This window comes from Aedes aegypti, chromosome 3 (assembly GCF_002204515.2).
Source record: "Aedes aegypti strain LVP_AGWG chromosome 3, AaegL5.0 Primary Assembly, whole genome shotgun sequence".
Lineage (NCBI taxonomy): Eukaryota > Metazoa > Arthropoda > Insecta > Diptera > Culicidae > Aedes > Aedes aegypti.
The window spans coordinates 92,999,774-93,068,198 of record NC_035109.1 but is presented as its reverse complement, the minus strand read 5'-3'; the positions used below and the strand labels follow the sequence as shown (position 1 = coordinate 93,068,198).

The 68,425-nt window shown below is 40.8% G+C and overlaps 2 protein-coding genes across 2 annotated transcripts; both read right to left on the bottom strand.

Moving 5' to 3' along the window:
• Positions 1-11,328: 11,328 nt before the first annotated feature.
• On the bottom strand, positions 11,329-23,416 carry LOC5564636 (eukaryotic translation initiation factor 1A, X-chromosomal). The gene is made up of 2 exons (XM_001648957.2): positions 23,045-23,416; positions 11,329-12,395 (listed from the first exon to the last, which is right to left on the bottom strand). Exons 1-2 carry the CDS (start codon positions 23,246-23,248, stop codon positions 12,153-12,155), a joined length of 447 nt encoding a protein of 148 aa, XP_001649007.1. The 5' UTR covers positions 23,249-23,416; the 3' UTR covers positions 11,329-12,152.
• A 7,612-nt stretch (positions 23,417-31,028) lies between these two features.
• On the bottom strand, positions 31,029-65,598 carry LOC5564631 (E3 ubiquitin-protein ligase arkadia-B). Its single transcript, XM_001648958.2, has 7 exons — positions 64,610-65,598; positions 49,622-51,395; positions 33,083-34,171; positions 32,925-33,021; positions 31,995-32,075; positions 31,810-31,934; positions 31,029-31,732 (listed from the first exon to the last, which is right to left on the bottom strand). Exons 1-7 carry the CDS (start codon positions 64,752-64,754, stop codon positions 31,609-31,611), a joined length of 3,435 nt encoding a protein of 1,144 aa, XP_001649008.2. The 5' UTR covers positions 64,755-65,598; the 3' UTR covers positions 31,029-31,608.
• Between the last annotated feature and the right edge of the window lie 2,827 nt (positions 65,599-68,425).

The window sequence follows — 68,425 nt, the reverse complement described above, 5'->3', positions numbered from 1 at the left end:
TACTGTGACCCGGCTTTGTGTGTGCATAATAAAAATTAAATCAATCACAGCCGAAGTGTTTGTCACGTACGAGGAGTTTGTTTCGCCAACATTGTAGTGTGTTGCGCCTAAGTTTGTTTGCAACAAAGTTTGTATCGCGAGAATTTGGTTTGTAGCGAGAGATTGTTGCACTTGTTTATGCTCATGTTTGATAGCAACTGAAGTTTATGCTAGTGTTGAGCAACAAAATTGTTTGGTTTGTTTGTGTTTCACGTTTCGTTGATAAAGTTTGTCGTTGCTTGTTGCATACGATCGTTTCGAAACAGTTGCAAAGTGTTTAGTTTGACACAGTAGCAGTTTATGTTTTGCACTGTGGGACAAATTGTTTCAAAATTGGACAAAAAAAGTTTTGCAAAAAAGTTTTTAAATTTTTGCGTTTGTTTAGTCAACTGTTTGTTTTGATCAAGTTTATTCGATTGTTACACTGAAAGAAATTTTTAGTTGAATTTCGTGTAATAGTTTGTCGAATCGTTTTCAGTTTTTCGTCGTTTTTCATCGCTGTCAGTATGCCGTTGGTGAATCATATCGAGCCGTATGTACCCGGCACGATTCCGTTTAGTCAGTACTTGGAGCAGATGGAATGGGTGTTCATCGACAACAAGATGGCGGATGCGAATGAACAGAAAGCATCGTTTCTGGCGGCATGCGGAAAGGAGGTGTACAGCGAGTTGAAGCTTTTGTTTCCTGGAAAGGATTTGAAGACGGTGTCGTTCAAGGAAATCACCGATTCGTTGAAGAAGCGATACGACAAGACTGAAAGCGACATGATCCAACGTTTTAAGTTTTATCAACGAGTTCAAGGCCCTACTGAAAGTGCGGAAGATTTCATTTTAGCTGTGAAACTGCAAGCGGAGTTGTGTGAGTTTGGCGAGTTTAAGGACATCGCAATCCGCGACAAGCTTGTGTGTGGCATTCGCGATCCGGATGTGCAACAGCGTTTGTTTGATGAAGAAGCTTTGACACTTGCGAAAGCGGAGAAGATCATCATCAACAGGGAGCTAGCTGGAGCGAACCGAAAGCTAGTTTCTCGTGAATCCGGTCGAGTGAGTGTTTTGAACAGGCTTGGTAAGAGGCAAGAGCCAACAGTTTCACGTGCGAGATCCCGTGGTAGGAGTCGTGGACCAAGTAATCGGTTCAGGAGCCGTAGCCGATCAGTTTCGTTTGACCGTAGAAATCGTTCTTCATCACGATCACGAAAGTTTCGCTGCAATTTCTGTGGCAGAGATGGTCACACGCGTCGTTTCTGCTACGATTTGAAGAGTAAAGAGAAGAAATCTGTGAAGTTTGTCGATTCTCCAGCAGCAAAGCCGAAGATGACGGAGTATCAAAAAAGTTTGCGTCGTCGGTTGAACAGATCTGTCTCGGATGACGAGGATATGGAGTGTTTGTTGATCTCTTCCATAGGAAAAATCAACGAACCGTGTTTTCGATCCGTTTTGATCGAGGGTATCCGTGTCGAAATGGAGATAGACTGTGGAGCTGCAGTTTCTGTCGTCAGCAAGGAGACGTACGAGGGAGAATTCGGCGATATACCATTGCAGAAGTGTACGAGGAAGTTAGCGGTGATCAACGGAAGTCGTTTGGTGGTTGAAGGACAGATTCCAGTGCATGTGGAGTTGAACGGAAGACGGAAATCCGTTAAACTGGTTGTTTTGCGCTGTGGAAGTTTGTTTACACCGTTGCTTGGACGTGATTGGTTGGATATCTTTTTCCCTGAATGGAGGAATGCGTTTGGCAGTGGTACAAACCTGAACCAGCTGTCGTTGCCGACTTCAGAGGAGCTTGTCGTGAATGATATTCAAAGTAAGTTTGCCAATGTTTTTGATAAGTCTTTGTTTACTCCGATAAAAGGTTTTGAGGCAGATCTAGTGTTGAAGAAAGGTGCAGCACCGGTTTTTAAGCGTGCGTATGACGTTCCATTGCGTTTAAAGGACAAAGTTGTTGAACATTTGGAAAGTTTGGAAAAAGATGGCGTCATAACACCGATAGATGCGAGTGAGTGGGCATCGCCGGTGATCGTTGTAGTGAAGAAAGACGGCGGAATCAGGATGGTGATCGACTGCAAGGTTTCGATCAACAAGGTGATCATCCCGAATACCTATCCGTTACCGTTAGCACAAGACATGTTTGCTTCACTAGCTGGTGCTAAAGTGTTTTGTTCCTTAGATCTGACCGGAGCGTATACACAGTTGTTGTTGTCTAAAAAGTCAAGAAAAATCATGACAATTAATACGATCAAAGGTTTGTTTTCGTATAATCGTTTGCCACAAGGTGCTTCTTCAAGTGCTGCTATTTTTCAACGTGTAATGGATCAAGTTTTGAAAGGCATTGATGGTGTTTATTGCTACTTAGACGATGTTTTAATAGCGGGTGAGGATTATGAGGACTGTTTAAGAAAGCTTTATTTGGTTTTAGAGCGACTTTCTAATGCCAATATAAAAGTTAGTTTGCAAAAATGCAAGTGGTTTGTGACAAGTTTGCCATTTCTGGGTCATGTGTTGACTGATAAAGGTTTGTTGCCGTGTCCAGAGAAGGTCGAGACGATTCGTAGAGCCAAGGTTCCGAACAACGTCACCGAGCTCAAGGCATTTTTGGGTTTGATAAATTACTACGGTAAGTTTATCCCTAATTTATCCTCACGTTTAAGCTGTTTGTATCGTTTACTCAAAAAAGACGTTAAGTTTGTCTGGACCGATGAGTGTCGTCGTGTGTTTGATCAAAGTAAGCAATCGTTGTTGTCTTCAAAACTTTTAGTGTTTTTCGATCCAAAAAAGCCTGTCGTTGTTGTGACAGATGCTAGCAGTTACGGGTTAGGTGGCGTAATAGCTCACGAAATCAATGGAAAAGAGAGGCCTATTAGTTTCACCTCCTTCAGTTTAACGAAAGCACAAAAATCCTACCCAATTTTACACTTGGAAGCGTTGGCCGTTGTAAGCACTATCAAAAAGTTTCATAAGTTTTTGTTTGGACAGAAGTTTACTGTGTATACCGACCATAAGCCGTTGATAGGCATATTTGGCAAGGAAGGCAAAAATTCGTTGTTTGTGACGCGTCTGCAGAGATATGTAATGGAACTAAACATCTACGATTTCGACATTGTTTACAGACCGTCATCAAAAATGGGCAATGCTGATTTTTGCTCAAGGTTTCCTTTACCAGTTGAAGTGCCAGTTTCGTTGCAACGGGAGTTTATCAAAAGTTTGAATGTTTACGATGAGTTTCCTTTGGACCATGTTTTAATTGCAAAAGAGTCAGAACAAGACGAGTTTATCCAAAGAGTTGTTTCATACATGAGGCATGGTTGGCCAAAAAAGTTGGAACGTTGTTTGTTGGACGTTTATGCACAACATCAAGATCTCGAACTGGTCGATGGTTGTTTATTGTACCAGGATCGTGTGTTTATTCCTGCTAGTTTGCAAAAGCAGTTGATGAAGTTGTTGCATCGGAATCACTCAGGAATCACCAAAATCAAGCAGATGGCAAGAAGGACAGTTTACTGGTATGGCATGAACAGTGACATTGAAAGCTTCGTCAAATCATGTAGTGTGTGTTGCCAGATGAATGCAGTTGCAAAGCCAGTTTCAAGTTCCAGTTGGATTCCTACAACAAAACCGTTTACCCGTATTCATGCAGACTTCTTCTACTTCGACAAGAAGGTTTTCCTGGTCATTGTGGACAGTTTTTCAAAATGGATTGAAGTTGAGTATATGAAGTTTGGAACAGATGCCAGGAAAGTCATATCAAAGTTTATGAGCGTTTTCGCTAGGTTTGGGTTACCTGACGTAGTTGTTACTGATGGCGGACCACCGTTTAGCTCGAAAGAGTTCATCGTTTTCTTCGAGAAACATGGAGTGAAGGTGATGAAGAGTCCACCGTACAACCCATCGAGCAACGGTCAAGCGGAGCGCATGGTCAGAGTAGTGAAGGAAGGTTTAAAGAAGTTTCTGTTGGATCCGGATATGATTGGTTTGAGTACTGAAGACATGGTTTCGTACTTCTTGTTTGGTTACCGGAATACTTGTTTGGAAGATGGACATTCGTTTCCGTCCGAAAGATTGTTTAGTTTTAAGCCTAAGACGCTGTTGGATTTAATCCATCCAAAGAATAGTTTTAAACATCATTCGACGAAGCCCAAGGAAGTGGATAAGCGTGTTGTATATAGTCCTAGTCGTAAGAAACATGACTGGATCGACAAGCTGCGTCCTGGAGATACTGTTTATTATAAAAATTTCAGACCTACGGATATTAGACGATGGTTAGAAGCCAAATTTCTCAGACGTATCTCATCAAATGTTTTTCAGGTTTCCGTTGGAGGGAGAGTCTACTCCGCTCACCGAAACCAGCTCAAGCTGGTTGGCACCCCAAAGCGCCGAGGTTTGTTCTTGGGGAGGAGCGAGAGGAACCAACGCAGAAAACGTACTAGAGAGGACGATGACGATGACGATAGGTTTAGCGACGACGACGAAGAGGACTTTTACGGTTTTCCTTCGGATTCATTCATCTACAGTGACGGGGGCGGTCGAAACGGGGTTGCAAGTCGTAGTCCTGAGGCGGAGGTTGGTGTTCCGCGCCGTCGAAGTGCGTCACACGTGGAGGAGGATCTACGAAGATCGTCGAGTTTGCCGGCTGAGCAGGTCGAGCCGCAGACTGGTCCGTCGCATCGAGCTGTGTGCCAGTCGTCACCATCGAAGAATCGACAGGAGAGTGTCAGGCGTTCTAAGCGACCTAAGCGTCTGAAGAAGGATTTCGATTACGAGTACTATTGAACTGTTGTGTTTGTTTATAGGCCATGGAGGCATTCAAAAGTGAATTAGTTTATCGGCAGTCATGTTTTGCCGTGTTCTGTAGTTTTGGTAGTTTTTACCGATCAAATTGTTTAGACGGCAGTGAAGTTTCGCCGTAGTTTTGTTTGAAGTTTTCGGCAGTCGAGTTTTGCCGACAGTCAGTAGAGCGGCAGTCAGGTTTTGCTGCGTATTCATTGTAAATATGTTTAAAAACTAAAAGGGGGAGAACTGTAGCATCCACCCTAGCTACACCACTGGCTGTCTGGTACAGCAGTGGATTCGTATCAATAAAAGAAACTGTTTATCTTCTGACTGCACACCCGAACAGACGCGCGTTTCATTACTGTGTTTTACCGTATCACAAGTCTCGGTCATAAACAGTTAATTATCGTTTAGAACCCAATCTCCCACAAGATATTACAGTGACATTACGACGACATACCAACAAATCTGGTATATGCCAGTAAATGACAAACATTATTATTATTATCTTTATTAAAGAGACTTTCAGCTCAGATCGTGGCTGGTTCATCTCTGGAAGAAAAAGGGAGAGGGCTTCACAATGAGGGGACCCCCTATCATACAGTTTCATAGTTTAGTTACAATTACAAAGGATATTCTTATAAAATCCCTGGCCACGATCACAGGGTTTGACGGTGCCAAAGTAGAAGGTGCACCATAATAATACCCGTCTGTGAAACATATCACCTTCCCAATACTTTGGCACACCTCCAACGGTTCATGATTTATCATGAAACGGCTGCATTCAGGCGGAGGATCTGTTAATATGTTTAGGCATATTATCAGGTCCTCTTCGAACGGAGGGACCGCCAGGGCTCATTAGTTACTTATAAACCAGTGCTGGTTGTTTGATGTTTCAATTCGTTACACGAGCTGTAGCATCCTTTGTACTAATCAGTAATGGTGGTTAAGTTTCGAAGCCAACGTGTGATCAATCGTTTTATAATGCAACATAAGAATAGGTGTTTGGTGGAACTGTGCGTTACACTCGTCGTTATTAAATTTAGTGATTGTGAACTGCCCATACTCGCATAACAGTCCCATTTGAATTTTTACCACTTTTGAGTTAGCTTCAGGAATAGTGTTATTTTTTAGAGTTCTTTCTAAAATCAATCTTAAAATTTTATTTTTGTATGGATGAAATGCGAAAAAAATACCAAACCAGGTGCGTCCCATATTGAAAGTACCCGCATAACAGTCCCATTATTTTATTACAAAAATATTGAAACAAATCTACTCCCGTCAGGATTTCTAGACTTTTGCATTATGATTTTCATTCCTACAAAAGAAGAAAAAGTACAATAACGGTGATAGAAATGATTTAAATATAACAACATTACTTATTCTTATGTATTTTAATGCCATCTTCACTGAAGGGGTAGATTTTATTCTTGCCAGCATCAACTATAGCAAAATGAATTAAATATATAAATTTTCTCTGAGTCAATGCTACCGCAGACTATCTATCGCCCTCTGATCCATAATCAACTTACTCGCTGGCAAGATCACCATCTAACGGTATGTAGTGACAGCTTTTTCGGACGTCGCAGAATTTTGAATTGTCGGTAGCATTTCCATGATCAAACGGATTGTTTACACTACAGCCCCTAATTTTGCTCATCTAATCTACACACGGCAATATTATCCAGGAATTCCTTCATCATCATTAAGCTGGCCAAAACTTGCTAGTTTTCTTGCTAGTGCTACCTTGACATGCAAATTCAACACCCACGTACAGTGAGTGGATTCAGCGAACAGTCCGTTTAGTGCGACCACAACGGTTGAATCAAATCTTCATTTAATCAGTACCATGTTGAATATCACTGACACCACCTCCGTACAGTTTAATAACTTTAGGTACATTTTTATAACTAAAATATACGAGTGCATTTACTATACAGATTTAGAAGAAAAAGTGACTTGGAATCGGTTGTGAACATCAATATGTCAAGGTGCGCGATAACAAAGTAAGCGAGCCCCATGTAATGGGACTGGTATGCGGGTATTTTTGCATTTGACTAAAGAAATACTCGGATAACGAGTCCCATTTGATTTAATTCCCTTATTTGGCTATTAAAAATCAATGATTCAATATATTTTAGTTGTTAACTATTGTTTTCTATTGCATTGACAACATTTTCAGCAATGCCACTAATTTCAACTTCTACAAGTAGCGATAAAAGACGAAAAGGGCACTCATGTTTAAATGCTTTTTTCTCGACACGATGATTTTCATGATGGGACTGTATTGCGAGTATGGGCAGTGAAGGTGCTAATAGTGATTTTATAATTAAATCTATAGAGATGAAAATTTGAAAATTACGGTGGAAATGATTCTGATAGTTTTGTTAAAAATATAATAATAATGATGTGAACTCTACTAATTTAATAATGGCCATAATACATTGTGCAATCATTTTTCTGAATATAAACTTAATTGCCTAGTTCTTCAAACGTGCATGATAAAGGTGTTAATACATAATGACAGCGAGTGCAGAAGAATGTATCGAAGTGATTTTTTTTTAATGTAACTCTTTGATCATAGTGCTAAATCGTAGTTTGAATAGTAATGACTCTACAGCAACAAAAATAATGATACATTTAAATTGAATATCTTTTAATTACTTAGTAATGCTAACAGATGGTAATGCTAACAGATTTATATGAAAATGGTGTGATGTGAAAAGTGATATAATAGAAAGTATATCTGAAGTGTATTACGAAAGTTGATGAGTGATAATCGGTGATATACGTGATAGTGTCGAAAATAAAAGTGACGATAGTGAGTGATGAAATGAAATGGGGAATGAGGACCTTTTAATAAAACTATTTCGTTCTTCACTTTAACCACTCTAGTAGCATTTCAGGCCTTATCATAGTTTGATAGTAGTCTGAACTACTAGACTGCAAAACTACGGCAAGGGCTGATTGCTGCTAGCGTACACAGTGACCATTTGAGCAACATTGCTTAGGAACGTCTGTGTGATGAACGCAATAGAGGCTTATAAAAGCAAATGCTGGGAAGGAGCTTAGGGCAGATTAAGAGTGCCAGTACTACCCCTATCGCTACCGACAAAAAAAAAAAAAAAAAAAAATTACAAAGGATATTCTTATAAAATCGATATACAACACATTAACACAAAATCGTAGCTTAGTTGATCCGTATGATGAATGGTGTGGATATTTTATGTTGGGTCTGTGTTTTGGGGCTCAAATGGCCCGGTGTAACCCGCCATCTTTGATGAATGAAATTAGTGCTGTTTCTCTGGCTGGGTCGTTCGCAAGGATGTCTCTTATGTTGTTTGATATATCATAGCGCTCTCGTATTCCCTGGTAGAATGGACAGTTGACTAGTAGGTGTTCCACCGTCATGGTTATGTTGCATGTTGAACATATTCTGCGAAAAGGCCCCGTGGATCCCATATTGTGCGTAGCGTGAGTATGTCCAACTCGTAGGCGAGAAAGTATCAGTTGTTCGTGGCGATTGGTAGTGTCGGTCCATTGTGTAATTTCTCCCTTAATTTTGCGTATGAAGGGTTGTCTCACATTGGCCCATTCTTGAGCCCATGCTACGCGGATTGTAGACTTTAACCAATGTTTCAGATCCGCACCTGGTGTCAACCTGGTAAACATGCGACCGGTTCGTCCTATGGCAGCGAGGTGATCTGCTTCTACATTGCCTTGGATACCACAGTGGCCGGGTACCCAAAGGAAAACGGTTCTTGCGGGACAGTCCTTCTGAATAGCTTGAATCCATGGGTGCTGGGTTGTTGGAGAGTTGATCGTAGATAGGACGCTTGCTGAATCGGAGATTACGCAAATTGGTTTGGATGCTGGTGTTGTAATGGCCAACAGTATTGCAGCAGCCTCAGCAGAAAACACTGAGCACTGATTGGGGAGCTGGAAAAAGTGGCTGCTGTCCGTATCGGTAACACCAAAACCGGTTCTCCCCCTGGTCTTGGAACCATCAGTGTAGCGGAGTTGGTGAGTATAATATTTTCTAGCTAACAATTCGGTGACATGTGAGCGCATAGCAATGGAGTTATCTCCTGCCCGGAAGCGATTCGCGATGGAAAGATCAACATGTAGGTTTGCAGCGTCCCACCTTCTGGCTCCAACCCAGTGGACCTGCTCAACCGGGGGGAGTTCTAAATGGGCCAGATTTGCGAGGGCTCTATTCGCCTCTCTGAGGAGAAAGACCTCGTGGTCTCCCGTGTTTTTTTCGAGGTAGCCGATTGTTCGGCAGCACAAAGTCTCCACCATTTGGTACCGAAAAGGAAGCACACCTAGTTCTACGCAAGCTGCATCTGCTAAATGACAAACATGTATTATGACGACATTACGATGGGGATTGATTGATTTTTTTTTTTGAGATTTTCACTCTCCAAGAATTTTCTAAGGAATTCCTCCAAATATTTTGTTTTGGGTATCTCAAAAGAGAATCAAGATTTTTCCAAAAAAATGTCACATACAATACTTCAGGGCTTCCATCAGAAATTCCTATAATTATTTCCATTATTTCAGATATTTTTCAAAAAGCCTTTAGTCCTCTAGGATTTTATCCGGTGATTCTCCAATCAGTTTTTCTACAAACATCCTTCAAGACTCACGTTTAAAACATGTTATAATATTCAGCTAGAAACTTCTCTCTCTTTTGTTTAAAGATTTTAACATCAAATTTCTCTGAGGAAACCTTCAGGAATTACTCCAGAGATTGCTCCTAAGATTTCTTCGGAAATTCCTCCATTAATTCTAAAAGATTTCTCAAGGAAGTTTTCGCAACTTTTTTCTCGAACATTCTTCCAGGAGTTTTCTTCGTGGAAATTTGAATGAAATTTTCCAGTATGCTGAGAAATTGTTGAGAAAAATTCGTGACGTATTCCTAAAGCAAATTTTAGGGTACCTTCTGTTACAGTTACTTATGTAATTTCTTAGGTCACCTTTGATGGAAAAGATTTTTAGAAAGAGCCACTCTTGAAGAACTATTAGAAGATTTCCAAGATTATTGCTAAATTATTGCTAAGATAATTGAAAAATATAAAAGAAAAAATCAAATCTCGCAGGATATTGTGAAGCAACTCCTGAAAAAACAGGACGAAATTCTTAATAAAAAAAATGTGAAGGAATTATTGTTACTACAATCGTAGGATCTCATGAAAAAATGTTGGAGTGTTCACTGGTGTGGAACCTTAAATGAACTTTTCAATATTCTATGGGGATTTTTTGATAATTCATTCAAAACGTTTGGATGAACTCCAAAATTCCTTGGAAAAAACGCTGGAGAAATTTCTAGAAAAAAATCTAAAGAAACTTAATAATGAAAACAGGTCGAATATAAGGAATTATTTGTAATGTTCTTAATAGATTCATTCGAATAACCCCTCGAGGAACGTTGGAATAACCGTAGATGAAATGGCGTTGAAATTCTTGTCGGGTTTTCTTGGAAGAAATTCTGTGGGAAACTTTGGATATCTCTTAGATTAACGACTGTAGAATTCGGTTGAAAAGTTAGTGAAAAAGTATCTGGAAGAAGTCCTAGGATAGACTTTGTTCACAGGGAATACCCTGAGAAAATTACTAAAGGTAGTAACGTTGAAATGCTCAATCCTGAAGCAATTTCTGGAGAAATTCTTGTAAGCATCCTACGAAAAATTGCTGAAGAAATTGGTAGAGGAATGATGAAATCTCTGGAGCAACCACAATTATAATTCCTGAAACTGTTCTCGAGAAATATGAGAAGAAATTTTGTATCTTAATTATCTGCAAGCAAGATAATGGAAAAAGAGACTTTAGAGATTATTTTGGTTAAAATAGAGACTTCAGACTCCTTTTATCAAAAATAAAGACTTTTTAGAGACTTGCACAAAAATGGTATCTAAAATAAACCTGCTACCAGCCCTTGATATGTTAATCTTTCACTAAATAAATAAAGAGACATTAAAAACGTCAATCATGTTTTGGTAAGCTGATAAAAATTCATACTTAAAAGGATCTTCATTGAATAGCTCATATAGTGCTCATGAGAGCGGCGCAGCCGAAATTTTTTTTCGACTGAAGAGAGTTTTCTGTCAAATAATGGTAGCTCTGGATTATGACGCAAAAATCCATTGTCGTTAACATATTCTATCATAAATTACTGCCTCAAAGTAATTTCCCTGATTGTGATCAAAATTCCCTGAGGATTCCAGGTTTTTTCCAGGTTGAATAAAATTCCCTGATAATTCCAGGTTTTTCCGGGTAGTAGACACCCTGTTTATGTTATTTGGGATAGACCCGTCCCGATCGTAGTGCGATGCGGTATCCCTATTGTATTCTGCCACAAAATCAAATCCTACACCACCAAATTTTATAACCATTTTGACCCATTTTGCGAAGCCCATCGAATTCAATAAAATTTATATTGCCACTTACCCTGTCCTTCGTTCCAAGCAACGGTCCTATAATCAAGGGAAAGTTCGAATGCATCAAAATAAGAACACTTCGGTTTTCCTTGTTTTCTTCCCTCCTCCTACTCGTATTGTGTTTTTGCTTCCGTTTCTCCTCCTTTTCACTATATAAACAATTAGGTATTATATTTATGCATACGATACATTATCACGTGTTTGAACACCAATCGTGTTGTCTCTACCCTTAGGATGCTGGTTGGCGTTCAGTTCAAATTCACTCCGTGTGATACACATATCGGATACAACAGCGTGCAATGGGGGTTTCTATTCATTCTTCAATTTTACCTTTGTGTGGTCAAGAAAAAAAAAACTTTACATTAACGCAATTTGGAAGCAAAAGTGAAACTAACACCTATCAGATTGGTTGCAACGTGAAAATAAGTGACTCTTTACACACTTGATCCTAGCAACGGAAAAATACCTACAAAACATTTTAAATCTAGAAAAAAAAGACATAGTTAATTAACGGGTGTTTCTCTCTCAATTAGTTTGTGGCTCGAAAGCCAAAAACGATTTTCAGGTTCAATGACAATGCATCTAAATAAAATAAAACAATGCATATGAATATATTTGCCTGTCTCATTTAATAATTTTGATACTCCTACTCCATAAAGTGGTTGTTGAAGTGTTATATAACATACTAACCCAGTTGTGGCTGTTGTGTTTCAACTGGACAGCTGAACCAATCTAGATTATAGAAGGATTTTACCTGCAACTGCATACCGTTTCTCATCCCCCTCATCGCTGTTAAATATGTCTGAGTGTAATATTTTATACTGAACAAGTCACGAAACAATCGGAATTTTTCTGCTGTTTAACTGCTTTTGCTGCTGCTACTGGTGGCGGTTTTGGCGGTGACCGATCAAATAGCATCCACGGCGTCCACCTCTTCCTCGGAGCTGTACTCGTCACCGAACTCGATATCGTCGTCCAGGTCGTTGTCGACGAATGTGACTGTGTCGTTGATGCGGACCGACTCTGGGAACTCACCGTAGGTCTTGAGATTTCGCGCCTCATCCGGGGTATACTTGAGGATGACGTCCGCTTTCGAGTCCTGGTAGTCGCGCAAGCCGATGAGGATGATGTCGCCCTGGTTGATCCAGACCTGGTGTTGGGAAGGAAACGAACAACGGAAAAATCGGTGAGATTAGTTTACTGAAATGGATGTTATTGATAACATAAAAATCGATGCCATTGATGACCGTGCAATTCGTAGTTGCTACCCCGTGATTGACCAGAACAATCAACATTGAACTAGGAATCAATTGACGTAACTTGAGATTGGTTTACCATCTTCAGTGTACAATTTCAAGAATTCCAAACATTTTAAAGTCAATAACGGCGCCGGCCAAGTCCTTACGGTCATCGATGAAGGGAAGGAATCTTAGGGGTCTATTCTGTAAATCGAGTGGTTTCATGTGACTCATCTGTAGTCATTGTCGATCAAACAAGCATGCATATTTCAGATGTCACCCGTCGACTCCCATAGTAATCTAGTCACATAAAGTGACATCTGTCGAAAAACTCGAGTGACAGAGCCGAGACGAGCGAAATTTTTGGTCGACAGTGACTCCAGTCGAGTCGTTTTTGATCGACTCGACTTATAAAAAAGGGGGATCGGGAAAAGGTTTTTTGATTAGAGGGAAGGATTCAGATACAATAGGGGTATTCACTTAAGTTTGCGTAAACTGAGATAACTCTGAAGAAATATTTCAAATGAAATATTCCTATTCTGTCTCTATGGGATGAAAAGTAAGAAACAACAATCTAGTAACCTACCCAACAAAAATGTCAGGCTACTCAAAAGTTAGGGGTCTATTTTATAAATCGAGCGGTTCCATGTGACTCATCTGTAGTCATTGTCGATCAAAGCAAGCATGCATATTTCAGATGTCACCCGTCGACTCCCATAGTAATCTAGTCACATAAAGTGACAACTGTCGATAAACTCGAGTGACAGAGCCGAATCGAGCGAAATTTTTGGTCGACAGTGACTTCAGTCGAGTCGTTTTTGATCGACTCGACTTATAAAATAGGGCCCTTAATCACAATGTTCGCAATGTTTTGTACGATTTGTGTCAGTCGAGATTTCAGTTTAGTGTCTGTCCTTTTGATTGCTTTGGACATTTTGATTGTTGAGACCGTGTCTGGATCTTTGTTCGGGTAGTTTTTCACGATCATAAAAGTCATCCCAGTGTTTTGCAATGGAATAAAAATCATATGCATAAGCATAGATCACCATACAATTCGTAGTTGCTACTCCTGCCCTCATCGCCCGCCCCCGCAGGAGCAAGCAAAAAGAATCAAACACTACTCTGCAATGGAATAAAAAATCATATGGTCCTAAAAATAAAATAGTCAAATCTAATGCCTTTACTGCCTAAAACCTAATGTGATGACGAATGACAAAAACCGATGCACGTTGCGTTTAAATCTCGTTTAAACTTATTTGAAAAGGACGAACAGTACCCGGAGAGAGCAGTACTTCTGACAAGTTCTACCACCTTCATCAGTCGCATACATAACATCCCTCCAATCGTTTTCTTTAAAGCTCTTTGAAATCAACCTTCAATCGTTTTCCTTTTGTGTCTGAGCACTGAGATGTTCATGCGAAATCAGTATTTATTTTAAATCAATTTTATTCGCAAGTTTTTTGTTCGACTCGTTTCTGAAATTAATGTTTTGTTTGTTTATAAATAACAAATTTGATGATCGTTGTTATAACGTCCGACGCATTCTTGGACTGATCGACTGTGGAATCTCAACACATTGAAATGTTTCTTACACAGTTTATACAAATTTGTGAAATATTTGAGATACACAGTTTATCACGATATACGCGAGAATTTACGCCGATAAGTGAATACCCCTAATATGAATACATATCTGTAAGTGATACGATTTATGTAATGAATGTCAATTAAAAAAGTCATCTAGGAGAAAAGCACTAATCCGATTTAGGCCTTCTTTGTAATGAAAATTCGAAATTTGGAACAGAATTCTTACAAGTTGGAAATACGTGCTTTACCCAACTGTCGAAAAACTCGAGTGACATGGCCGTGTCGAGTGAAATTTTTGGTCGACAGTGACTCCGGTCGAGTCATTTCGATCGACTCGACTTATAAAATAGACCCCTAAGGGACCTATTTTGTAAATCGAGAATATTCATGTGACTCGTCTGTAATTACTGTCGATCGAAGTAAGCAGGCATATTTCAGATGTCACCCGTCGACTGCCATAGTAATCCAGTCACATAGAGTGACAACTGTCGAAAAACTCGAGTGACAGAGCCGCGTCGAGCGAATTTTTTAGTCGACAGTGACTCCAGTCGAGTCATTTTGATCGACTCAGGGGTCTATTTTATAAGTCGAGTCGATCAAAACGACTCGACTGGAGTCACTGTCGACCGAAAAATTCGCTCGACTCAGCTTTGTCACTCGAGTTTTTCGACAGTTGTCACTCTATGTGACTGGATTACTATGGGAGTCGACGGGTGACATCTGAAATATGCTTGCTTGCTTTGATCGACAATAAATACAGACGAGTCACATGAATCTGCTCGATTTATAAAATAGGCCCCTCAATTTAGGGGTCTATTTTATAAGTCGAGTCGATCGAAATGACTCGACCGGAGTCACTGTCGACCAAAAATTTCACTCGACACGGCCTTGTCACTCGAGTTTCTCGACAGTTGTCACTTTATGTGACTGGATTACTTTGGGAGTCGACGGGTGACATCTGAAATATGCATGCTCAGTGATGAGAAAAGTACTGGAGCAAACATTTACCGCCTCTACATTTACATCTTTCTACACGACCATCAAAATCCAAAGCAAACCATGACCGTTCAAAACCAAAAAATGTCACGGCTTTTCAAAACTGTAATCTTCTTCTTCCTAACGTTTTTCAACCCCGAATGCGAAATGACTCGAGCACAGTGGTGACACGATTTTTGCGGTTTTCGGGGTTTTGCATTTTTGCTCGATAAAGGTAGCATGAAATTGAACTTGTTTATATGTATCGCAACGGAATGATTGTTCTCTTTCTGTAAGAGCTAATAGATTTCAATTAGTTGAAAACACTAGCGAAATATTAGCGATTGAATGATTTAACACTATTTTCAATCATTCACCTTGGAATGGCTGCCCGAAAACGGTCATAGTGGAGAGACAAAAACAGTCAAGCAGTGTGTGAACCGTTGGCAGCGCAACGCCTGATGGTATTGATGCTGCTGCTGCTTTGTGTTTTGGTTGAATGGCAGAATCGATGAACTGTGGTGAATTGTGGTCACAGTTCCCAAGACTGTGCATGCTTACTTTGATCGACATTGTCCAAAGACGAGTCACATAAATCTGCTCGATTTACAAAATAGACCCCTTATAAAATAGGGCCCTTAACATGAAATATGTCATCACCAGCAGACCACTGGGAGCCCGATCAGGTGGAAAAACCTGAACAACAAGATCAAAATTTGTTTTCTAAAGGAATTACTGACGATCATATATAAAAATCAAAAATCTATATCTATATAAATAAGCAGTCTATTTTGCAAATCGAGCAGATTCATGTGACTCGTCTGAGGTCACTGTCGATCAAAGTAAGCATGCGTATTTCAGATGTCGCCCATCGACTGCCATAGTAATCCAGTCACATAGAGTGACAACTGTCGAAAAACTCGAGTGACACAGCCGTGTCGAGCGAAATTTTTTGGTCGACAGTGACTCCAGTCCAATCATTTTGATCGACTCAACTTATAAAATAGGTCCCTTAGGGTTTTGTATGTCACGAAATAAATTGAGAACAGAACATCCGATTTGCACAATTCTTACACTGTTGTCTTCTTGAAGGGCTCCGACGTGTTCGTGTGACGAAAAAGTTTAGGGAAGTTATCGGAAAATTTGGTAAAACGGGGCAGTACTAATATGTCATTTTCTATATACCACTGCACGAGTTCACTAATTTGACGTTTGAGCGGTAATAAGGGGTCTATTTTGTAATTCGAACGAATTGATGTGACTCGTCTGTAGTCATTGGCGATCAAAGCAAGCATGCATATTTTAGATGTCACCCGTCGACTCCCATAGTAATCCAGTCACATAGGGGCCCAGATAGCCGTAGCGGTAAACGCGCAGCTATTCAGCAAGACCAAGCTGAGGGTCGTGGGTTCGAATCCCACCGGTCGAGGATCTTTTCGGGTTGGAAATTTTCTCGACTTCCCAGGGCATAGAGTATCTTCGTATCTGCCACACGATATACACATGCAAAACTGGTCAATTGGCATAGAAGAAAGCTCTCAGTTAATAACTGTGGAAGTGCTCATAAGAACAATAAGCTGAGAAGCAGGCTTTGTCCCAGTTGGGACGTAACGCCATAAAGAAGAAGGGTGACAACTGTCGATAAACTCGAGTGACAGAGCCAAGTCGAGCGAAATTTGTGGTCGGCAGTGACTCCAGTCGAGTCGTTTTTGATCGACTCGACTTATAAAATAGGGCCCTATTTTATAAGTCGCTGCCGACCAAAAATTTCGCTCGACTTGGCTCTGTCACTCGAGTTTATCGACAGTTGTCACCCTATGTGACTGGATTACTATGGGAGTCGACGGGTGACATCTAAAATATGCATGCTTGCTTTGATCGCCAATGACTACAGACGAGTCACATCAATTCGTTCGAATTACAAAATAGACCCCTTAGTACTATACCATTTAATTCCACTAGAGTTTGTGGGGCCTATTTTGTAAATCGAGCAGATTCATGTGACTCGTCTGTATTCATTGTCGATCAAAGCAAACATGCATATTTCAGATGTCACCCGTCGACTCCCATATTAATCCAGTCACATAGAGTGACAACTGTCAAAAAACTCGAGTGACAGAGCTGAGTCGAGCGAATTTTTCGGTCGACAGTGACTCCAGTCGAGTCGTTTTGATCGACTCGACTTATAAAATAGACCCCTGTATCCTTTGACAAATACGCGTATTTCGACCCCAACTGTAAGGGTTCATTCATTTATTTCATAACGCCAAAAATGACCATTTTTGACCCCCACCCACCCCCTCATAACGCTTTTTGTATGAAAATTCTATAAATTTTGTATGAGCCGTAACATCATGAGGACCCACCCACATCCTTTAGCGTTATGAAATTTGTGAATGAGCCCTAAGGCCAAATATATTATATTAACAATATGGTTCACTTCCACTTATCCCATACACAAATTTGGCGACCCGTTTAGCATTGCCAACAGCACCATCTGTTGACGAAAAAGGTGACTAAACCAAACTTTGGTTGATTCCTTTTGATCGTGTACACTGCTTTGACGTCCCTCGGTGACATTTTTCATTGTTTTGATTTTAGATTTGCAGAGTTCGAGCTTAACATTTGAAAATGTACCGTAAAAACACCGTGCACAACCAAAATCATAAACGGAAATAAAAGATTGATTCAACTTATGATAACGTGAATAGTAAGACGCTTTATGTCTTTCAATTAGGACATGACTGTTGAATAACACCCGATGATTTTTAAAATCTTAGCTATTTTTGTACATGTAAAAGATGTATATTGATACTTTTTTAACTATGACAGTGCATCATTACTTCGATATATTTTGACGCGTGCAAATTTCAACGGTGGTCTACTTCACTTTATTTAAAGCCAAGTAGCCCGTCTTTCTTTTCAATGGACCGATGCACGAATTCACTAATTTGACGTTTAAGCGGTGCCGAATGCACTGGTTTCCTTGGTCACATAAATAACACGGCACCGCTAAAACGTTTAATAGTGATAGGTCCATAGCCATGTTGTTGAAGTTCCATCGACTCATGGAAATATCGAGTGATGGAACAGCAATGCTATGGAAAGCTGTTTGAGGGGATCATCATAGTAACCATACAATTTGATTTTTAGTATGGTTCCATGAATCGATATCGAGTAATGGAACATCGACTCATAGAGGTTTAATTGTAATGACAAGTTGTCTGAAATCGACACATAATTCTGTCGACCTTTTTGATAAAGGCGAATGATTCAGAGACCTTCCGCTGTGAAATCAATGCAAAGTATTCGATCCTAACGCCTTCATTTACAAACTCTTATGAAGCACGGTGTATAAATTGAGCAGCACTTAATTTGACTGTTCATTTGTCCCTTTTTCAAAGTCTGTCCAATGTTCCAGCAAATAATTTTGTTGATAATACAGACTGCTCTTCTATCGTATGTGTACAACTTTTTTTGAAACTTCGAAAAAGTTCATTTAGATTTTAGCTTGGTACTTTTCATATGTTACGCTGGATATGATATGAAGTGTCACTTTGATGAGACGAATGTTTAGAGTGTATTAGTTGCCACGTTTGCCTTGTTTGGCGCTACAATCACTGAAAAGGGGGTCGCCAGAAATAAATGAGAGTGACTCATATTGTTAATATAATATATTTGCCTAAGGCCGTCTTCAGTGTCGTGTACTAGACTCGACTTTGAGTTTGAGCGGTGCCGAATTCACTCGTTGCCATAGTTACGTAAATAACACGGCACCGCTTAAACGTCAAATAGTGAATATCATAAAATAGTATGGAGAAGTATTGAACCATAACTTGTTAAGATATTAAGGGGTCTATTTTATAAGTCGAGTCGATCAAAATGACTCGACTGGAGTCACTGTCGACCAAAAAAATATCGTTCGACACGGTCTGTCACTCGAGTTTTTCGACAGTTGTCACTCTATGTGACTGGACTACTATGGGAGTCGACGAGTGACATCTGAAATATGCATGCTTACTTTGATCGACAGTGATTACAGACGAGTCAAATGAATATGCTCGATTTACAAAATAGGCCCCTAAGGGGCCTATTTTGTAAATCGAGCAGATTCATGTGACTCGTCTGTTTTCATTGTCGATCAAAGCAAGCATGCATATTTCAGATGTCACCCGTCGACTCCCATAGTAATCCAGTCACATAGAGTGACAACTGTCGAAAAACTCGAGTGACAGAGCAGAGTCGATCAAATTTTTCGGTCGACAGTGACTCCGGTCGTCATTTTGATCGACTCGACTTATAAAATAGGCCCCTAATATGGGGTCTATTTCATAAGTCGAGTCGATCAAAATGACTCGACTGGACTCACTGTCGACCGAAAAAATCGCTCGACTCAGCTCTGTCAGCCGAGTTTTTCGAAATTTGTCACTCTATGTGACTGGATTACTATGGGAGCCGACGGGTGACATCTGAAATATACATGCTTGCTTTGATCGAAAATGAATACATACGAGTCACATGAATCTGCTCGTTTTACAAAATAGGCCGCAAGGGGTCTATGTGACTGAATTACTATGGGAAGCGACAGGTGACATCTGAAATATGCATGCTTACTTTGATCGACAATGACTACTGAAGAGTCACGTAAATTCGCTCGAATTACAAAATATGCATGCTTACTTTGATCGACAATGACTACTTAAGAGTCACGTGAATACGCTCGAATTACAATATAGACCCCTTAGTTTTAATAATTTTAATATCTGCTGTATTTTAAGTTTTTGAATTTTTCTTTATTCATCGTTTCAACCATTTCCACTCAAGCTATAAATGTATAAACAAGCCAAATTTTTATAAAATTGTTGCTGAACAAAAATTTACAAAAGAAAAACTACTATTATTTTGAGCGATTTCACCTGGTGCATAATTTTTTAGCCAGTAGTGTGAAATGTTTCAAATTTTGTGATAATGAAATTGAGTATATTTGTAGTTCACTGCCAAAATTTCATGCCGCTTTCTCATAAAGAAACAAAGTTACAACATGCCAAAGTTGAGCATTTTGTATGTAAATCGGCTTTCACTACTATTATTCTGAACACAACTGTACAAAATATACCCCTAAATTGATAAAAAACCTGTCGATTGTTGCACCGACGCTTATGGATGTTTAACACAGCGATCAACTGACTAATCGCCAGATAAAATCGGGTGACCGACGGTATCTGGTGTTTAGTAGGTCAACTTTGTTGGATTTTCCTTAAAATACCGATTTATCCAGCTGTTTAGTAGGATTACGTCGGCCCACCCTATTAAATCGGGTAATATTCGGTTGGTCCCTGTGTTAATTTTTCATCAGCGTCGGTGCAACAATCGATCGATTTTTTAACCAATTTAGGGGTCTATTTTATAAGTCGAGTCGATCAAAATGACTCGACTGGAGTCGCTGTCGACCGAAAAATTCGCTCGACTCAGAACTGTCAGTCGAGTTTTTCGAAATGTGTCACTCTATGTGACTGGATTACTATGGGAGTCGACGGGTGACGACATCTGAAATATGTATGCTTACTTTGATCGACAGTGACCAAAGACGAGTCACATAAATCTGCTCGATTTACAAAATATACCCCTTAGTCGGCTGTTGAACTGTCAAATGTTTAATGGGGTAGATTGAGAAAAAAGGCTGACTGACAATTTAAGACATTCTCACACCACGTACGTATCTATCCCAAGTTTGCTAGGACCCTGTTCTTCAAGCAGACACGAACCCGTTCTCCACAATAAAACCTAAGAATTAATGAGCAGTCTTATACAAACTGCCATACAACATGAAATTAATAAAAGATTTTCTAGCGAAAAAATTTCTAATTTGTGTTGTTGATGACCCTTGGGGGTGTCCCATTTTTCCCCGACCATCACGGATTTGAGTTCCCCCTAAATCCATAGAAGATCAGATACGTTTTCCAACTATTTCTCTAGTTTAATGCTTTTAAAACGTTGGTAGGGGCACAGGCCAGCCATTTTTGGATTCCGAAATGTTTCACCTTAAATAATGATAGGCCTTGAGCTACTGAACAACTTTGCCAAAGACGTCATCTTCCTAAGTAGTCAGGATCCTCAGATAACCACAAAACAAAAGTTTCATGCTCATTAGCGCCGCCTAGTGGCAGGATTCCGCATTTCAATTACCACCGCATATTACCCCATAATCTACTGAACAATTTTGCTGAACATCATTATCCTCTATATATTAATGGCTTTTCAAGATATCGATCATTCATAAAAACGGTCGGTAAACTGAATTTCGGTCGTAAAAAGAACCGTTGTATATAAACAGTCGTAAAAAGAGGTTGGAGTGTAGTTCGTTTTCTCGCGTCAACGGAGTAATTTTGTGTTCCTATTTATTTTTCCTAGATTTTGACTTCAATCGAGGATGGATTACCAAATGGTGATTCATGCTTGTGATAGCAAAAATGTGTATCATGGCAATATTATGTTTATGTAATCTTTAAACGAACTTTGGATGGTTCTACACTATAAGTGTCGGTATAAGCCATTAAAATTAGTTAGACGTCCTATTCTTTTATTTATTTGTCCAAAATACTAAAAATTACCATTGGGTAACACTAAAAAAGTCGACGCGCTGACAGATAACTTTTTAAATTGAAGTTACATGAGTCGCGTGATGCATCACTTACCAGGGTGATTCCTGATCATGCAGTTTTGGAACCCTCCCACTGACAAAACTCATTCCTATGAAAGCCATAGAGATGCAAAATTGATCTCGGTCTCTAGCTGTCTCCAGTAACAATGTACGTCCCACTAACATTCCTTTCCTTCCATGAAGACCAAGGGCGTGGCCGGTGCCGTTATTGACAATAATTTTTTTTTTCTATCTTTATTAACGAGATTTTTAGCCCTGGGTTAGTTCATCTCGGGACCAACGGCTTTACTTCCCTTCCGAAGGAAGTCGTCACTACTGAAAATTTTTAGTGACTATCTCGGGGATGGGATTCGATCCCAGATCCTCGGCGTGAATTGACAATAATAAGTTTGGAATTCTCCAAATTGTAAATTGAAGGTGGTATGATACTCCCAACCCAAGCTGCAGTTGATTCCCTGAACAATTATGATTATTTCGGTCAATCACGGAGTAGCAACTACGAATTGTGCGGTCATCAATGCTTATGTTTATGGGTTAAATATTCATCGAATTCGAGAGTTTCTTGCAAATTTTAGATTGCATTACTCAAAATAAATCTGCGTCAGATCACCTTGGAACGGTAAACTTTCAAAATCGCGCGAAATCTAGGTAGTTGCAACAACCCTGCTTGCAGTGCAATGCTATCGTAATGAACATGAGAAATAAGGCAAATGCTAAAATATATAGAGACCTAATTGAATGATTGCAAATAATTGCGTTGTAATAATTCGGATGTAATGCCAGTACTAATATAGGAAATGGAATACATACAAGCTTCGAAAAATTTAGAAACGTTCTTAAACTGAATTCGTCTTATCTGTGGAACATTCTTCTTTATATTGAATACAAAACAAAGCTACAAGTAACAGTGCATTTCTTTGCATTTATGTAGTTTATACTTCAAACACAAATGAGTAACATTCCTTTTCGATTCAGGATTTCACAACGTAAGTTAACGTCATCGAATTGTCCTATTTTATAACAAAGCTATATCTACGTAAATTGATCTTCATGCAAGGCATTTTGCATCCCCTTTTGATCGAAACAGCCAAGGCTGCATTGCGAAAAAGAAAATAAGAGTTTGCGTCGACGTCATAAACTTTTGCAAACACAGACTTGCATTCGGAACGCGGAAAAGGGGGTGAGATTTTGCTCTGTCAGCAAAAACCTCAGCGTTCTGCCACCCCCTTCATATTTGGACTTAGATCTACCTGGCACGAAACGCTTCCCCCTTTTTGTGCAGCATCGATTTCTTTGTTTGCCCAGCCAGAGGAGAGGAATCCCGGAAGTCGTGCTTACCTTTTTCCGGAGCTTGCCTCTGATGTGACACAATCGCTTGACACCGTCGAAGCACATCGCCTCCAGCCTGCCATTGCCGAGCATTTTTGTGACCTGTGCGTATTCCTGTTCGTCTTCCTTGAAGATCAGCTCACGCTTTTCCGATTCGTTTTCGTTCTTACCGCGACGACGGTTCTTTCCTCCCTTTCCCTTATTCTTCGGCATGGTGGTTTCTGGTGCTGTTTAGTCTAGTTTCAAGCACTTCCCGTAGGTTTAACGACGGAATTTCCCGACGACAAAAGCGATTAATCGCAAACACACAAATGGCGAACCTAGTCGCACACGCGAAAAAGAGAGCTGGAAAGCAGTTCGGCCTCGCGGATGACAGATACGGGACCGTCGTGCGCACTCGGTGAAGTTTTGCGCTTCGCAGCGCGGCCGTAATGTCAAAAGGGAGCTGAAACGAATGTGCGTTCAATGCCACCAAGGTTAGTTTACATCGCGGTGGGAAACGTGATAAGAATATGGCTGCGTACTCGGCTTCATCGCCATTTCGTATAATAATCATTTGGCATAATGTACGTTCGACAGAGATCTTTCATTCAAAAAAACGGATAGTCACAATAATATTGAATTTTAGTTATTAAGATTGCATTTGACCTATAAACCCACTGCGGTAATGTTGAATCGATTGTCTGAAGTGTCATTCAACTCTAATACAGTTCCAGATGAAACCAAGGGTTCTGTAAGCCTTCTTTTTTACATGCGACGTACACCCAAAATTTAATTGAACCCATTTAAGCCCCTGTTGTCCTTCTGACATCAGCTAGAGTGAGGAGGTATCCTAAATAGGGGCCTAAAATGTTTAATAAAATCTTGTTTTTATTTAATAACACGAAAGAGTATGTTACTGGAACAATTTTAGCAATTTTTCCCGATCAAATAACGGCTATATCATATTTGAAAATTTGGTCCGTAAATGAACCTTGACACTTTTGATCATGTTTTATGTTCGTTTAGTTGACAAAAATATCACAGGGGTTTTATTTTTAACACTGGGGTTGTCCCTATCTGACATTTCGGAAGGGACACGGTAAACAAAATACACCCAAATTTTGAGTTTGAGCCAAAGGGTGTGACAAAATCTAAAAATAACTTAATAGAATGTTTTTTTGATTTGAACAAACAAAAAACATTTAAAAATTGAGTAATCATGTGTTTTTAGCCTAAACTTAAGCGTTTGGTACTAAAATTGGGACAGGGCTTTAGGACCCTGTTGCGAAAAGTTGGCGTGTGCGTTGCTAGTATTCAGGAAGTGCGTTGGCTAAGATCTTCTTCTTCTTCTGTCTGGCGTACCGGTTCCGCTTTCCGTTGCCGTTCCGCTATCATTGTGTTTGGGCCTTAACGACAAACCCGATGACGTGAAAGACGCGGTTTACGAAAGTCTCGACAAGACCTATGGAGAATGCCCAAAACACGACGTGAAAATCGTCATCGGTGACGCTAATGCGCAGGTCGGAAAAGAGTACTTCTTCCACCCTATCATTGGTACAGAGAGCTTTCATTCTGTTACCAACGACACACCAGTAGCACCTGTTTTGCACGCAAGGATATCCGCAAGCACACTTGGCAACACCCAAATGGCGAACTTTGCAATCAAATCGACTATGTTCTACTAGATGTCCGACATTTTTCCAATGTCATCGATGTTAGAACTTACAGGGGTCCTAATATCGACTCAGACCACTATCTCGTTGTAAGCAAAATTCGAGCGCGATTATCAACCGTTTAGAGTTCTAGGAATCGACAATCGTTGCGTTTCAATATACAACGCCTGTCAGCGGATGGTGTAGCAGCAGACTACCATCAAAAGCTCGACGAGCGGATTAGCGAAGACCAAGGAACGGTTGGTTCGACGAGGAGTGCCAGAGAATGACGAACGAGAAGAACTTGGCTACAAGCCGGATGCTGGTGTCTGGTACCCGTCAGAGCAGAGAGCGGTACAAGGAAGCAAGGGCAGCCGAAAAACGGATCCATCGCAGAAAGAAAAAGGAGCATGAAAAGGCGCAAGAAGCTATGGAACAGAACGACATGCGACGGTTCTACGAATCCATCAATGGTGTGCGGGGAAAAACAGCGCCGTCTCCCGCCATGTGCAACGACCGTGAAGGAAACTTGCTGACGGATAAAACAATGGTGGCCGCCAGGTGGAAAGAGTACTTTGAGTCATTGTTAAACGGAGATTATGGAAGTGGATCTGGTAGCACAATCCAAATCGATGACGATGGATAGGCTGTGGAACCTCTACCGCTAGATGAGGTAAGGAAAGCTATCAATGGGCTGAAGAACAACAAGGCTGTTAGGAAGGACGAGATCCCGGCCGAACTTCTCAAACACGGAAATGAGCAGCTGCACGAACTCCTTCACCGTATCATTTCGAGGATATGGGAGGAAGAACAAATGTCTACTAGTTGGTTGGAAGGTCTCATTTGCCCTTTGTACTAGAAAGGGCATCGATTGGAGTGCGCCAGTTACCGAGGGATAACACTCCTTAATTCGGCGTACAAAATCATGTCTGGAATTCTGTTCAACAGATTGAGACCGTATGAGGAGTCCTTTGTCGGCGAATACCAAGCTGGTTTTTATTAGGGCCGATCTACGACGGATCAAATGTTTACCCTGCGTCAAATCCTAAATTCCAGGAGTATAACTTGCAGACTCATCATCTGTTTGTAGATTTCAAAGCATCGTACGATTCAGTGAAGAGAAACGAGTTGTGGCAAATTATTTCCGAACATGGCTTTCCGGCGAAGCTGATTAGACTGATTCGTGCAACGCTTGATGGATCAAAATCAAGTGTGCGGGTGGTGGACGAGATTTTGTCATCGTTCGTAACCTTAGATGGATTGAAACAGGGTGACGCTCTTCCTAACTTGCTGTTTAACATAGCGCTCGAAGGTGCTACCGGATACCATCGTTGGTTTGACCACATCTAATCTGAACACTTTTTAATTTATACCGGGTACCCCCGTTGGTTTGAGTAGTGTTTGATCCTTCGACCTTGACACTTGCTTCTGCGGGGCGGGTGATGAGGGCAGGATCAAACATGTCGAGTGTCGGTAGTGAAGCGGTGAAAAAGTGATCGGTTCGTTAGAAGTGTTTGATCCTTCGACCTTGACACTTGCTCCTGCTGGGGCGGGTGATGAGGGCAGGATCAAACATGTCGCGCGTCGGTAGTGAAGCGGTGAAAAAGTGATCGGTTCGTTAGTAGTGTTTGATCCTTCGACCTTGACACTTGCTTCTGCGGGGGCGGGTGATGAGGGCAGGATCAAACATGTCGAGTGTCGGTAGTGAAGCGGTGAAAAAGTGATCGGTTCGTTAGTAGTGTTTGATCCTTCGACCTTGACACTTGCTTCTGCGGGGGCGGGTGATGAGGGCAGGATCAAACATGTCGAGTGTCGGTAGTGAAGCGGTGAAAAAGTGATCGGTTCGTTAGAAGTGTTTGATCCTTCGACCTTGACACTTGCTCCTGCGGGGGCGGGTGATGAGGGCAGGATCAAACATGTCGAGTGTCGGTAGTGAAGCGGTGAAAAAGTGATCGGTTCGTTAGAAGTGTTTGATCCTTCGACCTTGACACTTGCTCCTGCGGGGGCGGGTGATGGGGGCAGGATCAAACTTGTCGCGCGTCGTTCGCTCAGAGAAATGAAAAAGCGCCGCGGATCGCTAGTAGTGTTTGATCTATTGATCGCGTCGCTTGCTCTTGCGTGGGCGAGTGACGAACACTTGTTCGGCGTTTAATGCGATTATCGAATTATTTCGCGAATCCGGTTAGGCGTGATTATATCATGGATCGCATCACCAAACATTGGTGACTCCCAGATCTTTACCTTATCCCACTAACCCAATATCCTCTCCATGACAACCGTGGAGATGCAGAGGTGATCTCGGTCTCTAGTAACAACGGTAGTCACACTAACATTCCTTCCCTTCCCCGATGACCGTAAGGACGTGGCCGGCGCCGTTATTGACTTTTAAATTTGAGCTCTCGATTTGTGCACATTGAAGAATGGTAAGCTAATCCCAAGCCCCATTCATTAATTCCCTGTGCAACTTCGATTGTTCTGGTCAATCACGGAGTAGCAACTACGAATTGTACGGTCATCTATGCTTATGCTTATGCTTATGCTTATACCGGGTACCCCCGTTGGTTTGACCACATTTAATCTGAACACTTTTTAATCTGTACCCCGCTAATTTGCACATCGTTCAGATTAAAAATGGTTCAGACGTCATTTAGCTCATAGAACGGAGTAAACTGAAATGGAACGCTGTAGAACGGAACGCAGAATCAAAACAAAACAGTGAAAGAGGTAACCAGAAGCACGGTTCTAGGGCGACTAAACGTTCTAATTAAAAATGAACCCCAATGGTTTGAATGAGGTACCGTTCAAATTAGCGGGGGTGCACGGTATCAGGAGAGCCAGTGTGCAGCGAAGCGGTACCACTATCACACGTTCTCATATGCTCCTTGGCTTTGCGGACGATATCGACATCATCGGGATTGACCGTCGGGCAGTGGAAGAGGCGCTCGTGCCTTTCAAGAGGGAGACAGCGAGGATCGGGCTCACGATCAACACCATGAAAACGAAGTACATGATAGCTGATGGTCAACGTGGGTCCGGACGTGTTAGTGGTAGCGAAATGGTGCTAGGAGGTGAAAAGTTTGAAGTGGTGGAAGAATTTGTGTATCTTGGAACACTAGTCTAGCGTAACATTTGAAAAGGGCCTAACTGCAAAATGTAAACAAACTTGATTATTCATTATTCGTATCATTTTTTACGTAAATTACTCCTACATACTCTTACGGGCATGCAAAATGCATTATTAATGGTAATTTTATTCAAATTTAAAAGGGCCTATCTGAAAATGATAAAACTAAGAGGGCCTAACTGGTCATAAAAGGGCCTAACTGAAAATTTCCATCAAAATCAGATTGGCCCTTCCGTGCATTTTTAATGTTCCTCCATATTTTCCAATATTTAGCCATTGTATAGTGTTTTTCTCACATAATGGAACCTAGTGAAATATTTGAAAAGGGTCTATCAGCATAACGTAAAAATTGAGAAATGCTCGATTGAAGATTCTGTAACATATTGATTGTTACTATTCTAAAGTCAAGTCATTGCTATCCAATAGTTTTAAACTTTTGTTCGACACTCATAGTCTATTACTGGGCCACGTAAAGTTTTAAATCTGACATAACATAAAAACTAGTAAAAAATGTTGAATTCAAACATCATCGGCAGATAGGCCCTTTTACGAGTCTTCAAACCAGTTAGGCCCTTTCAATTAGGCCCTATAATTGAACATGGTTTCAGTTAGGCCCCTCCAGTTAGGCCCCTTTACAATTTGTTAATTTTATTGATTATTGAATAGATTTTCAAAGTTTTAGAACAAAATCAATCGATTAAGTGAGAAAATCAACATTGAATATTGAAAATTCTCAATTGAAGATTCAGTACTATATTGATTATTCATAATTCAAACCCTTTCTTAGCTTAGCTTAGCTTAGACTGACTACACATATCAATGGTTGCTATTCCGTGATTGACCGAAGTCAGTGAAAATGCACAAAGAATCAACTAGAAGTTTGGCTGGGATTGGCCATAATCTTCTTCAATGTGCATAATTCAGTGCCTCTATTTATACAGGGTCAATAACGGCGCCGGCCACGTCCTTGCAGTCAGGTGGGATTGGGGGAAGGAATGTTAGTGTGTAACCTTTGCTATTTGGAGACCGTGTTTGCCTCTGCATCTCCACAAAGGTTACTGGGAGGGATGTTTGTTAATGGGAAGGATCGTTGGGTCACAGGATTCACTTTGATAAGCGATTAGACCATGATAAATAATGATTTGTGAGATATATACATGCTTATTTGTAAATATAAAATTTTCATTTGATATGATACCTACCTTGATACCTTGATGGCTACAGCGTAGCATCACGCCATTGCCGGGCGTATTGTAGAGCTCCATCTTCGTCGGTCTTGGGCGAAACTTCTCCAGTTGCCCCGAACGTTTAGGGTCGCCAGGTCCTCTTCCACTGCGTACAGCCAGCGTATTCGTGGTCTTCCCCGAAGCCACCGGCCTCTACCTGGTTCCCTGCTGAATATTATTTTCGCAATTCTTTCTTCCGACATTCGCACTAAGTGACCAGCCCACTGAAGTCTGCCGTATTTTACACGATTGATAATATTCGCATCTTTGTACACTTGATACAACTCGTGATTCATGCGTCTGCGCCACACACCATTTTCGAGTTTCCCACCGAGTATTGTCCGCAGCACTTTACGCTCATTTGATATGAACAATTTCTATTTAGTGGAAAATTATGCCGACACTTGAGGTGACGAACCATTCAAAGTTTGTTGAACAAATACCTAAATGTAACATTCCTACAGCTGTCAGGACGAAAGCATGTGTTATTATATTTTACTTATTTGAAAAGAAACAAAAAACTTGATTGGTTGGAACATCATAGAACACTCTTATTCTTATGCCGACACTTACAGTGGCGAACCATCCAAAGTTTGTTGAATAAAGTGAACTTTTCGCAAGTCTACACTTGTAGTGTCGAACCATTCAAAGTTTTTTTTTTAATTACAAAAATAAATAAAGGTAAAAAGGGGTGTTCTGAAAATAAAAAAAAATGTGAAACATAAATAATTCATGAATCAGAGTTTGTGTCGACACTCACAGTGACGAACAATTCATAGTTTGTTGAAAATTCATATTTACGTCACACAATTGTAACGATTAAATGTGCAGTCATACATATTTTATAGATTAGAAATAGTAGCATGAAACGAGCTCACCAATTGATCCTTTATCCTTCACTGTGCAGCCACAATCCACTCTCAGCCTCACTCGTTTGCTCGGCTATATAAAAGCACTCAGAAAAAAAAGGCGCGCGACCTGAAAAGGAAAAAAAACTTGGCTTTCTTGACGCACTGCCCAGCAGCAAGCGTCAAGGTCAAAGGATCAAAAAGAACTAACCGATCACGCCACTTTTTCACTTACTAGACCGACGTGCGACATGTTTGATCCTGCCCTCGTCGCTGGCCCCCGTAGGAGCAAGCGTCAAGGTCGAAAGATCAGACAGAACTCTATTCATAATTCAAACCCTTTCTCCTATTTACTAGTTTTATACTTGTCTTCGACTCTCATAATAGTCTACTAGGTGGCCCATAACGTTTGAAATCTTAAATAACAAAACAACTCGTGAAAATGGTTGAATTCAAACATCATCGGCAGATAGGCCCTTTAGCGAGTCTGCAAACCAGTTAGGCCCTTTGATTGAACATGGTTTCAGTTAGGCCCCTCCAGTTAGGCCCTTTTATTAAACTTAGTTCCAGTTAGGCCCTTTTGGAGTTTGTTAATTTTATTGATTATTGAAGTGATTTTCAAAGTTTTAGAACAAAATCAATCGATTAGGTATGTGAGAAAATCAACATTGATTAATAAAAATTCTTTATTGAAGATTCAGTACTATATTGATTCCTAGTTCATGCCCATTCTCTTTTTTACTAGTTTTATCATAATCTTAATGCGAAGTTAGTTGAAAAACTGATTTTTATCCTGAAAAAAAAATCAATTACATTAAAAATTTTGAATAATTTTTATTTGTTAATTTTTATTTGTTGCCTCTAGTTGTGGATCGAGTTCCAAAAGTCGCGATTTTCACAAAAACAAATTCGTTTGTTTTTGTAACAGCCCTGCAAGAATTCTTCTTATACTTCTTCTTGGAATTACGTCCTCACTGGGACAGAGCCTGCTTCTAAGCTTTGTGTTCAATGAGTACTTCCACAGTTATAAACTGAGAGCTTTCTTTGACAAGTTGCCATTTTCGCATTCGTATATCGTGTGACAAGTACGAAGGTACTCTATATTCAGGAAAGTAAAGGAACACAGGCTTTCGGAATGATTATGAACTCCACTTGTTGATGTATAACATGAAAAAAGAATTTTATTATCAGCATTACATACATGTGATTATAAATAACATATCCATGAGCACTACGAAAAATAGCTTTTATTTAATTTGCAGTCACTTTTGATTATCACTCCTACATTCCAATTTTAGAGAATCACATAAAGAAAATAAATCTGAATTCATCTTATGTTTTGCAACGCGAACATTTTTAACTTAACTCATACGAAGACATACGATTTATGAAAGAAAAGAACAACTATCCAGAAAAAAAAAAACGTTTCGAGACACGGTACAAATGCTAGAAAAAGCTAGCTTTATTGCGGGCCAGTTTCGATACCAGTCCCCAGATCTAACGAAAATTGATGGGCCTTGTTTTAGAGGTAAAGGAAAAATGGCCCATTTTCGCTACCAAAAGGCGCTTCGATGGGATTACGACGTGACAATGCCGACAAATATGACTCTACATAACGATTACTAAGCTGCGTCTGCAAAGAATGGTGGCTGTAGCGCCGAGGTTGCGCATGGAGCTCATACACTTCGATGCGCGTTCGGCGGCTCCCGGGTAGACCCTGAATTTCGTCGTCGTCCGACCGTCATATGCTGTAGTCTTTGGTTAGGTGCACTTCGATGTCCACCCGGCAGATGGGACAGTGCTTGTTGGTCACCAGCCACTGGTCGACGCAGTCCTTGTGGAATAAATGCATACACGGAAGGCGCCTTTCGTGAGAGGGGAAATGAAGGAAAATATTTGTTATCCTATTGATGGTTTTATCGAGAGAACCTATTCAACGAACCTCACGTCGTTGTCGACCTCGAACTGGGACAGACATATGGTGCACTTTTCGCTGTCTTCGTCCGTCTCGCTGGCGCGACGCAGTCGTTTGTACTTGTGGGGGAAGGTATTGTGCTCAATCATTTCCTGCAAACGAAGTAAAATTAAAACTATTGCAGATGGGCAGATAATCTATGTTGTAGAAACCTGTGTTGCTCCGCGATTGGAGCAGGTATCCTCGATGACGCGAACGAAGCGGTTTAAGCTGGACAGCAAACTTGGTCGGAGCTGAAAAACATATTTTTAAGGATTAATTTTTGAAATTGTACCATGTTCTCTACTAATTTCCGATATCCTTTATGCTTTAGGTAGTCCACTAATGGCACCGGCACCCTAGCATATTTAAGGCGAAGTAGGCCGTCATTGAAATTTGTACGCGTCGTTAATGACTGTTGCTAATTCATCTCACGATTTCGAATCAAAGAAAATCAGTTGGTTTTGCACTGACATAGCTGAAAAAGTATCAGCATACTTTATGCATGTTAGCGCGTACAGTGATTCTTTTTCAAGTCAATATAAACTATCAAGACTGAGTTTTATCACTTTGAAATGCATGCTGAAAAGTCATCATTGTTGCCAAAACGAATGACGGGCTACTTAGCCTTAACGGGACAGTACCGTTTTAACCCTTCTATCGGTAGCATTTTTTTTTTTTACAAAAATTATTCGGATCGAGATAATTTTCTTATTTTTTATATTTTGTCATTTTTTTCACAATTTCTCGAGGGACTCTTCTTTTTTGGAATTTTTGGATCGACATTCACCATAAAAATAATTTATTTGATCACCATTTTGTTTTAGTCAGTTTCCAATGATGGCGTCCAAGAAGGATTACCATTGTTAACGAAATTACTTACAAAAACGAGTCCAACCAAAAATAGGCACGGGTCCTAACAAGGATCGAAAAGGGATCGATAGGTACAAAAGTAGTGCTAAAAAATAGTAGCAATTTGTATTTACACAGTACGCGAGTACATTGAGCACTTAGATTTAATGGAATAGTTTTAGGGATTGTTCCATGGTTTCGTTCAGTAACAGAGAAAACAAGTTACAATATTTCTTAACTTTGCGACTTACCCCTATGCTGAAATGAACCTGCGGTGCATTGTTGAGGATTGCTTGTGGCTGGAAATGGTGGTACATATGATGGTGGACGTGCTGATGATCGTTTCGCCTGAAATGAAAACGAATTACAAGGTCAATACGAATAATGGGTTTATCCTCATTCAACATACCTCATCGGTGGATAAACCGTCGTATGATACGAAACTCGTCTCGGTCGATGATTAAACACACGCAGATCCTGCTGGTAATTCAGCCCGTAGCGATTGAAGTTTCGGTCCGCCCAATACGTGCCACCGTCGTCGAAGAGTTCTTCCCTAGAACCGGAGGCGCTAGAGCCAGCTCCACCGGAATGAGCCGGATTCGGACCGGCTGCGTTGTTGTACGAAGAATTGATCAGATTGTTTCTGGATCTCAACGCACCATGATGAGGAGACACCCGTTCGTTATAATCATTGAGTTCCCCTAACATACGTCGGTGTGCTTCCTGAATATTATGCTGCCGATTCCAGAGTTGTTCGTGAACCGCGTACGGCGGTCGAACTCCACCGGTATGTAGGTAGCGATTTCGATTCATGTGGTTCATGTAACCATAGCTGCGATGATAGCTTCGCGGCTCCGGATGGTTGCTTCCGGCCGGGGGTGGCGCTTGTCTTCCAGATTCATATCCAGGTTGATTGTTGTTGTCGTCGTTGAACCGTCGATTATTGGTTCCATCGAACTCTCTGCCGTTCGGGCCCAGCCTATTGGAGTAGTCGATGGGACTTTCAACCGACGAATGCGGACATCCGAATCTTTGTTCGCCGCTGTTGTTACCCTCACCACGCTGAACCCCATGTCTGTGATTGAAGATCTCACCCAGAGGGGGGACGTATGGTGTGAAAATATTCCGATTGAAACTACCACTACTGGTGTTGTCTATCACAATTCCTGCATTGCTGTCGCTTCCGTTATCTGCACCACTGTGGGTGGGTCCACCCGATGTCGCGCCATCTGGCGCCGGACGATGTGACTCTTGGTTGTGACCCGTAGCCGGATAATTCGTCGAAAGCAATGGAGTCGGTCGCATCATACTGGGATCCTGACGGGAAGTGCGCCCGTTTGGAAACCAACGCCGGACGCTTGGAGAGTATCCGCCCTCTCGACTACCCTGATGCAGAAATGTTCGGAAATGTCTCTGCGCAGGAATGGGAGAATGGGGCTGTTGCGATCCGTGATGCGGCCGAAGACGATGAAACGATTGCGATTGCTGTGGTGGAGGGCTGTAAGAGATAAGATGAAATAAATATGTTTTCAACATGTTCAAAGTTACGCCGGTCAATCCCAGCTTGAAACTTAAAATTACAAAATCACCGGTAATTCATCAATGCACCCAATTGCACAATATTTTGCACACAAATATTTCATTATTTAATGTCACGTTGTACAATATGGTCATGTGTATGCCGGCTTAAGGTATGACTTCAGTCAATTATTCCAAATTGTTCAGGAATATTGGTGGCTGACTGAAGTAAGGACTTAAGGTGATTATAAAAGGAATCCACGCTTTGACTTTGCATTTGAAACTGCGCCGAAAATTCTACGTCGATAACAGCGTACGGTACCGACGGCCGCCCCGGTATGACCTAGAGCGGCTTAAGCCGAGAGCAACGCCGGGTACGTGGGACGAAGTCAACGGAACGATTGGTTCGACGAGGAATGAAGGCAGATTCTGGAGGAAATGAATGCAGCACGGGCGGTCATGCTGCAGCAAGGGACGCGGCAGAACGTGGAACGTTATTGACGGAAACGGCAACAGCAGACCTCTTTCGGGAGAAAGAACGCCGCCTAAAGGATACAGAGTGCGAGGATATGAAACAGCTGTGCCGGTCTAAAAAAACACGAAAGTTCTATCAGAAGTTCAACGCATCCCGCAACGGCTTCGTGCGAGGCAGCGAAAATTGGACTGGTGGTGACCAAGACAAAGTACATGCTAGTAGGTAGAGCCGAGTGTGACAGGGTAGGTATCAGTGTTACGATAGACGGGGATACGTTCGTAGTGGTCGACGAGTTCGTCTATCTTGGATCCTTGCTGACGGCTGATAATATTACTGTGTGCATTTGAAATGCAAATATCAAATGCGGGAACACCAAACGCAGTAAGATGTTTAACAAGGAAGGCAAAGTAAAAAAATACTTTTCTTTGCTAGGTTGGCGATGATATGGATCATGGTTGCTTAGTATCCTTTGAAAAGTTTGTTTATCCGCATTTGAAGCCCAGTTAGACCAGATTTGCACTTCAAACGCGAACAGCAATAACGTTAGCCGTGAAATACGGAGGCGCATCATCATCAGTGGAAGTCGGGCCTACTATGGCCTCCACAAGAAGTTGCGGTCAAAAAAGATTCACACCCGCACTAAATGTATCATGTACAAAACGCTAATAAGGCCGGTAGTCCTCTACGGTTATGAAACGTGAACGTGCTCGAGGAGGACCTGCAAGCACTTGGAGTCTTCGAACGTCGGGTGCTTAGGGCGATCTTTGGCGGTGCGCAGGAAAACGGTGTGTGGCGGCGGGGGATGAACCACGAGTTCGCCCAACTCTACAGCAAACCAAGTATCCAGCAGGTGGTCAAAGCTGGAAGCATACGATGGGCAGGGCATGTTGCAAGAATGCCGGATAGCATCCCTGCAAAGAAGTTGTTCGCTTCGGATCTTTTTGGTATAAGAAGGCGTGGAGAGATGCGAGTATTGTGGCGTGAAATAGTTGATTCAGTATTATCATTTAGATGTTAACTAAATAAAAAATAAATAAAACGAGACCAGAAGCATGAGAATGGCTGACCGTCCGCAGTTGGTACTCCGTTATTACAAGAACAGCTGCACTTACACAGGGAACCAAATGACGCTATTTGGCTGGAGGCTGTTTGGGCACGTCAGGAGTTAATCATCAATGTTAACTTCCTTTTCCCGATCAGCCTAGATAGCCGTGTAGTGTTGGTAGCGATTGTTTCAATTGGCTAAGAATTAACACTACGGACTGCCTGTTCCGAAGTTAAAAGTTCACCTAACAGGTGACCGCTAATTCATGCGGCTTTAAGCTTACCGTGCCTAAGAATGAATGAATGCCTAATCGCAAACGGAGCCAGGGAGTACCAGGGCGCCCTCTACAGTATTATGCCCTTCCTGTGCTACCCGGAGCAATGGTGCAGGTGACCTTGTGTTTCTCCGAGATAATCGGCTGCCCTTCTTCAGTCTCAAGCCTGAGGCTAAATAAGGGTGGGATTATTAATACGTTGTAATTTAGTTTAAATTTTCACCTCTATAGTTTCGCATTATGCGTATTACACAGTGTAGTCTGTGCTTTTCGCCTTTGGCGACTTTTAAGAGATACCGATCTGTTTTTTCGCTGCTGGTCTTTTTCGTTCTAAAATTGCGAAAAGCTTAATCCTGCGTAGTTTGGGGAGTGGCTACGGTTAGGATAGCTTAGTTAGACCAATCTTCAGCATAAAATATCATTAACGATCAATCTTTGTAGACTCATGCAAATGGTACAGTTCAAATGGCGCAAAAAACCTTACTTTTGTGAACTTTTATCTAGGTAACCTTGTGGACCCAGTTTTTGTTACTTTCATAAACATGAAATGGCAAACTCGCGTGCTATACCTCGTGCATGCGTGCTCGTAAATAGCGCTGACGTTGCTACACTTATTTCTGAGTTAACAACCAGAGATGTATGTGCTGTCACAATTGATATTTCTGTTGGTGACCTCAATAGGAAATACGTCTTTCGTTTTGTGGTGTATTTACCACATGATGAACCAGCCCCAATGGATGATTTCAAACGAGTTGCCTTTCACTGCCTATGAAAAGGCCTTCTGCTGATTTGTGGGTAGTGATGTTGATACTCATCACATCATCTGGAGCAACTCAGATATCAATTTAAGAAGCTCCAGTCTGATGGAATGCTTAAGTAGTTCAAATCTTGGATTACTTATTTTAGGGAATCGCCCAACCTTCATGGTCTTCATGGTCATCTGCTAGGGAAGAAGTGTTAGAAATAATGCTCTGCTTGAACAGAATCAGTCACGAGTTGACGAATTGGCATGTATCAGATGATGAATCATTATCTGATCATCGCTACATCTCTATATGAATATATGAATGTAAATTCGCAAACTTTGCATTTGTTATACTCCACAAACTGGGAATTGATTGTGACCAAATTCTATGAATTCTCTCCGTTCATTGGAAATCCTAGTGATTTGAATGTTTCCACTTCCGGTGAATTGGGACACAATTGTCCTTGCTTCGAGTGAATCCCACAATTGCTTGTCACTTTGTTCCTCACAACTCCCTTCGCGGGACGAGTTGACCACTGGCTATTTGTAAAGGAATATGTCAGATAGTCAGGCTGCTTTTAAAGCTCTTGTCTAGGCCAACTCAAGGTCTAAGCTTGTTATCGCACGTCGAACTCAATTTGAGGAACTGAATTCAGTGAACTCTGTAATACTTATATGGATCCTTGCTATTCTTCCATTGCTGGGAATGAATTGGCTTATGAATTAGCTCACAATGGAGCATTAGACTGGCCCACCTTAGTATGGGAGAAAAATAAAGTTGTTAGATTCCACGGGGCACCCTCCAGGATTATTCCTTAGGGTTAGAGAAAGACTTCCTGAAAAATTCAGCTCATTTGGTCCTTCCTTGAGCTGGCGCATTTGATTTGAAGTTAATATGAGATGTTCAGCTCCAACACATAGGAAACAGCACATCATCTCCTGTTTGAGTCAGGAAAATTGTTGATCGCGTTCAATTGAACCCAGAATGTCAAAAACACTACTTGATACTATAGCAAACAATATTGTAAAAGGTTGTATGATGATTAAAATTGATAAAGTTGGTGTTTTAACTATCTGAAGTAGATTTGCAATATTGCATAGTATTCCTTCAACTTAGTTGGGTTTTTTTTTTTAGTTTTAGAAGGTGGTAAATTACAACCCAGCGTTTCACGTTCGATATGGAGGCTAGTCATATCGAATTCGTCCATCGTGCGCCAGAGTGTCGGACTCTTTTATACCGACTAAAGTCCACCTTCGCCCACGAGCCATTCCCCCCGGAACTGCCTCTTGGCATTACTTCATGGGGGAGGCTATTGTGCTAACCACTGCACTGCTCCTTGCTTCTTACGCTCCTGTACTTCCCTTGCTCTCTTCGTACTGCTGGCATCACGCCAGGGCCATGTTTCTACTGCCGCTTCTGTCATTGCTACGCTTCGTTGCTCTACTGCGACGTGTTTGGGGCTGGCATCTCGCCAGAGCCCTGCGCAACTTTTGCGCCTGCTGCTAATCCGCCGATTCTCGAGTTCTCCAGGTTGGACCAGTTGGATGCCGAGGTCGGTCCTTAGTTGGGTGGTAGCCACTAAGCGCATCATAGCCACCTATGACGCTGGGCGAGCTGCGGCACAAAGTGCATGCACATGTGTGATTGTACGGGAGTGCTGATCTAAGCCTAACTTTCAACAATTGAAAGCTTAATGAAAATGAGCTTAAATCCAGATACAACCTTCGGCAACTATGTTCATTAGCGTATAAACTAGTGAATTTGTCATTCTGGGCTCAATTGAACGCGATTGACTAGTCTACGAGACGAAACAGTGACATAGGGTCATTTTTCAATATATTTGAGACGAATATTCCATACAAACTTTGAATTGAATGCGCCAGCTGGGGGAGCAACCAAATGAGTTGAAATTTTGAGAGAGCTTTTTTCTTACCCTAAGGCACATATCTAGGGGGTGCCCCGTTGAATCGATTCACCGATTTAATCGAATCCTATGAATCGATGTTTTCGAATCGATTCGAATCGGATGAAAATTGATATTTATGAAGCTTGAAATGAAACAAAATGCATTTGTATTCGATTTCAACATCTTTCAATCAATTTAGTTTCGAAAATCAATCGAACAGATTTGCTACTTCAAGATATGTTCAAAATATGGTTTCTTTTCCACACACTCATTAAGAAATATTTAACTCTCTAATACCCAACCCCGCCTTTAGACGGGGTACACTTTAGAATTTTGTAAATTTTTTCGTAGCTCGGAAATCAAAATGTTTTTATTTTTGGCTTATACTTTGACTCATAACAGGCATATTAGAAAAAAATTTTATGACTTTTGAAACTTTTTTGTATTTTTAGAAATTGTTTGAAAAAATGCATTCTTATATAACCTACAAATGCCTGGGGTTCATTTAACGTGTAATATAAAAAATCGTACTTCTTATATTTTTCTACGATCAACCTATCACAAAAGAAGAGCCTGGTGGTATTAGTATAATTTCAAATCTGTTTTCCGTTAGTTACACGGAAAATAAAATACGCTCCGAAAAAAAATAAAAAAAATAATGTTTTTAAAAGTGCCGTAAAAATTTAAATTTTTATTATTGCCAAAAATCAACAACTAGAAAAGGCTTCAAGAAAAAATGAAAAAAGCTAGGGATGTTCAAAAATAAAAATTATAAAAATCAAAAACCAAAATTTAAAAATTTGCGAGTAAAAATAAATAATTGCCCAAAACGTGTTTAGAACGATTTTAGATAACGAAAAATAATTTTTAAATCGAAAATAAAAATTTGGGTATTAGAGGGTTAACGATTTCAACAAAATTAATCAAATCAAAGAATCGAATGAAGAGAGTCGATTCACCCGATTTTATGTGCTCAAAACATCGATTCAAAATATCGATTAATCGGAAAGCAAACATCGATTTTCGGAACATCGATTCAAAATCGCCCAACGCTACTGCCGACTCAACTATCACATGGCAAATATTCAGTGTGTTGATATATTTGTGTGTGATAGTTGTGATTCCGATTATGGAACTTCTTATCACCTGATATGTAACTATCCAATCTTCGCGTAATTGCGATTCCATTTACTTGATTAACACCTATTAAGTGAAACTGATTTCAGAAACCTGAATCTTCATGACATTCTGTTATTTTTAACCCGCTGTGGTAATGAGCTATAGGCTCTCTTTACGCTCATGCGTTTTGCAGTGTCCTTTTTAGGGCGCTGTTCGAACCCATTGCACACTGGGCCAGGAGCAGAATTTAGCCAGACAAAACCTCTAGCGCTTGTGTCTTTGCTCTAGCGCTTCAGGAGTGCATTTTTGCGGTTTGATGTCAAAGGAGACTTATCTTGAATTTGTGTGTTCTTCAATTTTATGGTAAAAGTTAGTTGGAAATTTCACCGCATAGGTGGCGCTGCGATGCAAACTTTTTTGTTTTGCGTCCTAGAGCTTTCGCGTTTTCGGCAATGTTTTAGAACGTGTAAAAATACGACAAGTTGTCGAAGACACCAAAGTTCTTGAACTTCAAATAAGAAAGTAATGGTAAAAAATGTTTCAGTTTCATTTAATCACTTTTGTATGAAAATCTTATGCGTCAAGTTAGACACACAATGTTCCTTATTGTTTGCTGAACAAAATGTAGGATCAAAATTAGAAAAAGAAATATTTATGGTGTTTGCATTTAAAAAAATCGTCCACAGGACTACCCAAAGCTTTAAGGTGACACAACTCGGAACCCAAACAATGGCAAGCTTGTGCCATTGCCGATTTCAAAGGCACTAATCAGCTGAAATAATGAACGTACAAAGTCAATCTTAGGGGGGTGCCGTAGCCTTGAGGTTACGCTTTCGATTCGTAAGCGGAAGGTCATGGGTTCGATTCCCAATCCTCCCTCATAAAAAAACTCCGTCCAGTCACCATAAGACGTCGCACGAAGGGCCGTGTATTGGGGAACACATCCATCCTTCGTCAGTATCGGATGGTGACTGAGACAAACTGACCCTCTTTGTAGGCTGATGCCTCACACGACACGGATACATGGCAAAATGAACCACCGCACACCAATGGACTACGGCTATATGGATATGGATTGGACCAACGGCAGCTCTCTCCTCTACCTGCTCGGTATGAGAGGGATAGCTATAAGGATATAAATAGATTCTGTAAGATATGATAATCGGCATAGTAGTGGCCAAGTGCACGGAGTGCCTTAAAAAAAAAAAAAAAAAAAAAAAAAAAAAAAAAAAAAAAAAAAAAAAAAAAAAAAAAAAAAAAGGTCAGTTTTCTTATTTTAAGCTTTCTGTTAGTGCACAAAGCTAAAATAGAAATTGCACTGAAGTTTGATGCTTCTTTCGCGAGATTTGTGCCTTCAAAGTTTCGGTACATTATTGAATTTTGATTCTAAGATGTTTCACCTTAAAGGCGGTCCATTTCTTACGTAAGACAATTTTGGCAGTTTTTAGCCCCCTACCCACCATGGTAAGATTTATTGTATGAAAATTAAAAATAATTTGTATAGCGCGTAAGAAATCTCAAACATACCCCCCCCCCCCCCTCTTTCCATAACTCCTTACGTAATCAATGCAAGCATGGGAAACACTCACTCAGTTTTTGTGTTTCCCTCACTCGCTTCCACGCACAGTCGGGAGCGAGAAAACCGTTTCTCTAACCAAGCCGAACGTTTCAATTTCCAGTGCCCATTCTGCTTCTTCGGCGAGCACCAAGCGAAACAAAAAACGGCAACTGATTGAGTCGCTACCGATTCTAAAAGCCGAAGGCAACCGAATGCATACCGAATGATTTTTTACATTCTGATTCCGTTGGAGTGGCATTCGGATTTGAGTGCTGATGAGTGTTCACTGACTGGCAATCCACACCACGGAATGATTCAGTGAGTGGGAATTCGCTCACTCAGTTCAGTGCATTCGGCGAATGGATGCTTAATGCTTTCACTCGTGCCTCGCAGATAGGTACAAGTGTATTGGTATTCACTTCTCTTCGTGTTCCTTCCGATTCTTGCTTTTACATAATCGGCTACGTTTTGGAAGAGGATAAGGAGTGCTACGAAGCTAGTAGTACTAGAGGAGCCCGGAAGATTGCCCGAGCCGACACGATGGTGAAATGGCAACGCGAGTGGGATACCGCTGAGAAGGGAAGGTGGACTTATCGCCTTATTCCAAATCTGGCGAAATGGGTGAGCAGATCCCATGGAGAAGTCAACTTCCACTTGACGCAGTTCTTGTCAGGTCACGGCTGCTTCAAGAAATATCTGCACAGGTTCGGCCACGCAGAGTCGCCGCTCTGCGCTGAGTGCCCAGTCGTAGAGGAGTCGCCGGAACACGTCATTTTCGAGTGTCCACGTTTTGCTGCGGAACGTAGCGAGATGACAGCGGTCTGCGGTGCTGACGTAACCGTAGACAACGTAGTGGATAGAATGTGTAGCGATGAGGTGATGTGGAACGCGGTGAACATGGCGGTGACGAAAATAATGTCACTGCTTCAGCGGAAGTGGAGGGAGGAACAAGCCGGTGAACCGGAAGTCAGTCTCCAACCGGAATCGCAGAACCGACCTCGGCACCCAACCGGTAGGTAAGCTTGATCCACCGTCGGGGACAAGACCGAGTAGATCGTGGAAAAGCCCCGGAAATTGTAGGCTTCGTGGCCGTGCGGTTAGCGGCGTCAGTCGTTTAGGCATATTGTGCCATGAAGTGTGGGTTCGATTCCCACTCCAGTCGGTGGAAACTTTTCGTCAAACGAAAAATTCATCATTGGGCTACTGGGTGTTTCGTGTTGTCCGTTGCCTAATGTTTGTGATTGTTCAGTCTGTGCAGCCTTGAGCTGAAGACGGTGTAAATTGTCTTGCCAAATTGGTCGTCAGGGCACCTGTGAACCGGAAGTCATCCACCAACCGGAATCGCAGGATCGACCTTGGCACCTATCCGGGCAGCATCGGTACCGGAAGAACTTCCACCTCCGGGGAAGTCTTCGTCGGGGTAGGGTAGATTCACCGCCGGGGACTATCCGAATAGTGCGCGAGAACCTGGAGTGCTAAATGGCATGCGTCCAGCACCGAGAGAACTTCCTTCGTCAGGGAGTTTCTGGCACCCATGGTATCGTGAGCCGAATGGCTGAATATGGCATGAATATGGCATGTTTAGATCACAAACTAGGAATACTAACAAATTATTAATGGGAGCCGAAGGGCTCAGCATGGCATGGATTAGGAACTAACAAATTAATGATGGAGCCGAAGGGCTTAATGAAGGGTGCGCGTAGCATGTGTCGCCTCTTCTTCGAAGGAATACCGCAAGGTGGTGCCGGAGAAGAATTTTTTACGGTGACGGTGTACCTAGGAGACTGTTTTTTAGTGGGTAGGCGCCCCATTGCGAATCCCACACAGTGCCAAACCATACACTGTGGCATGAGCATGAACAAATACAGGCCAGTCTTGAGAAGATTTTTTTAACTCCTAGAGATGCATGAAAAAAAAAAAAAAAACATAATCGATTTTGACGCTTTCATGCTACACTCCACCCAGTACGATTCAGCTATCACTGAATGTTCGATAGCAGCAGATTTTTTGCTATTTTTTATCGGTGGCGTTCGGGTGAGTGGGTGAACTTTCCCATACTTGAATCAATGGACGGTCCCTTATGTAATCACATGTAAATGGCCATCCATGAATTACGTAACGTTATAGGGAGAGGGGGTTTCAAGGAAACGCGACAATTCATACAACATGTTCGCACTCTCCATACAAATAATGTGGCCAAGGCGGAAGTAGGTTGAAAGTAGTAAAATTTAGCGCGATTTATGGACGTCCCTTAATGTTGTTTGAAGGGAGCTTCAAGAAATCACGTCAGGAGGCAAGGTGTTGGTTCGACGGTTGGTTTAGTAACAATATGGGGCGTCCATTAAGTACGTGACGCATACCAAAACATACCACAACAACCCCACCCATCCGCCCCACGTCACACTATTCACACGAAAACTTTTAAAAAGATTGTATGAATCGTCACATCTTGCAGAAAACCTCCTCCCCCTAATAGCATTACGAAACGATTGATGACCCCATATATGTTCTCGATCGTTTTGGAGACCCATACAAAAAGCAGTATATCAAAAGAAGGATGGTGAAAAGGTTTCATTTGACGTGTTATGTTTATGGAGATTTTCATACGACAATTTTCAGAACCGGTTATTATCACTTTAACAGGGCGTACAGCAAAAGGTACTTCCGGATAACGTCATTCAAATTTTTTCCAAAAAGTTCCAACAGGTTCTAACTTGTATGTTCACCCTAAATCACTTTTTTTTTGTTTATTGAGCTATAGAATACTAGAACTATTGTATGTTTTCAACTTCAGCAATTATTTTTTAGTGCGTCAAATAAGGAACATAGTGCGTCAAATTAGGCACATTGAAGAATTAATTCGTCAATTAAGGAACCTAATGTGTTCTACAAAAAGTCATTAAAACATGCAGAAAAAAACGTTCAATATATTTTTCATTTTCATTTAGCAGCGTTTGGTGGGGCAATGAGAGCGCAAGTCAGTCTAAAGCCGGGGGCAGGGATAGGTAATGGTCGTAATAGTCTATGCGGACCACTTGAACACCATCGGAAATGATAGGAAGGGTTGGGGTAGGGTGTAGGAAATTGGAGAAGACTTGACACAGTAATGCGATTAATGCTGCAAAATGTAAATGTGCTGAGGGCAATTTAATTTAAGTTTTGAAGTTTGGTTTGATTTATTAAAATTTCAAACAATTGTACAAGAAAGAATGAGCTGATCGCTTTATATAAATTTAATAAACAACAAAGTAATAACAATATGAGAGTGATGCTAAGAACTGCTGATGGCACGATGCGACGCTTTAGGAGCTTTTGATAATGATTGAACATTACTATAAAGAACGCAATTCAATCGATGGTGACAACTTTACAAACTTTATCTGTTTTTATCATGTACAGATATAAAATTATAATTCAGTTCACTGATTGGCGGTGCTGATTTATATAAAAATATTTGATATTATTAAAATGAAATGTGTTACTTACTCATGATATTAATACTTCCCTGACCAGAATTATTCTGTTTTGAGCATCCTTTTCGAAGCTATTCTATCCAGTTATCCATTGACTGCTTACAGTTCTGAAATTATTCTTATTGTGCATGCTCATGCATTATATTAGTAATGATCATAATCATGCAACAGATAAGAAGGTGAGAAAGAGAGAATATAGGAACAGTGATTAGTAATGAATAATTATGTAGTTTTGTTAGAATAATAAACAATTAAACAATTAAATTTCGGATCATAAGACCGATGTATACAAATAATTTTGTTTCGAAATTGTCCGCGTGGTCTTCTAGTGCCCCTTTTAGATCAGAATCAGTCATAAGACATACCGTAAAATGGGGCGAATAGAAACACTTTCCGACATGTTTGAATGTGTACAATTTAAACCGTGTGGATAAAATCCAATTTTATTAGTCTTAAATATGGGTCGCGTCTTCCTTTGCTAAGACCCCAATCGCTGTTAAAAAATAAAAATTATATCGTACAAAGATTTATGAAAATGTTGTATGTTTCTATTCACCCCGCAATGGGGCGAATAGAAACATTGTTCAGTAAATATCAATACTTTTTTTATTTAAATGGGAAAATAAACACATTTTTAACTGCATCTTGAAGAAATATCAACATGTATTTACTCAGTGAAGAAAAAAATTAAAAATTTTGAAACCAAGTTCAATTTTAGATCATTTTTGAAATCAGCCAAAATGGCGGATGTTTCAAGCTATCAAAAATGATTGAGATTTGAATATTTTCTTCTCAAATTTTTAATGAGAAATGTAGCAAAATTTTTAATTTGAAAATAGTTTAGCGATAATCTGTTGTTATTGAACTAATGGAAAAACATATATTTCAGTAGGTTTCTAAAGTTTAGCATTGCATAATAGTCGCATTTTTAACTAAAGGTCGCTTTGTTTCTATTCGCCCCACTTTTTCTATTCGCCCCGTTTTACGGTACATACCGAATGCTCGCCATGGCCCTATGACCAACATTTGTATGTGTATAGACTTAGCTGATGTGGCTTTTCTAATAGGTAGTTCTTTCACTTTCATTGATTGTCTTCAAAACCTTGTCAAGTATAGAAAATAGATTTTATTTCATTTATTACTAGATTGAAGCTACATTGTACTTATTGAGTATTAGGTATTATTTTATGTTTAGCACTATTGATATTATCAAGGCCAGAATTCCCAGTGAGTGAATAATTTTATAGTACTAGAACACCATAGAAGATCGCTAAACATTACCTAATCATGGAACAGCTTTTTGCTCTATTATTTTAAGTAGATGCTATTGATCTCCCTTTGCTCCTATCTAGAGTGTCCATCCCGGGACATCCCGGGACAAGAAATCCCGGGATTTGACAAATTTCGGGATTTCCCGTTTCCCGGGATTTTAGTTCTGACATCCCGGGAATCCCGGGATTCCCGACATGTACGTAGAATTGGATGAAAACCACCTAAGTCCAATGCAATACATTGACATTTTTTTTATTCGATAAAATAGAAAAGTATCATTGAAAAGAGTAATTATTTTCCATAACAATGTACTAAGTAAGAAACACATATTTTTATTTGTCTAGTTGCAAAGTTTTAAGGCGAAGTAGGCCTTCATTGAAATTTGTACTGGGCATCGATGATTATGGCTAATTAATCTCACGATTGCAAATTGAAGAAAATCACTTGGTTTTGCACTGACATTGCTGAAAAAGTATCAGCATACTTTCTGCATGTGAGCGCAAGTAGTGATTATGATCAATATTACTTATGTTGACTGAGTTTTATCACTTTGAAATTGCGAGCTGCAATTTGATGCAGCCATGTTGATGGCTGCCAAAACGAATGACGGGCTACGTAGCCTAATTGCTTTTCTAATCAACATAAGCCATTTTTATAAGCCAATTCTGAGAAAGCGATTGATGATATTCTAAAAAAAATCCTTTAATTATCTTCAATTGTGTCTTTTGTCTAAAGTATTGATGAGTTTTCAAATGTCTGAAGCAAATAGTTTTATTATTATGACTTAATTTGTTACCATATTTCCATCCAAAAGTATTATAAAGAATTTGAATAAATCCCTAACAAACCTCATTCACTTCACAAGTATTTTCCGTAATCTAATTGATTTTTCCACAAAATTTTATTTTTTTTTCTGTACGGTGTCTGAAACATTGAAAATGGGGGTGAGATTGGGTCAAGCAAGAACGATAGTAAATTAAATTGCAAGACCACTTTTTTGGCATTTTACGATGCCGGGTGTTCTCATTCCTCATTAAGATGTGTTTATTCTTTCTAAATACAGCATCTCTGAAACATCAAACAAGTCTACTTGAGGATTCCGTGCATCGAATAACAATGCAACGAATTTTGACAACTTCTCAAACCAACAACTGTGTTTCGTGCGCAGCAACATCGCAAAATTTTATTAATTGTTTTTTTTTTTAATAAATTTAATTATTTATTAGTGTTTTCATATTACAGAAACATCTCACGAAAGTACGAATGAGTTGGATCGCTGAAATACCGGTACTATGAAGTCAAAATCTGCCTGAAATATATTGATCGAGGAATGTCGCACCGAAATATAACTATTTGCGAGGGTTTAAAATAATCACTGTTTCACCTCTGGGAAAACTGAATAGGCTTAATGGCAATGGGGATGAGACTTTGAAGATAATTTGAGGGAAACAAATAAGAAAATTTATGTGAACTTGACGATAAATGTTGGGTCTCATATTTTTTCTCATAGCTCTTCAAATTTTTGGTATAATCGTTCTTTTAAGTGGGTTTTTCATACTTGAGAAACATCTTAGATATCTTTTCGTCTTGTTTGCATCGTATTTCATCAATATTTTTCAGCTGTGAATGGTTTTGCAATCATATTCTCAAAAATAGGTTATTTCAATAATAGTGACCCAATGTCACCCCCTCTATGGGGTGAGATTGGGTCATTTTTCATTCACTTGTAGTGCCACTGTGAATAAATATTTTTCAATAATTTTTTGAACAGTTGTTAATGTACCATCAAAGTACATACACACCAAATTTGAAGTTTATTGGAGCTAAATTGCGATAGTTATTCATTAAACAAATCGTACATATGCCTTTTTGACCCATTGTCACCCCCAACGACGGTACTTCAACAGAATACGAAACCATGTATGGAATATTTATTTATTTATTTTTAACTTGAAATTTTGGATGAGGGAAAAACCCCTTTGAGTGATTTCTTACCGAAATCTTTCTTCAAAAGGCACAAAACCTCTTCATCTTTTCTAAAAACATTACAAAATAAAAAATCTTAACAATAAGAGACTCAAAGGGCATTGATCCATAGCAGAGCCCAATCCTTGAAGAAGTGGAAGGTCCTAGGAGAGGACCTATATAGTTAAGGTATCACATATAAAAAACTGTTCTTCAAAGCTGAAAAGAAACGTGCGAAAAAAAAGACAAGTATCATACATAATAAATTTACATTTCCTAAAATATTTGTAACAGATGTTGGAGTAGTATGATTTAAATTTTGAATTTGTTTTAAAAATTTATTTCTTGGTATAACGTATCTTGAACAATGAAAAATTATATGATCGATGTCTTCATAGAATGGTCCACAATCACATAAATTTGAATCTTTTATGTCGATGCGATATAAATGACTGTTTCAATTATTGTTGGATTTGTACTTCCATTTCTACCAAAATACTAGTTTTATTGAAAATTTTATCCAGCTTTTTACGAGCGCTAATGACTGCCACCAACAGGCTTGCTTTCTGATAGGGATTGGTCAATTTGACGTTTGGCTTGGGTCCGTTTAATATAAAACGACCCAAGCCAAACGTCAAATCGACCGATCCCTACTAGAAAGCGAGCCTATTTGCGGCAGCCATTAGCGTTTTTAAAAAGCTGGATAAATCCCGGGATCCCGGGATTTCCCGGGACAAGCTAAGATTTTAGTCCCGAATCCCGGGACGAGCAAAATGGCCGGGAAATGGATACTCTACTCCTATCCGCAACCCGGTGCACGCGCCCTGATGGTTTTCGAAAACCTTGTAGAAGATTACAAACCGTCAATGGCATTCCCAATTACTACCCCACATTGCACATTCAAGGGTCTGACTGTGCGCCTAACCCACCCTCAGTTTGTAATCTTCTCGCCAGTTTGAAATTATATTTTCCCGAAGTGAAAGTAATTTTGATGAGTGATAGCCGTACTATGCAGTAGTTTAACCAAAATCTTTAGGTCAGAAGACAAAATCTAAATTTTGTAATAAAAAGGTTGCCATTGCTTTGAAATTCACCCAACATCTAATCAAAGCTACTAACAACAGCGATCAATTATCAAAACTCATCGCTCCCTGGAAAATATAATCCCAACCCCAGGGAAAAAAACGTTCAATATATTTTTATTGATTTTTCTTCTACTTTATGATAGTTCAGCTAACATAGTTTCAAATGTCAACAGAGTCGGACAGATTTTGACGACTTGACAAATGTTTGAATTTAGAATTTCCTTTACCGCGTCAAATATGGTACGTGCACGGTACTGGTGCTCTTAATATTGTTACAACCAATAACGATACTTGCTGCGTCCGAAGGCAGATCAATTTGAGGTGGGAGGGAAATGTTGACGTGTTACTTGCTTCATGGAAGCCGAGGAGTCCTCTGCACTTCCACAAGAAAACACTTGTGGACACGATCCTGATTTTGCAGCTTGCTCAACAGAAGCGTGCTATAGATTGAACGGATTAAACTCGACTCTAAGGCTGTAGTTAAACGAGTTAAGAAAAACATCTATACTTACGTTGAGTTCCTGCTTCCGTTCGCGCCATAGGCCATGAAACCGGAACATCGACCGAACATACCACGCCCCTTCTGATCATGTGGAATCGGTGACAATCGTCCATGGCTGTTGTACTCTCGAGCATCATCCCCCAACCTCGCCCCGCCACCCATGGCACCATCGTCGTCCGATTCGTTGGTGAGATCAATCGGCTCCCTTCCATTCCCGTTGTCCTGATCCACCAGAACTACGTCGCTTTCGTCGCTTATGCTGCTCGTATCGGTGACCCAATCCAGTTGCAAGTCCGGCGCCGAAAGAACGTCACTGGCCCGTTGCTGTGCGGATTCCTGGCTTTGTTCGGTTTGGGCATCCGAAGTATCTGATGATATCCTAGCATGGTTCAATGGGTCGGAGCTATTATTATGTTGACTAGACACTTCCTCCAAGCTGCTCGCGCCAGAATTGTTGATCGTTTGAAGACTCGTGTTCATGGAGTCGTTTAGGACCACGGGGGATATATCCGCTTCTGTTTCTTTGATGATATCTGTAGTGTTAACGGGTTCTACTTCTACTTCAGTGAGTACGCTGTATTCACCGATAATCGGAGAGATTCTAATATTTTCTGAAGCTTCTTGATTGAAGTCATCTTCATCGGTGTCGTCGCTGTCGTAATCGTCATCGTCGTCGTAGCAATAACGCGGATAACGTCGCGTTCGACGATTCCCTGATTTGGATGCAGCTTCTTGGAGGATTTGGTCCACGAGATGACGATTTAGTCCACTCGGACCTGGCATCGGTTCTTCCGGGAGAGCAGGTTCCGGAGGAATGGTTTCTTCTGTTCTTTCGTCGATTTCAGCCTTACAGTCTTCCTCTTTCTTGAGTTCATACTCCTGTTTCATTTCATTGGCACATTCCACCTTTGGTTCCTTTTTGATCATGTTCTGATGGTGAGATGGACAACTTCGCTCTACCGTTGAGCAATTTGTGGTGCAACATTTACACGAACATGGGGTTTCCTGTTTAATTTGAGCATTATCTCTTGGTTCGACCTTTTCCTCCTTTTTCACCGGTAACATCCGACACGGTTCACTCGGCGTGGGAGCATGATCTTGCGGTTCAGATTTGATCGGTACTCGTGATCGACTGGGAGGGGGTTCCCTTTTGATGTGTCTAGGTTCTAAGGATGTAACTGGATGGTTAGGATGAGATCGTTCCGCTTGAGTCGTTTTCTTGGGTCTAAAATGTAAATCACAGTTGTGGTGGTGTCGTTTCCTATTGAATCCTCCGCGAACATCGCGATCTCCATTCCATGAACCAGCATAGTGAGGTGTGTAGTGACAATTATACTGGCTCCAGCCGAACTCAGATTCCTCGGAAGATCGTGGAGGCCTTGTGTATGACCGAGGTCTTGTGACCGAACTGGAGGAGCCTTCGTTGGGTCCAGGGGCGGAATCAGCATCCACTGGTTGACGTCCGGCGAAGGAACCCGAAGAATTCGGACGCGAACTGGAAGATCCATGATGAAAGGTCGGTGAGTACCGATTCGCTTGCTGTTGTTGAACATGAGGTGCGTGATGGTGATGGTGGTAATGGTGATGAGATGGGAAATATCCAAAGGAAGTCGGTCCAAACAGACCGTAGTTGGTGCGAGCTGATTCTACATGCGCCGTAGGAGGAAAATATGTCGGCATCGATTCGTAGAAGTTTGGAGGATTCCTCACCCGTGGTAAGACTAGAGGGGGCATGTAATCATGCATGCTGCCGGTGGCAAACAGTGGTGGCTCGACATCCAACTCTAAAAGAAGCAAGGAAAGTACAATATTTTAATACAATTTCATTTTGTAACATCTATCAAAAGCTGTAGTATATTTGAATATATATTAGTTAACAGGACTGGTAGCGATTTAGTGTCCTAAAAATTGACGACCTCATGCCTACAAAAGAGACCAAACAGGAACAACAAAAAAAGCATAACAACCGAAACAAGACGATAAGAGTTTTCATAAGGATTTATCAGAGTTCAAAGTTGTGACATTAATACAAGTATCACTGCTTACATAACTATATGAAATTTCAGAATTTTAATTCGGGTGTTTGCCCAAAGTTTTATTCAGATTCCGAAGATTTCTTTAGAACTAAATTAGGAGATAATTTTACCCCGCAAATTACTCCAAAAATCAACCAGGATTTACTACAAAGATTTTTTCATTATGTTCTCAGAGTCGTAAGTCATTTATTGATATTCCTAGAATTTCTTGTCCCTTGTACCCTCACTTTTTACGTATTCTACGACCCTATAAATTTATATTTTGACTAATTTACAGTCCAATGCAACGAATACACATTAAAATCAATTATTCAAACCATGCTCCACTCAGTAGAAGCGCATTTGTTTTGAAAACTTAAGATTTCTATTCATATAACAGATAGATTTGTAGTTAGAAACTCGCTAATGTCTTCAAGTATTCAATCAGTAATTTGGTGCCTCCATGAATTTCTGAGGATTTCTTTCAATCAGGATCAGGATTTTTTCTACGAATGGGGAGTTTCTTTAAGGGTACCTTAATAAATTACTACCGAGATTTCTCTAAGAAAAATACCTCCATGAATTCCTACAGAAATTCTAAGTTTTTAAACAGTATTTTTTTCTCAGGCATTTACCAAGGAAACTTTTCATAAATTCACGCGAGTATCTCAGAAAGAACTGAAAAGGAAGTCTTGGAGGATTTTCTGGATAAATATTTAATGATTCATAATTCGAATCTTTGGGTTCTAACTATCTTGCAGGATTTTATGAAATAATTTCTTAAAACGTAGGATGGAGTTCCTGAAAAAAAGTCTAAAAGAATTATCGGAGCAATAATTGCTGTAGTATTTGCTGCTCACATATTTTTCATTATTATCTCCTCGATTTGTGTCAAAAATTAACTCTGATAGTCACCCAAAGTTTCCTTCAGATATTATTCCGAAATTTACTCCACGAGTTCATCTAGTGGTTTTTCCCGAGCATCAAAGGAATTCCTCCAAGATACACACTCACAGTATTATTGGTCACCTTTTCACGATTATTAGTCACACTATTCCACATGTACTTCAAGGGCGAATGATCCATGATAGTGTAACTACTGTATCTTCAAGAAAGTGCTATGAATTTTTATAAGAATAAACCAAGAAATTATTCCAAAGAATCCGCAGATTTTGGTTTGAACTTTTTAAAACCTTCATGAATTACTTAGGGATAATTCCTTTTTAAATATTCCTCCAGAAATGCATTAATAAATTGTCCAAGGAAGTTTTCAAAGAATTTATACAGTAATTATTTTAGAGATATCTTAGGGAGTTACCAAGGGAAATGTTTAAAAGTTTTTGGAGAAATTCTTGAAAAATCCAGGATTTACGGATTTTAGAGAATCCTCAAGTAGGTGCTGATGTTCGAAGGATCTTAGAAAGAACTCTGGGCTCTTATGAAGTCTTGCAGATAAATTGCTATTGAAAAAATGATAAAGCGTATCCCTGGATAATATCCTGCAGATTTTCTAAAAGCATTGCTTGAAACAAAGAACGGGACGGATCATGAATCAATTTGTAAAGAAATTACCGGAGGAATAATTTCTGTAGTGTTCGCTGCTATGGAACCTTCTTCTTTCTGGCGTTACGTCCCCACTGGGACAGAGGCCTGCTTCTCAGCTTAGTGTTCTTATGAGCACCTCCACAGTTATTAACTGAGAGCTTACTTTGCCAATGACCATTTTTGCATGCGTATATCGTGTGGCAGGTACGAAGATACTTTATGCCCTGGGAAGTCGAGAAAATTTCCAACCCGAAAAGATCCTCGACCCGGTGGGATTCGAACCCACGACCCTCAGCATGGTCTTGCTGAATAGCTGCGCGTTTACCGCTACGGCTATCTGGGCCCCTGCTATGGAACCTTAAATAAACTTTTAAACAATCCATGGATATTTTACTTAGGGTAAATGCTTGGAGGAACTGCTGGAGTAAATCCTGGATGAAATGCTGGAGAAAACCGTAGACAAATTAGTAAAGGCATTTCATGAGGCATTCCTGATCGAAATTATTGTCCCTAGAGCAGGGGTTTTCATCCTTTTTGGCTCGCGGAGCACTTTCTGATATTTAATCGTTGCGCGGAGCACCTGTTTTTCATCTCCGTTTGAAATCGATTTTTACACGCTTAAATCGACCCTATAATTCCTACTAAAACCGTGAAGTAAGATTAACAATCATTGATAAAAGTTAGTATCTCAGCTTCTGGTAGTCCAAATTGACTGAAATTTGGATGACGAGATACAAAGAACCATAAATTTTGGAAATTCTTTGCAATGTAGTCATTTTCAAATGAGTTTTCGAGAATTGTTCGAAGACAAAAGTAGGTTACCGAGTATTTTTTTTTTATTTAACTTACAAACGGCACTTTGTGAGTGGTTGATGTGTTCTGCAAAATTCTAACTTCTGAAAGTGAATGGCTTCGCCGAGCAAACCAATTTTTTTTTATAATTTCAGGCATAAATTTTTTTTTTACATAATAAAATTTAGTTTATTTGTAGTTGAATTTTGCTAAAATAATTACAGTTACATTAATTACATTTCAACTCGGAGATAGAATTCTAACTCATTCACGTCCACTACATTATCACATCTCATGACAAAGGTGACATAATTTATAAAGAGTTTTAGAATTAATAATTTTTGCCTTCTGGATGTATTGTGCAGAAACCGGTCTAATAAGGTCCTCGAATGTGAGCCTCCTGTGCCCACCCAAGATTGTCGCCAGCACGCTTTGCAGGTGCCTCCACGCAGCAGTTACTCGCATACATTCACTAAACTTGTGTTTTAATGTTTCCGCCGTCAGGTTACAATGTAAGCATCGCTCGTCGTCCGCCCTTCGGATGGTGCGCCACAAACATCTGTGTTCAATTTTCTCATTCACGAGTAAATACCAACCGCTTCGTTGCTCTGGTGTTAGCTTTTTACTTGCAATGTTGCGCCAGACTCTCTTCCAATCAACTGCTGGGTGACGTAGTTCTACTCTTGGCTGATCAGTTTGTACTAGGTAGAACCGATGAATGCAGTTAGAGGAAGGGTTTTGCTGGGTTTCAGGAGGCAAACGTGGATAGGTTTGAAGGATAAATTTCAAACAGGGAAGGTCAGCGGGAGGAGGAGGATGATTTGTTTGAGAAAGAAAAGAGTTGTAGAATGGAATGGAATCAATTTCTCGGAGATGTCGGTTCATCAGCAGAGCTTTCGATTTGAGCATGGGTAGCTGTAGTTTTAACCCTCCTTGGTCGAGCGGTCTCGCAAGTTGCTGTATGGGTATACGAGCAGGATGTTTCTCCATAGAAAATTTCCCATGGCACTTGTCAACTTCGCCGCGTGGATGCAGTATAATGGTAACAACGAAGATAAATACCACACCTTCGACGTGATAAAAGTGTTGAGAAGGATCACTTTCTGATGGAGAGTGAGTGTACGAATCGAGTGTAGTCCGATTTGTTGTCCAATTTTTGTAACCAGTGATTCCCAGTTCAAAGCGATCATTTGCCGTATTGAATTGGCAAAACATCACACCTAAAATCTTTATTTCGGTGTTTGTCCTCACCCAGTCCACTTGAATTGGATTTCCATTTATAAAACCGACATCGATAGATGTTGTCTTAGTTAAGTTCAGCACAGCGCCAGATACATGTCCAAATCGCAGAATAAGTCACGCATTTCTCGAGCTTTGCATGCAGTCGTTACTATACATGCTAAATACGTCGGCATACGCTACAACTAGATCGTTGGGACCGCACACACGTTCAAGTGAGACCATCAACGGATGCAAATACAACACAAACAAATGCATCGATAGTGGGTCCCCTTGCCTTACCGATCGTTGGATTGGAAACGGTGTAGTCATATGGCCATTAATCAAACAGCGAGAAGTTGCGAGTGAAGAGATTCGTGTGAAGGAGATCTACGAATCGGTTGTTAAAAGCCGAGAGCTCGCATGTTCGCAAAGAGAAAAGAGTGTCTCACTCTATCGAAAGCGTGATCGAAGTCGAATCCGATGAGCTTGGCCACCTGCTTACGTGCCGTGAGTTGAGCTATTCGATCCTTCAATGCTAGGGTAGCTTGAAATATATTTTTCTCTCCGTTTGAGCACTTTTGAGAGCCGCTGAGAATGTGGTGGGTTCTCATGACATTGTCCAGTCGTGACTTGAGTATTCGAGAAAGTAGCTTGTAATCAAAGTTAAGTAGCGAAATCGGTCTATACGAACCAACAGTGTCGCCAGATACTTTTTTCTTCACAAGAACCACGACACCTTCGACGAATTTGGACGGAAAGTTTGATGTTAATGCTTCATTCAACAACAAATTAAGCTCGCGGTGGATAACATCGAAAACACGAAGATAAAATTCCTTCGGGATTCCGTCCGGACCAGGTGATTTTTTGGACGAGCTTGACTTAATTGCAGACCAAATATCGGCCGTGGTGATATCGTTCATGCATGCATTATTTGCTGCGTCGTTGTCTGGAATGATTTGGTTGCACTGAAATTCATCTGGCCGCTGTGTATCCTCTACTGGTAACGAATACAGGTCTGAAAAATACTGGAAGATGTGTTCTTCAATTGCTTGCGGGTTATCAATGATCTCTCCATTTTCGGTATCGAGTCGAGTTACAGCTGTTCGTTTCCTTTTTCTCTCGCCCAGCTGGAATACTGAGAAGGGCTCTCCGGCGACAATTCGCTCGTTTATACGAACGAAGGCTTGAGTGAAACGACGTTGCAAGTTCAGCATTTCTCCCTTGAGACGGTTTATAGTTGCTAGCATTGCCGGGTTTTGATAGTATGCATCGTATGCCCGACGTAGTTGAGCGTATAGAAGTTGCTGCGCATGATGAAACTCGTCATAGGCCTCTTTTGATTTCCAGCGAAAAAAGCTAGCTACTTTTGGCTTACCGAATTCAAGCCACCAGTCCATCCAGCTGCGGTAGTTGCGCCTTTGCCGAGTCCAGAACTGCCAGCGGTTTTGGAATTCCGCTATGTTTTCGTTTGTGAGGAGGTGCGGGCGCAGTGACCAAAATCCTCGCCCTTGCGGACGACCAAGATTTGGTAAACATAATCGTGATGTCACTGCCATGTGATCAGAAAACGAACATACGTGTGTATGAATGTTTCGAAGCTGTTCACACAATCTGCCACTGACGTATATACGGTCTAGGCGAGACGTTGAGTTCGCTGTAACGTATGTGTGGCCGGGATCTCTGGGACGAAGTTTAATCCATACGTCGTGTAAGTTTAGCTGTTGTATCGTGGTTCGAAGGGACGGGCTGGAATTGTGACCCGTAGCATCGCATTGCCGTAAAACCGAATTGAAGTCACCGGCGAGAATGACATTCTCGGTGTCGTGACGGAGATAGTAGGCTACGGTAGTGTTGAAAAAGCGTTCTCTTTGTGCTCTAAGGGCGGCCCCGGATGGTGCATAGATGCAACAAAGTGTAGTATCGTGGACTCGTACGGCAACCAGTCGCCCATCCAAACTTTTTTCCACATTCGAAAATTGGATATGGTCTTTCAAAGCGATGGCAGTGCCTCTTCTCGAGTGGTCCACGTTTGCAATGACGTTGTAGCCGGGTAAAACGAGTTGCTCGTTTTCAACCTCTTGGATAAAGAGAATGTCGATGTCCAACGTTCGAATGAAAGTACGTAGCGCATTTATTTTGGTGTTGTTCGTGATGGTGTTCACGTTTATAGTCGCAACGTTATAACTGGTGAAGAGAGGGCTTATTGATGAAGGGCATTGTCGTTGAGTTCGCCGGCACCATCGCACCGCATTTTCTTGCCGACTGGGCGTTTCACCGAGTGTCGGCTGGATGTTGATGAATCTGTTTCATTGCCGTCAGTTTTTTTGTGCATTCCTGATTTCCTCGTCACTCTGACCCACTGTTCAGTTTCGCTTCCTGCTAGCTGCACAGTCGATTTCGGCAGCTGATTGCTGTTTTCGGTACCTTGCTTGTCAGCCGGGGGTGGCATAGAGGAGGTAGACGGACACACATCTACATTCGTCAATTGTTGATTCTTTTTCGGTGCTGGTGGCGCCGATGATGACGTGGGCTTCGTACGGGGAAGGGTCGGGTTTTTCATAACATCGGCATACGATGCGTTGTTCGCTGCCAGTTTCTGGACCAACAGCTTTTTATTTTGTACGCACGATACGCCGTTGTGTACGTATTCGGTACAATACTTACACGTTTGCTGCTGTCCATAGTAAGACAGATTTGTCTTCTCGCCATCTATCGTGACGTACGAAGGGATGTTTTTCTTCACCGCCATCCGTACGATACGCACACCAGTCGGTAGACCGGAGAATAGATGGCTATCGTCCCACAGCTCCTCTCGGATTGCATGCGGCTCTCCGAACGCGCTGAGAAATTTGACGATCTTGTTGTTGGTGACATCTTCAGAGAGATTGAGCAGTCGAACCTCTACTGCTCCATCCTCCATCATCAGACGAAGTTTGTACGGTTTCCCGTCGATTGTTAGCTCATGTTTATCGTCGTGCTCTTCGACGGTTTTCTGCGCTACTTCGAGGCAGGTCGTTTTCACGAAAGCGATGCCATTGTTTCGACTATACTGTATTCGCAGCACTTCTTCGCGTTTCAGCCCTAACGTCACACCGACGAATTGGTGGACCTCCTCGGAAGATGGCTTTTTCGGCACATTCGCATAGTCGATGCGAAATGTGTTTTCGCGGCGTTTAATCGCGGACATTTGCACGCGATTGCGGCACAACGCGACACGAAAAACTACGATAGTATCACACTGAGTGGATGTAACTATTAGTAACTTGATCAAAATAGCCGGAGAAGGACTTCCGCAGACAATCACGACCGATCGGCTCGGAAGTTGAGCTCTAACTGTACCAATCGCTCAAAACTAACCGTTCTTAGAATTAAGTAAAACAAATCGCTCAATTACTTTGCTTTGTCTTCGGACAACCCTCTGAAACTCATAGAAAAATGAGTGCATTGTAATGAATTTACTGCAAACAAAATTTCAGGATATTTGTAGTTCGTCATGCAAATTTCAGCCAATTCGGACTTACAGAAGCTGAGATGCAGAGCCCTAAGCTCAGGCATTTCGTACGAAAAAAAAAAACATTTGGTTACTTAATACCGTCACTGAATGTATGTTGGTATGTTGATCTAATCTCAAAAGATTTGTTTAATTTGGTTGAGCAAGCTTTTTATTTCAGAATAACACTGTGACAATTAGGCATATAAGGCGTCATGTACAGGAGGAGGGGGTCAAGTAATGCGTAAAAAAAGTTGTGTAGCATCCCTAAATGGAACTATACCTATTTGTTCTTGTCAAATATTTCAAAGTTTATGACAGAATGGCTTTGGTTAGGAAATTTTCTGATCGGTGTTTAGTCAGACTGGACCAAGTGCCTCCGTACAATTTCAGAAAAAACGTATTCCAAGAATTCTGATCAGCATAAGATTTGCAATATTTTTAGTTAAACTGGAAACTTATCTATTTGATGGAGCATCTGTATAAAAATTGCATAGATATCATAATTTTTTTTCTCAAATTCTTAACTCATATTTACGAGGCCGAAATATCATCTAGTCTGCTCTGTCGGAACACCGACTATTTTTAGTTCGAACAACTAAGCGAGTTTCTGCAGCGAAACCTTTCTTTTTGAAGTTGAGTTAACCACAAGTTCAACACACAATAACATATTTATAAAACCCGTGAAATATTCCTAATGTATAACTAATAGTTTCATAATTTCGAAGATTATCAGAGTTACTTCAGTTCAATTTTTTTTCGACCAACTAAACTTTCGCACACTGAAAGTTCCAAATTATTCTACCGGGAAAAATTTATCTGAATCCAGGAAAACCTAATTTTGCAGCCAAAACTGCTCCTATGATCAAATTTTCGCTGACAGAATACTTTTAATCTTTCGATTCAATTTATTGCTAACCCAAATGCGTGAAAATATCCGAGGCACATGAAAGTTCGATAATGATAAAGATTTAGATACCGTGTATATAAGACTCGTAAAAAATACGATTCGTCATCCACCATAACTCGAAAACAGCATAAAATAAAGATAATTTAAAACCATATCAGGAGAACAAAACAGTTGTCAGGTTCTCAAAATCTATGCACATGAAAATTCAAAGTTGAGCTTCGTCTTATAATCACCCTAAAAGCATATTTTGAAGCTAAATGTTGTGATATCTCAAAGCACTGGTACAAATTTTCAAAGCTATCGCGGAGCACCTGCCATGGCTTCGCGGAGCACCAAGTGCTCCGCGGAGCACGACCTGAAAACCGCTGCCCTAGAGGATTCTTTGAAGCAATTATTGGAAGAAACTAAGGATGATTTTTTTGAGGGAATCCATATTGAATTGTCTGGAAGATAACTGGACTAATTATCGTAGCAACTCCTGGAGGAACTCCTGTATGGTTTCATGGAAACATACTACGAATTTCATCATGAACTCTGGAATAAACCTTTGGGGTTGTGAATCTTTTGAAGGTTTTCATAGTGAAATCGATGGAAGAGTCAGTGTAAAATCTATGAAGGAAATCTTGGAATAGTCCCTGGCAGTTTTCAATGTAAAAATTACATGAGTTACAGCTACATGAGGTCGTTGGAGTGCTCAAAGATTTCTTGGAACGAATGGTGGAGATATTCGTCTTATTCTTTCTTCTTCTTCTTCTGTCGGGTGTGAGATCACTGCGTCCATTTTTTAGAACTATTGTGATATACTTTTTTGCTTTTACAAAGACCCTCAGTGGCGAGAAAGCCACCGGAATGCTTTGCACGGTGACTGAACTTTTAGCCATCTGCCATTGATGGGCAGAAGTCCTAAGTTGCTGCATTGTGAATCCCCCAATCTGGTACAATCAGCCCGATAAAGCCGACCACTTCCCTGGGAGATGCGTTCCAAATATCGGCCGGCTCCAAAAAGGGCTTGCCAAATATTTTGGATCTGCGTTGTATATGTGCACAGTGCACTGCAGGAGCAGAGAAGGTGTTGAGAGGTTTCGCACGTTTCACTACAGAAACGACAATTTGGGTTTTCGATGGCTCCGATCTTTTGTAAATGGTATCTGCTGGGGCAGTGTCAGATACAGATTGTGGCATTTCTGTAATTCCTCTCTACGCTGAGCTGCGCACATTCAATGATAGCATACACTTCAGCCTGAAAAACTGTAGGCCACTGTCCGAGAGGGACAGAGATTTTAGTTCTTGGTCCGTGCACTCCAGATCCAGAACGATTGTTCATTCTCGATCCATCAGTGTAGAATTTGACTGAGTTTGGAGAAATACTCGGTCCACCTTCTTGCCACTCTTGGCTAGAAGGAATGAACACCGTATATGGTATGTCATAATTCACAACCATTTCCATCCAGTCACTGCATTTTTCTATAATTGGATTTATAGAAAATTCGCTTAGTATGCTTATTAGTGTGAGACAAAATTTAGATTCGCGCTCCAGTCCACTTTTTGGATTGCATTTAGGTCCCATAACAACTGTGCAAAATTTCAGCGCGATCGGAGAAACTATATTTTAGCGCTAGCCGTTCAAAGTTTGTATGGGATTTACTATGGGAAAACTTATTTTTGCAAAGAAAAATCGCCAGAGGTCGCCCATTGACCTCTATAAAAATTCTGAACACAGCCCTAGATAGGTATTTTTATGATGAAAAATATTGCCGAAGACCGTGAAACAATCCGACACCTGTGAGAAAAGTTATTGAATGAAAACCTATTGGCAAGGCGACGTTGATTAACACGTAAAGGAATAACAATAATAACAAAATCGGGCAAAATTCCCGAATAGTCTATGCTTAATAACTTTCTTCACAAGCATCGAATTGCTTTGCGGTCTTCGGCAATGTTGTTCATCGTAGAAATACCTATCGAGATCTGTGTTCAGATTTTTTATAGTGGTCAACGGGCGACCTTTGACGATTTTTCTTTGCAAAAGTAAGTTTTCCCATAGTAAATCCCATACAAACTTTGAACGGCTGGCGCTAAAATAAAGTTTCTCCGATCGAACTGAAATTTTGCACAGTTGTTAGGGGACCTAAATGCAATTCAAAAAGTGAACTGGAGCAAGAATTTAAATTTGTCATATAACCGTGTCCCAGGCTAATGCTTAGGTGACCGGTCAAATCACCTGGCAGAAGGTTTATTGATCGTTTTAGTCTCAGAGCGCTTTTCTCAGCATCCAGCTTTATGAACTAACAACTAGGGCGAATAAAGGGGCGCTGCGAACTGCACCAGTAATGGCGACGCACGCAGCGCGTTGGGTTTTGTTCAGCTTGGCTCTAGCCGTAACCTCGCTTGTTTTTGGCCACCAAACAAGGAAGCGTAGGCTATTCTAGACCGAACGATGGTTTTATATATCCACATGATCATATTAGGTTTTAGGCCCCACTTCTTTCCACATATGTCTTTGAGCATACCCACAGAGAATTGAGACCTTTATTAACCATGTATTGAAGATGTGTGTTCCAATTGAGTTTAGCATCAAGCATAATGCCAAGGTATTTGATTTGATTTGAGTCAACCAATTGTGTTTGATTAAGGAAAAGAGGTTGCAACTGTACCTTTCTGCGCTTTGTGAAAGGAACAATCTTAGTTTTTGAAGGATTTATCCCCAGTTTCTCTTTCAGAAACCAGGAGAGCGTGTAATCGAGAGCTGATTGCATTCTTGCAAGGACAACGCTTTCAATTTGCCGCGTACAATGATGACAACATCATCAGCGTAGCCAACAACCTCGAATCCTCTTTTTTCCAAGGTATTATGAAGATCATCTACCACTAGAGACCATAGCAAAGATGAAAGTACCCCTTTGTGGCCATGACAGTGGCGCACGATCCGCTCAACTCAGATGAGATTCGACGATTTGCGCGCATAGCATGTACCCAGGTAGCAATGCATGGGCCAAATTTTCTCCTATGCATTGCTGACACTATAGACGAATAGGAAGCGTTATCGAATGTCAAGAAATGCCACGATGGCGATTTCCTTTGCATAAAAAGTTTTCTCGATCTTGTTGACCAGCATGTGTAGTGCTGAGATCGTAGATTTTCCACTTTGGTAAGCGAATTGGTATTTGGAAAGAGGCATTGCTTCCATAAAGTCCAGTCATCTGGAATATGTCCTAAGACTAAACTGGCCTTAAAAATCTCTATCATGGGAGGGATAACCTTTTGCTCCTCTTTCTGGATAAGCGCTGGGAAAATTCCATCCATGCCAGCAGATTTAAATGGCTCAAAGGATCTTACTGCCCTTTCCACCCATGCTCGCGTAAAGGCTTCTTTGGCAATCTTCAATATTCGTCTTAGAAACACTTGAACAATTACTAGAAGAATTTCTGGACGAAATCCAGGGAGGTTTGGCGAAGTAATCTTCAAAAGAAATTTGTAGTGATCTCTAGAGAAGTTTGAAAGTATGCCACAAAAAAACCTGGAGAAATAACTCGAAGAATTCTTGAAGCTCATTAGGTATCAGGTATCAGAAGGCCGGCTCCAAAGGCACGTTCCCCACAAGTTGGGAGATTTGTGCCATCGCCATATTTGAGCCTATTTCATCATCTACCTGATGGGAGAGGAAAGAGAAGGGAAAGATGGGAGGAAATAAGAGTGGGGTCTCTTGAAGAGGGAAGATCGCATAAGCGAAATGAGAGCATGTAGCTCCATACCACAACAGCGCCCTAAAAAAAAGGCACTGCAAAACGCTTGAGCGTAAAGAGAGCCTATAGCTCATTACCACAGCGGGTTGTGAATAACAGAATGTCCTAAACATTCAGGTTCCTGAATTCAGTTTCACTTAATAAATGTCTACCAAGTAATTGGAATTTTGCAGAATTGTCTGTAGAAATTTCTTAAAACCCCCTCCCCTGACATTAAAAGTATGATTTATCAAACTTTTTTGAGATCTTATCCATCAAACATGCTTGAACTTCAACTTTAATTTCAAATATAATTTGGTTGAAATTGCACGATAAAATTAAGATTAAAACGATTTTTTCAACATGCTTGCAGTCTCCATACAAAACTCTTCGTTTCTCTTATATGGCACAATACAAACTTTTCTAAAACACCAAAAACAAATAACTTTTGAGCATCGATAGTATTATAAAATTTTGATGCTCGAGACAAAAACGTGTTCCGCAGTGTTATCGGAGGAATACTTGTTGTGGTATTTACTAGGAGTTACTTGGTAATAATTCAAGAGATGCATGGAACAACTGGAGGAGTAATTCTTGGATGAAATGCTGGAGAAAATTGTGAAGGCACTTCATGAGGAATCCCATAAAATTTTGTAATGGGTTTGCTGGAACAATCTCTGTAGGATTTTTTTAGCAATCCGGAGAAGAAATCTTTATTTTCTGAAAAAAAGTGCATGAATCGGTAAAGCAACTCCTGAAGGAAAAATACCTAAATAAATTTCTCCAAAAACCCTAATATTAGCGTTCATGAATTGCCTTGGAACTGTCCTAAACTTCCTGGTGAAATCGATGGACGAATCAGTGTGAAAATCTATGAAGGAAATCTCAGGATAGTCCCTAGTAATATTTTCAGAGTGTTCTTTGTGGAAATTATAGGAGGCTAGCGTTGGAGTCCTAAGAGATTTCCTGGAACATATTCTGGAGATATTCGTCTAAGAATCTATTTAAAAATCACTGGTGGAATTTCTGGACGAACCCCTGGAAGACTAGGCGAACGAATCTTCAGAGGAAGTTCTGAAGTGATCCCTGGGGAAGTTCTTGAAGGTATGCCAGAAAAATAAACTGAAAAAAAAATCCGAAGAATTCCTTAAACTTTTTTCGAGCAATCCGAGAAGAAATTCCGGAAGAACCTGTGCAATGTTTGCGTAAGAGATTCTGTAGATGCAAGTAGACTTGCAATTAAATAGTACCTCGAGTCTCTAAAAGAGAACTGCTACCAGTCCTGCCGGTTAACAATACTCACCCGAAACTTCGGCCGAATCCACATTCGATTGGATAGCCGTGTCTAAAATGTCTCGCAAGGTGTCTGGCCGGAAAACCCGACCAGAAGAGGGCGATGAGTGCATGTCTGGATCCGCTCCACCATTGGCCCCTCCCTCATCTTCCATACTTGTTCGTTGGGGGGTGCGATTCGCTGTGTATATCCCCAAAGTCCCTAAAACACCGATGGTCGCACCTCCGTCCCTAGAACTAATCCTTCGAGTGCCGAAGAAGTTACCACAGCACCTTCATTCTTCTCAAATTTTTCAATGAGAACACCGATCTTCTTTACAAATAGTACACATGATAACACCTTAAATCTACTAAATCAATCATATACGCAACAAACAATAACATTCTATTCACAGACATTTGAGTCGCCTTCTTCCATCTGGCATCTGCAAAATGGCACTTTTCCTTCCTGCCTTCGAAGAAGCCTTTCAGAGTAGGTTCTGATGTTTGACTTGATACGAAAGCCAAATGCGGCGCTTTCTGCTTATTGCACCCAAAAATTCAAATCACTAATCGATTGGTCCTGGTCGCGGCACTTCCGAACGAAACGGCCACCGAAAATAATCTACGCAATAAATTTTTATTTTGCTTCACTCAGCAATATTTTCATTTTCAACTCAGCCAGCAGCTGATATGGAACAAACACACAATCACTAACAACATCGAAAATCCAGAGAGGAGTGTTTTTGACATCAATCTACTAGCAGAAGGAGAACGTCGCAGTAAAAATTTCGATATCCACTTTTTGTTGCTGGTTTTGTCCTCTGGCTTCCTTTTTGCGGAGGTCAGCAGATGATTGCCCCGAAATAAGGGGGACACTTGCGTCGAGGAAGCGCAACGGGGATCGTTTGCCGTCGAAGAAGTTTGAGTTTGTGGGATGCAGCAACACCAAAACTTGCGCGGATGATCTTTTGAACGGGAAAAAGACGTCATCGATGGACTACTCATAGAATATGAGACGAAAAACGTCATTAGCACACTGATGGATGAAAAGGGGGTGGGACATTTGGCCTAAAGACCTTTTGCATAATTTTAAGAGTGGATGTTTCGCATATTGTGGAAACTTAGGCCACAGACAAACAGACGTCACACTCTCATCATTGTCCATTCTTCTTCTTTTCTGGCGTTACGTCCCCACTGGGACAGAGCCAGCTTCTCAGCTTAGTGTTCTTATGAGCACTTCCACAGTTATTAACTGAGAGCTTACTATGCCAATGACCATTTTTGCATGCGTATATCGTGTGGCAGGTACGAAGATACTCTATGCCCTGGGAAGTCGAGAAAATTTCCAACCCGAAAAGATCCTCGACCGGTGGGATTCGAACCCACGACCCTCAGCATGGTCTTGCTGAATAGCTGCGCGTTTACCGCTACGGCTATTTGGGCCCCAAACGCCCATCATTGTCCATCGACCACCTTTTTAACGGTCAATTCAAAAATATAGTAGGTGGCCAATCCGCCACCCGCAGCGCTCGCATCGTTTTTGTTCGCGTTTGACGTTTAAGCTAAGTATGCTGTTTCGCTCAAGAAAAGTAAAGAAATTCCTTGACTAAAAGGGTCAAGAAATTTCCTACAGAGAGCCCCCTTTGAAGTGACATTTCTCGCGTGACTTTTCAAAACGTCCTAAGTAACAAATGTAAACAAATCGAGATTGTCATTGCAAATCATTTGCGTTGCACCACTTAGCAGCACACTAGAACTCTCGTTCTGATATATTAACAATAAATTAATCTATTAAAAGCTTAACAAAATGACCAATGTTCAAAACTGCATCGCTTTTAATCAATTGTTACATTGGACCTTTGATCAGAGAACCAACCACATGTCCTATGTAACATTTATGAATAAACACGATTCTAATGTTACATTGGACATTCCTGAATAAAGCTTTGGAATGGAGTACAAAAGGTAGAATGATTTGTAGAAGCGTGTCTGAGACACTACTTAGATGTATAGAATGCCATAATAACTGCTTCTCAATCATTTCAGTCGATATTTTCAGAGTCGCACTGCCTCGCAAAATTGAAAACGCTCAAGTGACAAAAAGAGAATGAGTTACACAAAACTGTATTTTGGTCTTTTTGCCAAACCATGTTTTACCGTTTCGCTGGATTCGATCAGCTGCAACTTCGCTTTTCATATTATTAGCGCATTGCGTGCATATAGGGGAATGATATTGAGCACAAGATTGAGCATCATGATGTCATTGTATCAATCTGATTCAGATGCTTGATCGATCAAGCATATAAATATGCTTCCCGGCAGCAACACGAGCAACGTACATGCGCGACTTGCTCACACATATTTTCAGAGCGATCAATCACCGAAGGGAGAAGCTGTATGTATTTGTTAGGCGTGGGCTCCTTTCTCAAGTTCCTACAACAAGATGGACGGCGTCGTCATCGTCATCATTTCCCACCGCAATTTCTTGTTTCAACCGACGGCTGGCGCTGATTGCACCACCACGTCATGCAATGGGAAACTCACACATGATCATGTGGGCGAAACCGTCATAAAAACGGGGGGAGAATTGAGGGAGAATCAGTGAGAGAGCAAAATGTCCTACATACAGATCAACGTTTCCCCTCCTTCTGTTGTTACATAGGACACATAGACGGAGGGAAGAAGTGACGTCGTGGGATTGAATGAATCAAAACAAAGCAACAGCTGGTGTCTCCGATTAGCACACCGCAACAAAATGTCGATATTTTCAGAGTCGCTCTGCCTCGCAATATTGAATACGTTCAAATAAATAACACAGGTACACAAAACTGTATTTTGGCACGGCAACAACACGATCAACGTGCATGCGCGTCTTGCGCACATATATTTGCAGAGTAATCATTCACCGAAGAGCGGAGAAGCTGTATTTATTTGTTTGGCATAAGTTTCCTACAACACAATCGACGGCGCCGTCATCGACATCATTTCTCACCGCTATTTCTTGTTTGCGCCGACGGCTGGTGCCGAATGCAACACAGTCGTCACCACCCGTCGTGCAGTGGGTAACTCACACACGAACAAGTGTGGGCGAAACCAGCATTGAAACGGGGGGAAGATGTAGAGAGAAACAGCGAGAAAGCAAAAAGTCCCATGTACAGCTCAACGTTTCCCCTCCTTCTGTTGTTACATAGGACACATAGACGGAGGGGAAAAAGTGACGGCGTGGCATTGAATGAATTAAACTGTTGTTGTTTGTGAGATTTTAACCCGAAGGTCATTCGTCCCTTCTTCAAATGAATCACAACAAAGCACAGCTGGTGCCTGCGATTATCACACTGCAACAAAATGAGCAGTTCAACTTGAATGTTGAAGCAGTTCAACGCACGTGGATACAAAATGAAATAAAACATGCTTGCTGTGTGCTCAAATCAAAATGTCCGATGTTACTATAACTGAAACAAAATGACCGAAGTGAATGTCCAATGTAACAATTGTTGAAACAGAACGACCTATGTGATTTATCCTATGTACATATTTTTGGTCAAAACGTCCTATCTGATGTTTTTATAGATTTCAGTGTAATTTCCAAATAAATTGACAAAATTTCATTTCTTACGTTGAACTCTATTACACTGCTTCCCTCTACAAGCAACACAGTGGGGAAAAATTGTTTCATTTTGATACAGTTTCAAAATATATTTCCACAACCTTCAAGCTTGATTTACTCGAAATGTGTGAATTGTTAGATAGGCCGTTTTGAAAAGTTACGCGAGATTTCTTCTCAACTGCGTACTGCGATCAGTAAAAAGTAATTTTCTTGACCATTTCTTGGGAGAAATTTTCC

Coding starts and splice junctions, on each gene's coding strand:
- LOC5564636 (XM_001648957.2), bottom strand. CDS start 23,248: ATGCCGAAGAATAAGGGAAAGGGAGGAAAGAACCGTCGTCGCGGTAAG. Junction 12,396..23,044: donor GAGGCAAGCTCCGGAAAAAG/GTAAGCACGACT, acceptor TCCCAACACCAG/GTCTGGATCAACCAGGGCGA.
- LOC5564631 (XM_001648958.2), bottom strand. CDS start 64,754: ATGGAAGATGAGGGAGGGGCCAATGGTGGAGCGGATCCAGACATGCAC. Junction 31,935..31,994: donor CCAATCGCGGAGCAACACAG/GTTTCTACAACA, acceptor CTTCGTTTGCAG/GAAATGATTGAGCACAATAC. Junction 31,733..31,809: donor GAGGTCGACAACGACGTGAG/GTTCGTTGAATA, acceptor CTCTCACGAAAG/GCGCCTTCCGTGTATGCATT.